The sequence below is a fragment of the Primulina huaijiensis genome, chromosome 10 (genome assembly GCF_012295235.1).
Source record: "Primulina huaijiensis isolate GDHJ02 chromosome 10, ASM1229523v2, whole genome shotgun sequence".
Classification (NCBI taxonomy): Eukaryota; Viridiplantae; Streptophyta; class Magnoliopsida; order Lamiales; family Gesneriaceae; genus Primulina; species Primulina huaijiensis.
Window position 1 is genome coordinate 998,248 of NC_133315.1, and position 60,362 is coordinate 1,058,609.

At 34.8% G+C, this 60,362-nt stretch overlaps 6 protein-coding genes across 15 annotated transcripts; 1 reads left to right on the plus strand and 5 right to left on the minus strand.

Annotated features, from left to right (window-relative positions):
• Window positions 1-2,957: 2,957 nt before the first annotated feature.
• On the minus strand, window positions 2,958-8,763 carry LOC140986224 (DEAD-box ATP-dependent RNA helicase 7-like). The gene is made up of 14 exons (XM_073454308.1): window positions 8,121-8,763; window positions 7,508-7,642; window positions 6,979-7,119; window positions 6,773-6,884; window positions 6,506-6,576; window positions 6,198-6,352; window positions 5,943-6,054; window positions 5,531-5,632; window positions 5,338-5,398; window positions 5,075-5,243; window positions 4,896-4,992; window positions 4,715-4,812; window positions 3,950-4,083; window positions 2,958-3,370 (listed from the first exon to the last, which is right to left on the minus strand). Exons 1-14 carry the CDS (start codon window positions 8,616-8,618, stop codon window positions 3,141-3,143), a joined length of 2,115 nt encoding a protein of 704 aa, XP_073310409.1. The 5' UTR covers window positions 8,619-8,763; the 3' UTR covers window positions 2,958-3,140.
• A 6,533-nt stretch (window positions 8,764-15,296) lies between these two features.
• On the plus strand, window positions 15,297-22,335 carry LOC140986139 (uncharacterized). 2 transcript variants are annotated; one of them, XM_073454162.1, is made up of 27 exons: window positions 15,297-15,828; window positions 16,642-16,783; window positions 16,908-16,979; window positions 17,078-17,149; window positions 17,255-17,326; window positions 17,451-17,522; window positions 17,707-17,778; window positions 17,889-17,960; window positions 18,053-18,124; window positions 18,199-18,267; window positions 18,387-18,458; window positions 18,568-18,639; window positions 18,725-18,796; window positions 18,874-18,945; window positions 19,025-19,096; window positions 19,184-19,255; window positions 19,342-19,413; window positions 19,482-19,553; window positions 19,641-19,712; window positions 19,819-19,890; window positions 19,986-20,057; window positions 20,135-20,206; window positions 20,294-20,367; window positions 20,472-20,603; window positions 20,677-21,012; window positions 21,285-21,655; window positions 21,804-22,335. In XM_073454162.1, the coding sequence occupies exons 1-27, from the start codon at window positions 15,711-15,713 to the stop codon at window positions 22,167-22,169; spliced, it is 2,976 nt and encodes a 991-aa protein (XP_073310263.1). In that variant the 5' UTR covers window positions 15,297-15,710; the 3' UTR covers window positions 22,170-22,335. The 2 variants fall into 2 exon arrangements, with proteins under 2 accessions (XP_073310263.1, XP_073310264.1); XM_073454163.1 differs by having other exon boundaries at window positions 15,298-15,828; window positions 16,645-16,783.
• Window positions 22,336-22,934: 599 nt separating this feature from the next.
• LOC140986014 (splicing factor U2af large subunit A-like) lies at window positions 22,935-28,581 on the minus strand. Of its 8 annotated transcripts, XM_073453944.1 has the most exons (15): window positions 28,409-28,534; window positions 28,209-28,303; window positions 27,849-27,962; window positions 27,130-27,389; window positions 26,668-26,781; window positions 26,261-26,331; window positions 25,589-25,659; window positions 25,465-25,509; window positions 25,334-25,393; window positions 24,918-24,978; window positions 24,718-24,830; window positions 24,106-24,552; window positions 23,709-23,847; window positions 23,389-23,456; window positions 22,935-23,304 (listed from the first exon to the last, which is right to left on the minus strand). In XM_073453944.1, exons 2-15 carry the CDS (start codon window positions 28,209-28,211, stop codon window positions 23,167-23,169), a joined length of 1,704 nt encoding a protein of 567 aa, XP_073310045.1. In that variant the 5' UTR covers window positions 28,212-28,303; window positions 28,409-28,534; the 3' UTR covers window positions 22,935-23,166. The 8 variants fall into 8 exon arrangements, 7 of the variants coding, with proteins under 7 accessions (XP_073310045.1, XP_073310046.1, XP_073310044.1 ...); XR_012176872.1 differs by lacking the exon at window positions 28,209-28,303 and having other exon boundaries at window positions 23,389-23,596; window positions 28,409-28,555; XM_073453945.1 differs by lacking the exon at window positions 28,209-28,303 and having other exon boundaries at window positions 27,849-27,950; window positions 28,409-28,581.
• Window positions 28,582-30,192: 1,611 nt separating this feature from the next.
• On the minus strand, window positions 30,193-36,328 carry LOC140985775 (uncharacterized). The gene is made up of 17 exons (XM_073453695.1): window positions 35,972-36,328; window positions 35,374-35,508; window positions 34,606-34,765; window positions 34,277-34,373; window positions 33,840-33,890; window positions 33,586-33,641; window positions 33,410-33,491; window positions 33,248-33,310; window positions 32,630-32,677; window positions 31,990-32,051; window positions 31,662-31,740; window positions 31,521-31,586; window positions 31,361-31,423; window positions 31,028-31,093; window positions 30,899-30,943; window positions 30,747-30,823; window positions 30,193-30,532 (listed from the first exon to the last, which is right to left on the minus strand). The coding sequence occupies exons 1-17, from the start codon at window positions 36,144-36,146 to the stop codon at window positions 30,514-30,516; spliced, it is 1,344 nt and encodes a 447-aa protein (XP_073309796.1). The 5' UTR covers window positions 36,147-36,328; the 3' UTR covers window positions 30,193-30,513.
• A 748-nt stretch (window positions 36,329-37,076) lies between these two features.
• Window positions 37,077-38,314, minus strand: LOC140986826 (uncharacterized). Its single transcript, XM_073455191.1, has 2 exons — window positions 37,507-38,314; window positions 37,077-37,368 (listed from the first exon to the last, which is right to left on the minus strand). Exons 1-2 carry the CDS (start codon window positions 38,293-38,295, stop codon window positions 37,264-37,266), a joined length of 894 nt encoding a protein of 297 aa, XP_073311292.1. The 5' UTR covers window positions 38,296-38,314; the 3' UTR covers window positions 37,077-37,263.
• A 3,681-nt stretch (window positions 38,315-41,995) lies between these two features.
• Window positions 41,996-58,402, minus strand: LOC140986008 (cleavage and polyadenylation specificity factor subunit 1). 2 transcript variants are annotated; one of them, XM_073453937.1, is made up of 26 exons: window positions 57,953-58,402; window positions 57,543-57,689; window positions 56,993-57,146; window positions 55,898-56,030; window positions 55,275-55,420; window positions 54,515-54,610; window positions 54,386-54,438; window positions 52,896-53,027; window positions 52,709-52,760; window positions 52,494-52,613; window positions 52,110-52,244; window positions 51,121-51,249; window positions 50,843-50,920; window positions 49,685-49,816; window positions 49,459-49,553; window positions 48,522-48,718; window positions 46,305-47,086; window positions 46,079-46,159; window positions 45,946-46,011; window positions 45,735-45,812; window positions 45,267-45,488; window positions 44,978-45,109; window positions 44,655-44,831; window positions 43,895-44,080; window positions 42,903-43,282; window positions 41,996-42,194 (listed from the first exon to the last, which is right to left on the minus strand). In XM_073453937.1, the coding sequence occupies exons 1-26, from the start codon at window positions 58,273-58,275 to the stop codon at window positions 42,080-42,082; spliced, it is 4,341 nt and encodes a 1,446-aa protein (XP_073310038.1). In that variant the 5' UTR covers window positions 58,276-58,402; the 3' UTR covers window positions 41,996-42,079. The 2 variants fall into 2 exon arrangements, with proteins under 2 accessions (XP_073310038.1, XP_073310039.1); XM_073453938.1 differs by lacking the exons at window positions 57,543-57,689; window positions 57,953-58,402 and having other exon boundaries at window positions 55,898-56,025; window positions 56,993-57,130.
• Window positions 58,403-60,362: the final 1,960 nt, after the last annotated feature.

The window sequence follows — 60,362 nt, forward strand, 5'->3', positions numbered from 1 at the left end:
AAAAAAAAAACATGTGCTGAGTCTTCGTTTTTTGAAAAATATGCAAAAGGTAAAAAAATAAATTGAAACATATACAAAAAATTACCGATGAAAAAATGAGAAGAGTGAATGAAAAATATGAAACGAGTGAATAAAAAGAGAGAATGAATAAGTGTTCAATTTATAGAAGAAAATTTATAATATTATAATAAATTCGAAATTATTAAAAATATGGTGGGGCAGTTTTTAACATGTGTTGTGTTGCGGGTCAGAGTTAATGTATCACATCTTTTAACATGTGCTCATTCCGCGTATTTTGCATCATAAAAGCAAGTCACGCCATGTTTTTTTTTTAAAAAAATAAATAAAGGCAAGTCACGCCTCTTGCAATATTTAAATAAAAATAATGAAAGGTGCCTTTCCATTTTTTTTAAAAAAATAATAGAAAGTCACGCCTCTCTTCAAGAGAGGCCCTTCAAGAGACGTGAAACCTTAGTTTGTTAAATTTTTTTTACGTTATTTTATTAAATCGTTAAGAAATTTGTTGTAAACGGTGAAAAAGCCTCCGAGGGCAAACATATATAAGTAAATTTTCATCAGATAAAAAACACATCATGTTAATACTTATCAGTGATACATCACATCACTTTATCACGCAAATTTTAATTCAAATTTTTTTAACGCCTTTTATGTAAAAGAAAAAAAATGTATGCATTATTGAGTACAGGGGTTGTCAGTATTTCACATGTCACGGTTCTTTGCCGCAAACGTCCAACAATTATTTTTAAAAAAATTCAACAAGTCACGCCTATTTACTAGGCGTGACATATTTAAACAAAAAAAATTAAAGTTAAGCAAGTCACGCCATCTCCACTTGCTTTTTAAAAAAAAATTAATTTTGCAAGTCACGCCATTGGAGATGGCGTGACTTTATTTTTTTTAAAAAAAAAAAAAGCAAGTCACGCCATCTCCAATGGCGTGACACATTAGTTTGTTAAAATTTTTTTTTTACCTTTTTTTTATTAATTCTTTGAACCCTAATGCTATCAGGGTGAAGGGGAGGCAAGATTCTACCCTTGAACTCATTCTTTAACTGCTTAAACTGACTCTCTCCCAGCTCTTTCTCTAGACTTCTAGACAAAAGCACAAAATGGGTTCTTTTTGTGTAAGGTACAGTCTTCAAATTCCCAAATTATATGGTGATAGCAACCCCGGATCCAACCAAAACAACAATAAAAGCATTTCTTGGAGAGTACTGAGACCAACGCTTATATCCCCTGGGTTTGAAGTGGTAAATTTGGTTCCTATCTACATAGTAAAATCGTTTTGCCCCATTAAGAAAAGGACTCTTGCACTGGTTTTGCTGCTGCCAATTTTGTAAAGCTGAGTTTCTGAAAAGTGGTTGAGTAAATTCACAAATACTTGAATTCCAAGAACTGGGTGGTCCCATACAAGAGGTGGAAAAATGGGTTCTCGAGAGAGATTCCTTAATGTGGTTTCTGCGTACAGCAATATTCGAATTAAAGCTACGAAAAGCATCGTAAATCAATCTCGACGATCTTCTGCACCATCCCATTATGCAAATCAATCAAAGCTGATGATTAACAGTGAAAATAGAGGTTTTGGGGTCGAGATTTAAATCAAAGGGGCCTATAATCGACGGCTGATACAGAAATTGGTGGGACCACCGAAGATATCCAGAAGCAGCTAATGATTCCATGTGATCGACACAGGACGGAAGAGCTTGAGTTCTTCGTAGATTTACAATGGAATCGAGCAGCTGAGAATTTTTCCTGTTCTAACGGATTAACGAACCAACCGGGCCTGAACATTTTCGGATGGATTTATTATTAAATAAGTTGTGTTTTGTGTAATGTAGTTATCTTATTTGGGCATTTTTTCCTTTACTTTTTTTAATACTTAAAATAGGGTGAGCTAACAGCAAAAACTCGTTCTTGATTTTCCAAAAACGCATCGTTTCTCATTATAAAATAATTTCTCTAAAGAATGTTTTTGTGTTCTTCATTATAAGTAGGTCTATTATGAGACGATCTCACGAATTTTTATCTGTGAGACGAGTCAACCCTACCGATATTCACAATAAAAAGTAATACTTTTAATATAAAAAGTAATATATATTCATAGAGACACAAATAAGAGATCTGTCTCATAAAAAACGATCTGTGAGACCGTCTCACACAAGTTTTTGCACTCAATTGTATACTTTAATAACATGTCTTACTTCTAAAATGACTTCTCCATAAAATGTTTTTGTCTTCACCATAATATATTTTATTAACATATCTTACTTTGACATTGAATAGATAGCGTCATATTCAGATTACATGTCTTCTCGTACATTGATTAAAATAATCGTCATGGAAATATATTATTCAAAAATAATAATAATAATCGAAATATATTAACCAAAAAATTTATGTATGCTCTCTTTTATAGATTTATTAATATATATATATATATATATATAGTATTTATTATTTGGGTAAAATTATTTATTTTTCGTATATTTAAATAAAAGACCCCAACTTGAAGTACCTCCATTTATTCTTTAATAACAATTAATTGTATTTTTTGTAAAATTTTGGTGGACAACAAAACGTTAGAAAAATAATCAGTTCTGTAGCTTATAGGGATCGCAGGTACAATCATCATAGACGCAAAATATCATAGAAATTTTACAGTAAGAAAATAAGTTTCTCTTAAAAACAAAAACTGGGATTTTGGTCCAAAATATTTTTAAAAAGTAACGCTTGAATAAATAGATGTATCAAATAATATCTGACAAGTCAGATCATATGAACTGGATTTTGAAATTATCTTTATAAATATACTTTACTTTTGTTAAGCCAAGAAGAAAATAAAATAAAATAGAGAATAATATGTATTAATTAGCCTTCCCACAGGATCAAAGCTAATATTAATATTAAATTAAAAAAATACGGAGAAAATTGATACAATTCAACCAACCCACTCTCAAATTAAATTAAGTTAAAACATTTATTATCATTTAAAGAAAAAGGCAATAAAATGTTATGAGAGCCATTTGGTAATTACTACAAGTTTTCTTCAGTAACACAAAATTGTTATGCCTCAGCAGGGCATGCTGGATTGCCGGTACTCTATTTATACCGGATATGCCTTCACCATCTGTGGTTGGCATTGCCACGACCTCTTCCTCCACCACGGCCTCGCCGGTCGGAAAACCCTCCTTTCCCTCCTCTTCCACCAGAAAATCTACCATTTTGCCTGTCCGGGAAACCACCACGTCCACCACCACCAAATCTTCCACCTCTAGTGGCTGGCTCTCTTTGTTGTAAACTAGGTAATGATTTTACCACCTCCAAGTTCACCCCAGCAGCATTTTCCTGACCTACAACCATCATAATGCCGTAAACCTCAGTTATGTAGCAGCTCAGAGGAATCCAGATTATAAAGCATGTGAACCAAACCAAAACTATTTAGTATTGTTGTGGTTGTTTTGAGGAAAAGTCTTCATAAAAGTGATTCGACAACATGAATTGAGCTCTTGATAAGTGTTTTCAGAAGTTACATTTTTCAACCATAGATTTCACGTAAGTACAAACATGTCGAGTTATTTAATCTTTTTACATAGTTTGTGTTTGTGAGATACTTTAAAATAAATAATAAATTTTATTATATCAGAGTATAACAGAATAATTGGATTATTTCTGGAAGTGGTGATAAATAGAAAGGATTGTAATAATGGTCAAGGAAAAAGTGAAATGTAGGAAAAAGTATAGAATGAAAGTGTTGTTTGAGAAAATAAATTGAAAATGAGGTGAAAATTGTTTATTTCATTTCGATAACCAAGCATAGGCACTATAATTAAAGCCAACACAGGTTAGAGGTATTTCAAGGATTCTTTGCATTGCCGAGTTCTCCAGCTTTCACTAGACATCAACAGAGAAAAAGGATGGTAGGAACTCACCAGCAATGAACATGTCCAGATCTTCGGCAGCCACATCAAACACCGCGCCTTTCCCATCAGCTGTTAAAGAAAGTCCCTTGATTGACTCAACTTTTTCTTCGGGTAAAAATCTCCGTAGAATCCCATAAACATAGCTGGAACGTCACAATGTCAATAAGAATGGACAAGGTAGAGAGCATATCGATAAACATAAGGAGCTAGTCAAGTGCAACCAACATCTCGAGGCATTCATACATACCACTAATTATAAACCTACTACAAGCTGCTATAACATCAGACACAAAATATAGAGGTAATAACTAGACTGCAAGAACTAAGATGATTGCATAGACAAAAGACCATGGAATGTTTTCGCATACATAATACAAAATATTGAAATAACTACTCAGAGCAGAAATCTTACCACACCTCATATTGCAATAATATATCCATTAGACAAAAATGAGAGATAAAAACACTATTCATGCTTCGCAGAAGTCAACTAAAAATTTTAAGTAGTTCTCTGCGCAAAAACCTTGCCACACCTAATTCTCTCATGTTGCAGAAGTCTATTTGCTAAATTTATACAAAACTGCAAAAAAAATTCTACGTTTTAAGGGTAACTTGTGACATAGTGTATCACAGAAGTGGGGGCAACAAATCATAACATGATCTTGGGGGCAACAAATCATAACATGATCTACATACATGTAGTGGCCTTTCACATATATCCCAGCACAATGGAAAACTAGATTAATTAAAGAAAATAACTTGTAAAGAACTTACGATGGTGAGTAAATTGGCCTTCCACTACTCTGGAGGAAAACTGTAACAAAGTTCTCCATAGAAGTGAGAAGTGATCTGCTCTTGATCTCGGTATAGCCCTGCATGACCAACAGAAAACCTCGAGTCAACAACGAAACTCATAAATTTCCATGTAAAATAGAAACAAAAAACAAAAACTTACCGCAGCCTTGGCCAAAGCTTTTGCAAGTAATTCTGCTGGTGATAAATCAGATGAGTTCAGTAGCTCTTCAGCAGTAGCCTTGAACACCGGAATGACACTGCAAGTCAGAGAAATTACTATCTTTTTTAGTGTCTGAGAAAACATTCACTTCAAACTTTCTAGAGCATACTGCTGCATACCTATCAGAGATCTCGGTGATCTTTTCCACAGCTTCCAAACCAGCAGCTTTAGCTATATCGGCCGGTTGTGGAGCAGATATGTGTTCGAATTTCACACCTGTTTCTCTTTCAATCCTTGAAAAGTTTGACTTCCTTGGATCATAAAGCATTACAGCAACACCACTTTTGCCTAAAAAGGTTTCAACATACTTTCTCAACAGACATGCACCAAAAATATGAACTTAAAATGCAGAGGATCATATCATTAGCAAATCATTAATCACCTGCTCTGCCTGTTCTTCCAGATCGATGAATGTATGCCTCTACATCACGAGGAGGCTCACACTGAAGCATAACAAATATCGTCATTAGGCAGACTAGCGCATTTTCAGTGCAGTCGGGCGCTCAGCACCGCCTAGGCGGCCGTCCGGGCCGAAATTTAGAACAATGTGTGAGATGAAGAAAACAAAATAGTACCTGAATAATTAACTGAACATCATCAATATCTAATCCACGTGCGGCAACATTGGTAGCTACTAGTGTTGAAAATTTTCCAGACCTAAATCCAGAAAGGGTGACCTGAAAACATCATAACACAGTTTTAAAGGATCTCCATGTGTGTCTGAATTTTATTAGGCATAATTTGTAAATGGCCACCCTATACCAAAGAATCTCACTGCGACTGAAATCTCAATGAACCATTCAATCACAATGCTAGAAAATTAGAGGTGTTGTTAGTTTAGACATGAACAATAAACTCATCATAGTAGACCATTTCTACACATTGAGTAAAATAAAATGACAAGAGAGGACACACTTTAAACCAACTATTTTTCTTTATTTAACCAAAGAAGATAGGACACATTAGTGCACCAGGATAACATCTTACTTCCCGTGTCGCCTGTTGTATGTCCCCATGCAAAGCTCGTGCTCCAGGCAGTACTCCAGCTAGTGTAGAAGCAGAGTCCTTAGTCTCGGTGAAAATAATAGTGCGACCTCCACTATAGAAATAATCCCATGGAAAATTGGTGAGCAGATAATAAGATGAGACAAGAAATAGATAGGAACGAGGACGACCATACAAAACAACTAAATTTCAAAAATCATATAAATCATTGAATGCAGTTGACAGAAGCAAACCAACCTACTGTAGCAGCGAATGATATCAGGAATAAGCTGGGATCTGGCAGAACTAGAGCAAGGAAGAACAATATGCCTCACACTAGTGCTAGCCTTCATTTTCTCATTTCCAACAAGGTCAGTGGTCTTCTTATCAGGTTTTAAAAATTTAGCTGCAATCTAATATCACAAATACAGGTTTCATTCAGAAAAGGGGAAGGACAACTAACCAAAACGAAGGTTCGAATAACAAAATTATCATAGCATCTTCTGCTTCAAGGAAATCCCGGAAGCATGAAAAAAATAAAACAAAGAAATACAAGAAAAACTTACTTGTTTCACCCAGTCTGGTAGAGTGGCGCTAAAGAGGAGAGTTTGGACTTTGCTTGCATCTTCTACCTTACCTTCAAATTTATAATGAAAAGGAATTATAATCACTTAAGATTAAGAACAAAACTAAATTAAGATTAAGAATGAAACGAAGTACACTGAAGAAGTCTATAAATGAAGACAAGGTCACATCCAACACACAAATGCAAATGCCCAATCAATGATGTGGCAGAAGGAGAAATAGAAATAAATTTTGCCAATATAACATACCTAGAATAAGTTCAACATCTTCAACAAAACCCATCCTCAACATTTCATCAGCCTCATCAAGTACTCGGAACTTTAGTGCCCTGAGATCAATATTTCCCCTCTCTATGTGATCCTGCAGGATAAATTCCAAACTCACCGTCTATTAATAAACTGTATAAAATTGTCCATCAAACAGTGAGAGGAAAGTTGCATTAAATAAAGTAGACCTTGATACGACCAGGAGTGCCAACAACAATATCAACACCTCTTTTCAATTGAATTTGTTGTGGCTGGTAGGGAGAACCCCCATACAGGCAACATGAATTCAACCCTAATGCCCCACCATACGCTTCAAAGTCAGAAAACACCTAAGATCATATTAAGAAAGAAACGTAGGGACCAGAAAATGTATAAGACGTTGATAATCAGAAGAATCTCGAAAAAGAAAAAGAAAATTGGAGATATTGTATTGGAACCTGGAATATGTGTTCAGAACTTCGATTCAGGATTCCATACAGCAAAATTGAAATGACAGGACAAATAACAATTTTTTGGGCGATATCATTAAACTTTAAAAGAACATTAAGGGGTTAACCATCATGAAAATATAATCTGTGATAAACCAATGTCTCTTGGAAGGATAATATTAAAATCATGTATTTTTGTGACTTCTTTTGAATAAAGTAAGGAAATAAGGAAGTATTATTCTACATTTCTTCACAAAATTAACAGATATCCGAATATAGAAGATAATACCTGTGTGGCCAATTCTCTAGTGGGTAAAAGCACAAGAACACTAGGTGTCCTTCCATATCCAGTCTTCCGGGATGCTTTTGCAGGCCCATTTGTCAACGACTCCAATATGGGCAAGACGAATGCCAATGTTTTCCCCTGTTATCATACTTCCAGAGTTAAAGACGTGGAATGCATAGTCAATGCATAAAACTTTCATTAAATATAAAGGAGTTAAATCATATCTATTTGTTTATTCAGAGATGAAACAGTTTCCCACCAGAATCAGGAGAGACTAGAATCGAACAATTAGCATCAGAAAGATATGGATTTCAATAATAGTTACACAGACGAATGATTGACCACTGACAACCTACATCCACGTTCATTGAGAAGTTACATCCAGATAAAGTTCAATAGATTGTAATTTACCGATTACATCAACTCAATTATACCAGCTCAAATAAAAACAAGCTACTAACATCCTTCGTTCATCATGTCGCTGGAGAATATTCAATCGATAGAAAAACCTCCGATGTGAATTCAACCATGGGAAATCAAATAAAAATTTAGGAAATAGACATCAACTCACAAAAATAAAAAACGAATCCTCATTAAACCCCAAAAAAACCCTAACCTGACCAGTGCGTGCCCTTCCAACCAAATCCGAACCATCAAGAACAGTATTGAACGTCATCGCCTGAATAGGAAACAGCGATTCAATCCCCTTAACCTTCAAAGCATCCCTCAACGGCTTCGATATCCGGAAATTAGACACCGCATTGGGATTCTCCTCCTCTTCCTCCTCTTTCAATTTCATCCTCTTTTTCTTCTTACCTAAATCATTAATCGGCTCGCCAATCTCCATACTGGTCTCGCTCCTCTCCTCGTAATCATCATCTTCGACAGTTTCCAATGCCTTTCGCTTCTTTTCTTTGCTCTTTTTCAAATGGTTATTGGAATTCGAATCGTCTGGATCAGGCTCGGAGGTTAGTTTAGTCTTTTTGCTCGACCTTTTCTCTTTCTTGCTATTTTTCTCCACAAAATCCTCTTCAACAGAGCAATCCTCAGCCTTTTTCATCTTCAGCTTCTTCTCGGATAAACGAGACTCCGCCACAACCACGGAAGGCATCATAGGCTATACGTACACCAGTATGTACGTATGTATACGTGCGTGTGTATGCTGTGTGTTAGAGGGATTGATTGAGTTCCGCTGCTTCAGGGGGAGGGTGAATCGATGAGACGCAGCAGCGGAGAAGAAAGAGGAGAAGAAATGAGGTTTAGGGCTTGCGATTTATAGGCGAATAAGGTGGAGCGATTTCTGGCCGTTGGATGCGTCGGTGGGGACGTGAACTGAAAACAACGGGTCGATTGGAGTTCTGGGGGAGGTATTTGAATTGGGTCTCATTTCGTAACCAGGCCCAAGGCTAAAAGTTGTGAATTCGTGGCTTTAATGTCAGAATTTAAAAATAAAAAAAAAAAATAGTAAATAAACAAATATTACAAAATACTTTTAATATTTTTAAAAAAATTAAAATTTTTGAAAAATAACTATCGAATTTCGCTCATCGGGTCGGTTTTGATGAAATCGAACGACCACAAAATAATATTTCATCAACCGATTTAAAAAAAAAATCGGTTCGCTAGATTTCATTGAACATGTTCAGTTAATATAGTCATTTTTACATCATTAGGAAAAAAAATTGTATAATAAAAAAAAAATATCAGATGCTTATCATATTTTTTTTTTATAAAAACTATATATTTTAAATTTTTTCAAAAAATTTATAACTCATTTAAAACTGTTTATATACTGACTTATCGAATGTTAAGATAATGTTATTGTTAAGATTTGTTTCCAAATCAAGCAGACGAAGAACACGTTTCCTCCTCACAATCTATTGTACTAGAACTCAAACATAGAAGGAAAAATGAGGGACAAAGAGATTATGTGGTTCGGCTTTGAATTAACTACGTCCACGGGAGAAGACCAACTCTTTTATTTAATCACCAGAGAGTATTTACAATTACAGAAATACGAATAGCTTTCTTTTTAAAACTAAAAAAAATGAGTTCGACTGAATTTCGAATTCGAGATTTCATCCTAATAAAATTAGAATCTGATACCAAATGAGCTTGGCTGTAAGTTATAGACCATTATTTTTCTTGTAATGAAAAGAGGGCTATGTTGTTGAAAGAATGTCAGCCACATTTATGTGTCTTAAATTAAACTATACATATTGTATGATATGACGGCTATCACGGGTCCTATGATGCCTTAATAAATTTCCCCTCTTTAATTTCTTATAGACAAAATGTTGGCCGATCCCACTTTGCTTCTCGTCGATCCACACAATGAGCCCATTTTGTCCCAACATTTACTGCAAATCAAACAACGATTTATACAACTATTAATACATAATATTATTTTTGAGAGATAAATATTCGATCGGACAAATTTTACTAAAAATTATTATTATTTATTTCAAAATTATTATTTTTCATTACAATTAAGATTACGTTTTTCATAAATATAAACTCATAAAATCAACGTTTTTCATAAATATAAACTCATAAAATCAAGGAGAAGTTGGTGAAAAATCCCCGATCAAAATATTTCTTTGGGTTCACTCCCTACCCACAAAATTGTGGTACTATGTCATACAAAATATGGTACACTTCATGTGGAAATGTGGTACTAAAAAAATACTCAGGAACTGAACACAAAAAAAAATCGACGTCCCGTAAAATCAACTCAGAAAATAATTACTCTTGTCATAATTGTAGTGGACACCCTAGTTTTGTATGAATAAAGGTAAGTGGAATAGGGCACCAAGTGTAGAAGCCATTGAAAGAGACTGCACAGCCAACAATGTCCTTTTCAAGAACTTAAAAAGAAATAATAGAGGATGCAGGGGGGCCGACAAAGCTGGTGGCTCCGCCCAATAAGAGCCGCAGGCTGGCGACGGATGCGCCCCTGCTACGGTGTTTGTTTGCTGCCTGCAGCCACCGCTCTTCGAAGGCTGTGCATGATTCTTTAATTACTCGTAGGCTCTGGCCCTCCCTAAAGAGCCAGCTTTTGTGCTGTTCCAAAAAGAAAAATTCGTTTTTAAACAAATATTTTGATTATAACTTTTTCCAATCAATTTTTTATGTTCGTTATCTAATTTCACAGTTCAAATAGGTGCGAATGAATCGCATTGACCCGACTTGATTTAATTTTTTTAGGTTTTAACTAAGTCGATTATTCATTTTCGAGCTCAAACTCAACTCATGAAAATATCAAGTTATTCGATATCGAAAAAATCAAAAATTTGTGTTTCGTAATTTTAAAGAGTATATTTGTAGATTTATTTTGCATTATTTTTATAGACATTTATAAAAATTTCATAGATATTTATGGATTTTGTAATTTATTATTGATATTTTTTTGATTTATTTGTTTGAATTAGTATTTAAGCTCGAATAACTTCTATTTATTTAAGATATTTTAATCTATCAATATAAATAATTTTTATTTACTTGTTGATTTGATTTACAAAAACTATAAATAAGTCACTACTGTATTTATTGCAATTAAACTTCAACAACTCAAGTCAATTCATGTTTAATTAATTAATCAATGTTTTTGAAAAATATGTAACTATCCTTCAATATAAATAATTTTTACTTATTTATGTAACAGTGTGTTCATAAATTTTTAAAAATACGTGAATCACAACACACACATATATATAACTCATCGTGCATCTGATGAGTTGTCACTCATTTATTGGATGTATAGTTTAATATTCTTCATCACATATAATATATATATATATATGTATATATGTAGAAAAAAATAACCTTAATTATATATCCTCTAAACATAATCATGATATATAATTACTCGAATAGAACAATTTAAACTCGAACTCAAATCGAGCTCAGTCAAATCAAGCTCGAGCCAATTTTTGACCGAACCGTTCACAAGTATCTTGACTTGCTTACACCCCTAGTTCTTCCATATTTAATTCTACATATCATATACATCAAATTTCAAAATTTATTCAAATATACATCAAAATTACTTGGATAAATTTTCTCTCGTATTTTTTTTTATTGGAATTCTTTTTTTCCTTTCTATATTCGTCTTTGAGAGACTCAATATCCAATGTTGATATATTATGTTGTTATTGATGCAATGTACCTTCTTTTTTTTTTTTTTTTTAAAGTGATCTAATATGTATTTTAGCATATAAAAATTATTACCCATCATGGTTGATGGATATAGCTCTTTTAGACTTAATTAATGAATAATTTGTTTTCCTAAAAAAAGTTGTTTGTAATTCTATAGGTAATGAGTATGTCTCTTATGAGACGGTCTTACGAATCTTTATCTGTAAGACGGGTCAACCTTACCGATATTCACAATAAAAAATAATATTTTTTCATGGATGACCAAAATAAGAGATACGTCTCACAAAAGAATACCCACCGTCTCACGCAAATTTTTCATATGTAATTGAGTTTACAGAATGACTCTAACTGCGCAAAAACACACCGTAGGCATGATCAAGAACATGTAGGGCATGTTATTGAATAATGCAAAATGCACTTCTTTCCAAAATTTAATTAAAGTCCAAAAGTTTAAATAGACGAGTTTAAAATCTATATATATATGCACAGAAAGTAACGACATTAAAAGAAACTCCTCTAAATCGCAAATATGGTAAGCTATTTTGAAAACATTGACCTTTCACATGCACTATTTTTCTATTCATGAAGCCAAGGGATCTTCAATGAACCATGGTGATATCATAATTAATTTAATCGCTAAATATCATTGTTTCTATCATTTTAACTTACTCTAGTTTTTTCGTACAACCAAAAATGTATTAAATTAAAATATTATAAGATCACTAATAAGAAATGTTTATATCTGGAAAATTTTTATATTGTTTTACAAAAAAATACATGTTTCCGAAATGATCCAATTCAAATATTTTAAATTATACAACAACTTAAACACCGTATATTTTCCCAACAAAGAGAATTTGCATTCCCATACTATTCTTACCTCAATAATATGTCGATAGAGATGTCAAAACAGACTAACACGACAACACAACGAGCCTAACCAAATTTTATGTGTAATTTTCCCAACTCACCATATTTTACATGGTGCTACGGTCTGGCGAACATAAACTCTGTATACCAATTTGCAACTTATGGAAACATTATATTATTTGTAAAACAAAAAAAAAAAAAAGGCTTGCCTCTACGTTTTGTTTCATCTTGTAACATCAACCATTATATTATCAGTTCTTAAAATATGGTTTTAACATTAGTCCATGTTTGAATTAATTTTTCGAAACGTAGATAGATGCAAACCTTCTTGCCAAAACAAAGCATCAAGTCTATAATCATCAGAGAAAGAAAGCAACTTTCACAAATGCATTGCACTAGTACTGCTAGGCAGCTAGCTAGAGGAAAAAAAGATACATCTCTTCAATTATAATTAATATGAATCCCAAAAGTGATCATAGACTGTGATAAATATCCAAAGTATGGACCACTCATTTCCAAACATATAACCAGATATGGAATTGAGTTCAAAGAATCACTCGGACCATGCAAAAACGTAGACAAAGAATCTGCAAATTTGAAAAACTCTGAATTAGTTCATCTTATTAAATAAGGCAAAATACACTTATGTCCAAAATTTAATTATTACAATCCAAAAGTTTAATCATCTATGCATGCACACCAACTTTTTTCCCTTATTTAATTTTTGGGTTTTTTTTACTATTAATTTCTACAGAAAGTAACAAAGTGAAAGCAACTTCTCTAAATCACAGATATGGTAATAAGGCTATATATTTTGAAAACATTGACCTTTCTCACATGCAGTATTCATGAAGCCATGGGATCTTGAATCATTAAAAGTGTTGTACTTTTTTGGAATCTCAATAATTACCGTGCAGTAACAAAGAAATCTCAACGTAGAGGAAAGGGGACACTGCAAAAATCTGCTTGCAGTCAAAATGAAATTTGGCGACAAGTTACAAAATATATTCTCTGACCATGTATGTATGTATATATTATTTCCCTTTATCAGCAAAGCAAAATTCATTAAAATGATACCCTTTAATGATTCCATACATAATTATGAAAACTTTATTGCATTGTCACAGTCCGGCCACTGGGTAAATTTGATTTTCTTTTCAAGATTATGATCAGCAGAATGGATTCTGCCTTGTTTGTACACAGGTGAAAAGTTTGTAAAATTTTTGTAAGAAATGGGTGTTTTTAGCCATTTAAAATGATATATATTCTTTAGAAGAGAATATTTTTATGTTTAAAAAAAAGAAAAAGATTCGACATGTATTCAATGGTAAACTCAACTGGACTTTTATATAAGGATTTTTCGTTGAGTTGAGTTTTTTAGCATTTGGGATGAATTTTGCTTAGTTTACTGCACAATCATTATGGGCTTTTACATTTAATTAACCAAAATCTTGAATTCAAAATGATTCAGTTAAAAAAGATGTTCGTCGTTACGTTTGCATTCTCAAATATGATCAATGATAAATTTAGTCTTTTACGCATACAAAAATCTTGAAATCAAAGTGATGTAATTTATAACTTGAGAAAAGAAAAAAAATCAAATTAAGATCAGCTTGATCGGGTCATCAGAATACTATTTTTGAGTAGTCGGCTTTTAGTTTAGTTGTTTGAGTAATGTTGATTAATCATTAATTCAGCAAAAAAAAATCATTTTTCTAATATATATTAAGACAAAGTTGAAATAATAGAATTGATTGATATTTTGCAAATATGATTCCCATTATAATTTAAGATTTTAGTCACATTTACATATTATATATTAAGAGAAGAAAATATATAATATTCCGTACTAGAACCTTTTCTGGCAGTAGGAAAGTGGGGGGAGAGTGGAAATAGCAATTTTTGTTGTGTCCTTTAAACCATCCATTTTCTGACTCGCTCTAATCTACACAGCACGCCCTGCTATAATAACCACGCGTACACGATGACCGTGCATCGGACGCGCGACCACCCTATCACTATAGGACCACCGTGGTTTCCCCACTCCACATGCATGCATTAGTGATGTGCTCGAGAAATGTTTCCTACCAAACATTAAATGGCTAAAAGAAAAGTTAGTAATTAATTTTTATGAATATTTATTATTTTTATAAGTTCGAAAAAATATATAAAAATAATAATAATATCGAAAGTCCTAAACTTTGCCTCAATCAAATGTTCGAGATCGGCCGAACTCGATATCTAAATCTAAAATATTGAAATATGTTGGTTAAATCGTCGTTCTCACTTATTAATTTTGACAATTTGATTTTATTAGCGGAAAAATTCCATAATGACTCCAAATTAAATTGCTAGAAAACAATAATCGATTGAGTTGAGAGATCAGTATAGATTGTTAGTATAAAGTCTAAAAATGTTGCTTAGTTCCGTTTGGTTTATGTGACATGACCTCAAAATTATTTTCTTGAAATATGTATAACAAAATACATTTTTTTATATGATTTTAAAATTTCATTTATATTACGCATTAAATTAAAGATTTTCAAAACAATATGAATTTCATTAATAAAATATATAATTTAAATATGTCAAAATGTTGTATATTAAATAATAATTATAATTAATTATTCATTAACGTACAAAAAACCAAGAATTTGGGGTAACGGCGGTACGGCTGACGGCGGCAGCGAATCAGCCCATGACCCGCAACGACTATTTAACGTCGCTTCACCGCCGTTTATCTGTCACTATCCGTACACTGAATCCCCTCTCTCTCTCTCTCATCTTAAAGCAAATGTCGCAAATGGCGTAGTCTTTGTGTACTGCACAGTGTTTCTGCAGTGTGTTGTTGCCAAATACATTAAACGCATCTATGAAACATTATTGTTTCTTCACAGAAACTCACTCGCTCTCTCCTCTCTTATTAATCTGCCTTACAGTTTACGCTAAACTCCTGCTTCCTCTGCTCCCATAACTTTCTTGCTGGTTTTTACGGACGCTTTCGTACGCATTTTCACGTATTTGATGCGGTTTTGTGGTGACAAACATTCATGCTGAAAGTTTGAGGGGAGATATGGATGAGATTTGGAGGTTGGGTGTTTGAAGTTGTGCTGCAAGAACACATTTTTTTTGTGTTTCTTTGTGTGTTTCGGCCTATTTTTTTGGGTGGGTTGGGAGCATGGATGAGGGAAAAGGGTTGTTTGTGGGGAGGAGGAGGAAACGGGAAGTTGGTCTGTTCTTGTATGTGGCGGTACTCTTGGTTCTCTTTCCCCTGGTTTCGTCTCTCAGCAATGAAGGTTCTTTTTCGTTATGATTATTACTCTGGAAATGTATATATTTTTCTGCACATTGTGTTTTTGGTTCTTTTGCTCATCGTTTTTGACCTTTCGGATTTGATGGGTTACATGGTTAATCTTTGTAAAGTTGGCCCTTAGCTTTCTGCTTGTGGAGAATGTAACTTTGAGCAGTGTTCTACATTTTTTGTGCTACAATTCTCTGTTCATCGTAAAATAATTTGAATCATGATTTTGAATTTTTTGGTAGCAAGTGAATATTCTTTCTTCTTAGACAATGAAGAGTGAAGTTTTTTCCCTTAGTTCCATGTCCTTTGTTAGGTTTTAGAACTGTTTGGAAAACTGTTCGATATTTATGCATTCAGAACATTTAAAGCTCTTTCCAGGCCCCAAATGCTCAATATTTACTCCTTCCGAATGTTCAATATTTTTTCTTCATTTCTTGACTGGAATTTATTTTTGTATTATTTTATGGAGGATGTGCAGTTGGTGTTGGAAAATCCTATTTCAAATTTGTTGCGGTGATTTTCTTTCTATACTTGGAAGATTTTTGACTGATTGCCTGTTATGCTTATGAGTATTTGATACACGCGAGTTTTATTAGAAACGGGATATAAATTTTGTCATATAGGAAAGTCATAATGCAAAATATTGTTTAATTTTATTTTTGGCGTTGGATTTGTAGGTGTAAGATGGATACCATTTGATTTGTCTTTGTTTTAAATGTGGATTCTGTTTTTGATCTATTTTTCAATAATGTCTGAATGGATATCTGGATGAAGTTTTTGTTCTATCCTAATTTGTGACTGATGTTAAAAGGCGAAGCATTGATGTCCATTAAAGCTTCTTTTAGCAATGTGGTCAATGTACTTTTGGATTGGGATTATGTTCAAAATGAAGACTTCTGTTCATGGCGCGGCGTATCTTGTGGCAATTTCAGCACTTCTGTTGTAGCATTGTATGTTTATTTTTTTAAATCTTTTTCTAAACTATAATATAATGAATATAAAGATCATTGGGTTATACGTGGTTTTCACTGAATTCTACTGATTCTAACTTGTATTATGGACGGTTATATGAAGAAATTTGTCTAATCTGAACTTGGGTGGAGAAGTTTCACCAGCTATTGGGGAACTGAAGAGTCTTCAATCCTTGTAAGATCTTTACGATAAAAATAGTGAAGTTATTCTTCTCTGGTAACTTTTCATGATATTTAACTCTCTAATGCACTTGTATACTCTCGATTTTGCAGAGATATTCAGGGGAATAAATTAACTGGTCAAATTCCAGATGAGATTGGCAACTGTGTTTCTTTGAGTCTGCTGTAAGTTATACACGGTTCTTGGTACTATTTTTGAGTTTGGATAGGTGTTTTGAAGCCACGATTGTCCTTTCCAATTTTACCGAGGTTTGAAGTATCATATTTCAGGGATTTGTCTGACAACTTGCTTGATGGAGATGTACCTTTTTCAATCTCTAAGCTTAAGCAGCTCGAAGTACTGTAAGTAACTGTAGTGTCGTATATTATTCAGTTGTAAATTGTGATTATGAAATTTTTTTTATGTATCACGTGAGAGATGATTTTTAATGGTGGTCATGGGTTGATAAGATGCATGTTCTGACAGGAATCTAAAGAACAACCAGTTGACTGGTCCAATTCCTTCAACGTTAACCCAAATTCCTAACTTGAAGACACTGTGAGTGGGTCTACTTGTTAAATTTCCACGTCAAGACTTGTCACTCCAATCAGCAGCAAAAATTACTTCTTCAAAAGAACTTAATTGGAAAGTTTGCATTTAAAAGTAGAAATCAGAACTTTTAAAGTGTTTTTATTTGTCGATTTTGTGACGAGATTAAACTTTGTTTTGTGGGTATTCCTAGAGACCTTGCTCGGAACCAGCTTACAGGTGAGATACCAAGATTAATCTACTGGAATGAAGTACTCCAATATCTGTAAGTACTGCGGGCTGCATTCTTTACTTGCCAGCCATTCTTCTTTCCCTTGCTTTTTTTTCCTAGAAGATCCCTATTAGTGTTCATTTATCATAAGTTTATTTGAACAGTGGCTTGCGAGGAAATTTACTTACTGGCACATTGTCCCCTGATATGTGCCAATTGACCGGCCTTTGGTATTTGTAAGTACATACGTTATTTTTTACTTTATTAACTTTAGTTAAGCAACCAGTCGTTGCCAGAACCAAGTTCAAATTTTTTTTGACTATTGCAGTGATGCAAGGGGCAATAACCTGACTGGAACTATACCAGATAATATTGGTAATTGCACTAGCTTCCAGATCCTGTAAGTTCTTGACAAGGCATTTTATAGTTTACTGGCACAATTTAGAATAATGATTTAAATGTTAATGGTGTCAGTGATATCTCATATAATCAAATCACTGGAGAGATTCCTTACAATATTGGGTTCCTGCAAGTAGCTACTCTGTAAGTTTAACGTGTTGTTTCTATGTTTGCCCATCGATGACAATGTGTTGCAAGATGTATCTATACAATGCATGGATGATAGGATCAATGATCCATGCGACTGGTTGATTTCTGGACAGGTCCTTGCAAGGAAATATGCTAACCGGGAGGATTCCTGAGGTGATAGGTCTGATGCAAGCACTTGCTGTCTTGTAAGCATTGACATTCCAATCAGAACCTGTTTTGCACCAACAAAACCGGTCTTTGATCAATTTTGCAGGCATTTTTAAATAATAAAATTTGTCATCAATTTTTTTTCAGGGATCTGAGTGAGAATGAATTAGTCGGTCCTATTCCCGCAATTCTTGGAAATCTTACTTACACCGGAAAGCTGTTAGTTCTGGGCAATCTGAGTTTATGAATTGTCAAGCATCTCTCTTTTTCCTCGTACTATATCACATTTACTTCTCTATTTCAGGTACCTTCATGGTAACAAACTTACTGGGCCTATTCCACCTGAGCTGGGAAATATGACGAAGCTTAGCTATTTGTGAGAAATTCTCATTGCAAAATATACGAATGTTGATATTCTCCTTATTTCCACTGCTGATTGATTTAATCTTGTAGGCAATTAAATGACAATCAACTGCTTGGAGGTATACCTGCTGAACTTGGGAATTTGGAACAACTCTTTGAACTGTGAGTTGCATTTTACTAACTGCCCTATTTTTCCTCTGTACTCTAGTGAACAAACTGATAGTGTATCATTTTCTGCTAGAAATCTGGCTAATAACAATCTAGAAGGGCCAATTCCTGAAAATCTCAGCTCATGCACGGCATTGAATCAACTGTAAGATTTTGGATCCATATTTAATTCAAACATACTCATTTCAGAAACATGAGTAAATCATGTATTTATCTTGTTGGTTTTACTCAGAAATGTGCATGGCAACCGATTAAATGGATCCATTCCATCTGGGCTAAAACACCTAGAGAGCCTTACATATCTGTATGTTTTTCATCTTATAGTTGTGTTTTTACCTGTGTATTTCATGTACAAATTCTGAAATTTTGTTCTTGATCTGCTCTCTGCAGGAATCTCTCCTCCAACCAATTTCATGGTTCTGTACCTGTTGAGCTTGGGCACATTATCAATCTTGATACGCTGTGAGTTGAAGATTAACCTTTAATGTTCTATGTCTTCGAGAATCTTTGTATGACGGTTTTTCTCTCAGGGACCTGGCGAACAATGATTTCTCAGGATCTCTTCCCGCCTCTGTTGGTGATTTGGAACACCTTCTTATTTTGTAAGACATGTATACAGGCTACAGCAGTGAAATAGATTATTCTTGTCATGGTATTTGTAAATCATATGCAAACTCTGCTAATTTTAGGAACTTAAGTCATAATCATCTTGATGGATCCATACCTATCGAATTTGGGAACCTAAGGAGCGTTCAGATTCTGTAAGCTTCTAGCTAAAAATGAAGGTTTACTGAAAATGTTAATTATTTAAGTACGAACCTCATCTTTTACTAGATGTGGTGTCCTTTACACGCAAATAATTTTCAGGGATTTGTCGTTCAACAAGTTGTCAAGCCGCATCCCCGAAGAGTTGGGGCAACTGCAAAATCTTGCTTTTCTGTATGTTTTTTCAACTTTATCCTTTTTCCCATGCAATAACTTGTAACTACTGCTTGAATGGTTCTATGCCTAAGGCAAGTTGCTCTGTGTTGCAGCATTCTAAATAACAATTATCTAACCGGAAGAATACCTGATAAACTAAGCAATTGCTTGAGTCTTGACAGATTGTGAGTTCTATTATTTCATTGTTTGAAGTCGTCATTTTTCCACGTCTCTTGGTGTAACAAAAGCTTCTTTTGTTTAGGAATGTTTCTTATAACAACTTTACCGGTTCAGTTCCGCTTGGAAGAAACTTCTCTCGTTTTCCACCTGATAGGTAAGATAAAATAAATCATCTATGCGTAATTCACTGTTTCTCATCGGCTTTGTTATCTTTGTGGTCATCTTGAACTTTTGTATCCAGCTTCATTGGGAACCCTTTACTGTGTGGTCACTGGTTGGGTTCAATATGCTATCCATATCCCCCAAAATCCAAAGGTACTAACATATGATTTGGTACTGCTGATGATATTGCAGAATTCTTGTATTTTGTTCTTACCCTTGATCTTAACACCTACTGTTACCTTTGATCTTTATACTAGCCATGTTTTCAAGAACAGCAGTTGTTTGCATCACGTTGGGCTTTATTACTATGTTATCATTGATCGTGGTTACCATATACAAGACCAACCAACCGAAGCCATTCATAAAGGGCTCTAATAAGAGTATGCAAGGTCATGTGGAACTATTTTTATCACTTCTCTTTTTCTTTCTTTCTTCTGTTTTTCACGTGTATTTCATCTACAGGTTCGTCAAAACTGGTTGTTCTTCACATGGATATGGCTACTCATACATACGAGGATATAATGAGACTCACTGAGAATTTGAGTGAGAAATACATAATAGGATATGGAGCTTCAAGCACGGTATATAAATGTGAATTAAAAAATTCCAGGCCTATAGCCATTAAGCGACTCTATAATCAGTATCCAAACTCTCGTGAGTTTGAGACTGAGCTTGAGACTATTGGCCGCATAAGGCACAGAAACCTTGTCAGCTTGCACGGTTACTCCTTATCTCCCCAGGGAGATCTGCTCTTTTATGATTACATGGAAAATGGTTCTCTTTGGGATCTCCTTCATGGTTAGTAATTTCTCTTCAAGTTTACTTGTAATAACGCATTTAAGTTCGCTTGGGTTTGCTTTGTCACTCATTTTCTTAGAATTAAAAGATTAATATGTTGCCACATCTTTTTCTGCAAGCGACACTACTTGACCTTTGATCAATATGATCAGAATCTTGAAAATCTCGTGTTATATCTTTTTATATCAAGGCACAACTAGCATCTGTTCTTCATGTTTTCAAATTAATTTTAAACAATCCAAGTTCTGATATTTGGCTGATGTACATGATAGGTGCATCGAAAAAGGTCAAACTTGACTGGGAAACTCGTCTGAAAGTTGCTGTTGGTGCTGCACAAGGTCTAGCTTACCTACACCATGATTGCAACCCCAGAATTATTCACAGGGATGTGAAATCTTCAAATATCCTACTTGATGAAAATTTCGAGGGCCATCTATCTGATTTCGGAATCGCAAAATGTTTACCCTCAGCGAAAACGCATGCGTCTACATATGTTCTTGGAACAATAGGGTATATCGACCCAGAGTATGCCAGGACTTCTAGGCTAACTGAAAAATCAGATGTTTATAGCTTCGGCATTGTGCTTTTAGAGCTATTGACTGGCAAGAAGGCTGTTGACAACGACTCAAACTTGCATCACCTGGTAACATAATCTGTTCCCTTTTTTAATACCATTTTGAGGTGTATAACTTGATCATGTTTAACCTGTATACACCGCTAAACTTGTAACTAACAGTCCTTTATTTAGGTTTATCTAAGATAACCTTGTCCTTCTGTGCTATACATTTCAGGTGCTGTCTAAAGCAGACAACAACACAATAATGGAAACCCTCGACCCTGAAGTATCAGTGACTTGCATGGATTTATCTCATGTAAGAAAAACATTTCAGCTGGCGTTGCTTTGCACGAAACGCCACCCATCCGAAAGACCAACTATGCACGAGGTTTCAGGAGTTCTTCTGTCATTCTTACCACCACCTCCGCCATCAAAACCTCGCTCGACTCCTCCGAAAAGCGTCGACTATGCACAGTTTGTGATCGGTCAAGGACGACCCCATCTAGAAATGCCTCGTCGGCAAGGCGAACCAGAGAACAATTCATCAGATGCCCAATGGTACGTAAGATTTGGAGAGGTGATATCCAAGAACAGTGTTTAAGGATTTGGTTTGCCTTCGTTTTTTGTTCCATTCAAGGAAAAAAATGAAAGTGCATAGCTATTGACACAGTTATCGGGCGTGCATGGAAAATTTAGTTTTCGGACAATTGTACGAGAGCACACAATTTCACCCGCTGTCATTAGATTTATGCAATTTGTTTCAATTCCTCAATGGTGTGAGGGGGATCATAAATGAGTAGACACGCTATTGGAAATATTAAGTGGTCTCTAAATAATTCTGATACGATTTATTAATCAATTTAATAATTTTTAAACTATTTTGAACACTTGATTTATTTTATAATGTTAGAATATGTATGTAATAAGATGTCATTTAGAAATTTAGGTTAATAAAAAAATTTCAATTAATCAAATATTATATTAATTATGACATTAAAATATAATATTTTGTGGACTCGGAAAAGATTTTAGTCTAATATATCATTTTTGAAAGGAAAAAGATTTTATGTATTATTATATCCAAGTTTACTTGATTTCTTTAGTTTTTGTCAAGAATTATATCTAAGTTGATTTGATTTTCGTAGTTTATTCAATTTTCTCACGGGTTAATTCAATACAATCATAATTTCAAACGTTGTGAAAGATCGGATCGAACATCGTTTTATGAAAGATATGATCCACAATTAATTTTGCCCAAAAAAATTAGAAAAATTAAATCTGGACGATTAGCATAGGTACGAACATTATGAATAATGACCGATCTCGGTGTTCTAAAGGCTAAAAAGAACAGACAAAAGCGAAACACAGTCATGTTGCTAAGATTTGAAATTAATAATCATATTCTAAAAAATTACCTTTACTGGGTAAAACCATTATCATAGTAGACATCAAGAAAACACTAAACCTGGTTGAAAATCGTGTCCTCGAGCTGATACAAAAGGTCTTTCCAACAAAAGAAAGGCGAAAAAAAAGGGAAGCAAAACATAAAATCAAATAGGAAAAGGTTGCATTGGACATTCAGAGCGAATGACTATGGACTAGCCATCATACACACCCTCGGAAAACTTGTTCTCTGGATAGAAAACAGCCACAACTTCTTTTCCCCCGAATTTTCTTCCGTGTAATCCTTGTCGAGCTTTCGTAGCACCTTCAACGTCCTCATACTCCAAGAACACCTGAACAAAAAAATTGATGTTTTTTTTAATCAACAAAAATTCAATGAGATAATGTATGCACAAAAAGAAATCTCAGAGGCCGACCTTTCCAACACCTGGAGCTGGTTCATTGTTGGGAGGTGGGCGAGGGATGATCACATTTACAAGAGTACCTGCATAATTTAAATCAAGGGCTGAGACACTTGTTTTTGAATAAAACGGGAAAGTATGTGGGTTTTTGTTTAAATATAAGGTTCTGGAATTTTCTGTGTGTTGGTAGCTTCTGTTATGCAGAATATAGGACCCGAGAACACTGTAAAACAGAGAATAGAACACAAAACGAAAAGATATTTAGTGTAGATGAAGATTGTGAACATTGAAAGCTCGTGAGTTATAGAGGTCTAATGGTTATGGAAGAAGATTACCAAATTTTCCACACTCGATTTTCATGTCCTCTAAGATATCTTCGTAGTCATCATCATCATTGAGCTCCTCTGGACTAACCACCTCTGTAAGGCACAGAACCTTTGTAGCCGCCACTACACTGGGTTGTAACATGAGTTTCTGCAAAATAATTTGGAGCCGTAATTTAAGCTGGGCAGTTATTATTCGAAATAAATAATCACAACAGGACAAACACTAACAATGAGGGAAGACGGTAAAATATGCCAAAACAAAACAAAGGTCTTCATACAACTAAATTTCAAGTTAGTAAAGTTTATTTCGGCACTGTAAAATGTCTTACTGAAAATGTACAATTTTTTTGGATGGCAATATTAATTAAAAAACATGAACAAGACAAACAAAATAAAATCACACTACCTGCAATGCTATTTGTTGTTGGGCGTGCAATAATACATTCTCTTGTTCAGGGTTAGGCTGAGCTGTACCCTGGTTAGCACGCCTAACAGTAAGTGTTTTATCGCCCATTTTTATCCCATTTAGTGCTGCACAGGCAATATCTGTAACTGATAAATCCTGGTAAACACAAAATGCATAGCCTTTGGAATTCCCTGTTTCTCTGTCTTTAACCAGATCAAAGCCCCGGAGATGTCCAAAAGACTCCAGCAGCTCCCTAACCTGCGCTTCTGTAAAATAATATGGTAAGCCACCAACAAATATACGGTCAGGACCCTCGAGACCCCCAGCAGATCCTGGTGTCAACCCAACAGCTGCAAGATTCAGATTGGGGCTAGGTTGACTAGAGCCTAAAGTGGCAGCCAACGAAGGGTTGTAATCACTCGGTCTTCTCACTTTAACTGGTGCACCCTGAACAAATAAGTAGATAAAGCGCGCACTATTTTGACGTAATTATGGTTACAGATGTAGTGCATCAAATATAACAATACCATTGAAAAGGAATTCAAAATAGAACTCAATAACTCGATTTAATATGCCCCCACTCAACTTAAAGGTACAAAAGACGTTCAATACCTCAAACATTATTCCATCTAAAGCCATAGCATTACTAGCCTCTTCAACAGATCTCATTTCCACAAAGGCAAACTTCTTCTCATGGTTGATGTAAACATTTACAACAGCATCCCCTGAAATGAAATAGAACAATTTTATTCACCACGACTCATTTCAGAATAAACAAATACAGGAAAAAATCATAATTTCAATAGATCAACCTGGACCAGCGGTGTTTCCTCCAATTGCTGACATAACATGACTAAAGTAGGTCGCCACAGACTGCCATCATCGCAAAAGTAAAAGTTAGTAAACTGGCAAATAAATTCAAAGTTCAGTAAAAGTAAGGGACAAAAAAGGCAGTATGACAAGACTATACATACATAATAGAAGCTAATCAGTCTACAGCTCAAATAACCATAGCAAGGGGTAATTAACTACCAGAGTCTATTCGCTAGCAATGAAATTGAATATAAAAAGAATAAGATTTATCTAAAAGATAGCCTTGTGTCCTCATTATTTGAAGTTCTAGAGAAATGGAGTCATTTTACAAACATCTATGAAGTGCCAAAGACAGATAACCGTATATCCAACTAATGACCCAATATGATAAATACATTGAGACATTGTACCCTACCTGTTCATTGGCAGAGGGAGGAAGTCCTCCAACATAAACTCGTCTAGCATGTCTGGTAGCCTGATAAGACAACATTTCATGATACTAAAATCCAGGATAACACATGAAAAAAATAAATATGACAACGCAACCTGCTGAGTCATTGCCTGAACGGGCATTAGGGGGAGTGCTCCAAACTGCAACACAGTCAAGATTAATCTTAGAAGCTGACTTATAGAACTTGCAACAATAAAAATGAAAGAGTTGGAAAAAAACCTGTCCCGGTGCCAAAGGTAACATATTGGGAAACATTCCAGGAATGGCCGGGGTGGTCCCAAGCATCTGACCTGTAGAAGCTAAACCAAGTTACATCTCAAGAATTAAAGCACACCCTCTTCTTACTCTTAAACAACAAGAATTATCGATTTCTATAATGTTTCTTCATGCAACAAAAAAAATCATTTCTTAGACCAACTATCATATTGGAAATAAATGAAACTATGAAGGAAAGATGACTTTCTATTAAAATTCTTTATAAAATCTACCAAGCATGCAAATCCTGGTTGAAGATGGACAAGACCTGTATTCGTTCTGCCTTGTACAAAAAAGCTACAGAGGTCGGCTCACGCTCATTGTCAGCACAGTGGGGCTAGTAGCCCAACATTGCCTTCTTAGTACATAACTTAGGACATACAAAACAAACAAACAAACACCAAACACAACAAGAAACCAAAACCCTCTCAGTTTCAATTACCAAGCAGATAATTAAAGGAAAACTGAATAGCCAATCTAGAGAAGAATGCTCCATATCGAGATATATACGAATTTAGGAACTGAGTACGCTTACCAAAATGAAACCATGTATTTGATATGAACTTTCCACACTATCAAGGGAAAGAATAATAGTTATCATAATGGACATTATGGTAAAACAATTGTTGCCCGTACCTGCATTAGCCGCAGCAGCATTCGGAAGCAATGCAACAGGAGGTGCCATGTCAAAACCACTGGTCCTTTTGCTGTAAAAATATATATTCATCAATGACAAGAATAAAAACAATAGATGATAATGGCAGAGATTTTGGTTCATGAATTAAGACCAATGAATAAACTTGATGGCAATGATGAAGATGAAGGTAGAAAGATGGATGCGTAGACTAACTTTGTAGAGCAGATGAAGTGAATGAGTTAAATTTAATTATAAAGCTCATTACATACCATAATATGGCGGGCTTAATAATTCTATACTACTAACAAAAAACCAAGGGGAAGTGGTTCAGCTTTGTTTCTGCTAGTCGACTTGAGTCAAGCTGTTTCTTAAAAAGAATCCCGCGAAGATTACAATCACAAACTACCTTTTAGAGCGTGAAGGAGATCGTGACCCTGATCTATGATCTGATCTAGGCTTGGAGCGAGACCGGGACCTATGCTTGGGTTTGTCATCCCTATCCTTGTCATAGTCTCTCCGCCTGCAAGTCCGTAACAATAACAGAATTAGAAAATACACTTCGTAGACAATGGCTTAGAAACAAAATCTTTAAAATTAATAGAAAGGACAGACACTGTAACATCTAAGCAGCAATGCAGTATAGAAGGTGAACGCAAGTTAACTAAAGCGCCTCACACAGATTACTTTCAGTAAATTCAAGTAACTCATCAACTAACAGAATAAGCCACACATTTTTCCTCAGCTAATATATCAGGTGACAGATAGAATGTAATACTGGATTCACAAACTCAAAACAGTATGCAAATAAAAGAAGACAGACAGAGGCTATTAGTACTATAAAACAACCAATAAGTCAGAGTTTCTCCACCTCTCATAGTCTCGACTTTTATAATAGTCGTCATCATCATTTCGATCTCTGGTTCTCTCCCTCTCCCTTCTCTCACTCCGATCCTTGTGACGGTCTCGATGATGATGATCTCGATCACGATATCTATCCTTGTCCCTGTCCCTGTCCCTGTCTCTCTCCCTGTCCCTGTCTCGGCCCTTATCACGACCTCTTCCTCGACCCTTATCCCTGCTTCTGGAGGACTCCCTCTCTCTATCTTTTTCATGGTCCAGAGAGGTATGCTGCGTAAACCACCGTCACAAAGAATGAATCATAAACAAGTCAAACCAACAAATCATTGAAAATAACCATAAATAGTATATATCTTTTTTTCCAGACATCACAACAAATTTCTATCAATTGTTGGTAAAGCAAGAAAAGAATATCATGATTGTGAAACATCCCATAACGAACTGATGGATTAATTATTGATATTTGAAAGGGAAAGGTAAGCTATTAACAAATGCTATAAGACTGACATTTGTTGCATAGTCACCGAACCAAGTGTTTTTATGGTTGCCTAAATTAGGTATTCATAGGTTTGAGTATAAATTTTTGAGATTCAAACCTTTTGGAAATCAAATCCTAATATATAACTAAGCCTCCAAACACAATTACCTGGTATAAAATACCTTTCTTGTAAGTCATAGTGCCCACGCAAAAACATGTTCCGAAAAAATGACATTGTTAAAGTCGCATACCATGGAATTTGGGCTCGATGATCCTCTGTGAGCTGGTTGCTGCAAGCTTGCAGCTTCTGGTGAGTCCATAGGAGGTGGAGAGTAGTAGTTCCCAGCAATTTCCTGAATCGACATCTAAATTCGTTAAGTAAATATCATTAAGCCATTGGCCCAGCCATGGAATTCAACCAATGATATTCAAAATAAAGTTCAATACATCCAAAATGGGATTGAATTATTTCTTCTAATCATTCCAAATCTTCTTTATTTGATTTAACACAACAAATGTCCTAATTACTTACAATACGTTTCGTACACAATCAACTCTTCCCGAAAAAGACCAGAAACTTCAATTAAATAACAAAATTGTAGGAAAAGTACCATATTACTCTAATTCATGTTGCGTACACAAGAGATTTCGTCAAAATTCGGGTCAACTGAATTCCACAACCACAACCATGCGGTTGACGAAAAAACTAAACAATTCATCAAAGATAGATCCACAAATCAATAGAGAAGCAAAGAGCGCACAGAGAGAAACACGCACGTGCATACAGAGGGAGAGAGAAGGGGGGGCGTACCATTAGAGAAGACGAATTTGGCACAAATTGAATCACGCTTTTTTTAGAAACCCTAGTTCTGTGTTTTATGAGATTCTGCGTTCTTCTACAAAATTTTCGATCTGCGGGCTTTAAATATCACATATTTCTTCTTCGTTTTCCACTTTTGCCCATCGATGTAATTTTTTATTTATCTAATATAATAAATATATTATCTTTCAAAATAATTCTTCATTATCTCTAACTTATATAGTATATTATATATTTTATCTAATAGATATTATCTTTCAAAATAATTCTTCATTATTTCTAATTTGATAATATGAAATCACAATCAATTCATATAAATTAGATAACTTTTATAAAAAAGATGTTTTAGATGAAATTTCATTATTATATTCCAAATACTAACAGTTTTATTTTTTAAAAATACTAACAATTTATTTTTAAAATAATTTCAATCAGTACTATTTTCCATTGTTTATTTTAATTATGAAAAAATTATCAGAATAGTTAACGCAATCGAATATATAGTAATGCTAAGGTAATTTTTTTTTTTTAACAAACATGTAAATTTAGTTGTTCATCGTACATGTATGATTTCTAATCCAGTCGTATCTAGTCAATTCGGAATCTCTCGTACGCTCATCTCTGAGTATCCTTGCTCTTCTGTCAGGTTTGTGACTGTTTGCACCGCCAACAAAAAATCTAAAGCTATCTGGTTAATCATCTTACGTTGTTGGATTGCTTTCTCAAGTCTCTTCTTGATTGCTCTTAATTATCCGTCTTTCACTGATGTCTGCCTTAGGATTTGTTTTCCGAAAGCCCCAACGGACATGTCCATTTCAGTGACGAACCACTCCTCCAATGCCAAACATATGATTCTTATAATTGACATGGATATCAACATCCAATCTTAATGTATGGTGCGACGGGGCTACCAAGTAGTTGCCTCGTTTATGTTTGGATCGCTATTAGTACTGACTTTTGATGTTTCATTTGCTAGATGGAAATCCAGAGCCACTCGGTTGCCCATGTTACATCTTGGTGCCTTATGTCGTTACTAGCCTCGAGTGCCCGTTCCATTCGGGATATCCAAATTGCATATGTGATAATTGCTAACTCCTCAAATGATTTCCTATCAACTTGCATTTTCAACCATCCGATGAAATTTGTAGTACTAGCATCTCCTACTTGCTTAATAGTTACTCAGAAACCAAATTTTTTCCGAATGGCTTTGAAGTTCGGACATCAAAATAAAGCATGAATAGTACTCTCGTGAAACTCTAAATGTGATCAAATTTGCGATGTTGGTACATTATGTTGCATCAGATCAACAGTTGTTGGTATCAAATCATTTGAAAGACGCCACCAAAAAATGCAGACTTTTGGTGGTAAATTAAGAGACCACATAAAATTACACCGGTCGTTTAAAAAAAAAAAATAAATATAATAAATGATTTGTTAATAAAATGAGCTGAGGGCTTTTTGGGAAATCTTTGCAAATCGATTTTTTTTTTACATACAAGGTAAGAGATTAGAGTGGGTTTTTCTATTCAAGAATAGTTATGATAATTTTTTAGATATAAATATATTTTAAATGTGCTTTTAGATTAGTTTTCCTCGTATCAACATTAAAATATACCAAACAAATATTGAGGTATTGGTTCAATTCTAATTTCTTTAGTTTCATCAAGAAATTACAATTTATTCATGTAAACTCCCAACTCAATGCCAAAGCAACTATTAACACATAGTCCAACACTTCATTGAAACAAAACAGGATAAGTATTTGATTCATATAAATTCTTATATATATTAAAAGCAGATGAAAAAGAAGTAAAGAAAACATGATTCTATGATTCAATCCCTTCCCAAATCCCAATTGTTCCATACTCGAGTTGATTCTAACTATCCTACATATATTTTTTTATGGAGTATAAATATCTTTGATCCCAATAATCAACGTAAATTTAATGTGACATTCTTTCATTCCAGCGACGACCCCAAGACACTTCATCAAAAAGGGGTGTATATACATAAAAAAAATGTGTCCTTCTAAGAACTTCAATGTGATTTTGAAGTGAGCAACATAAGTTAGCTGCTTCTGGTGGGAGTATGATCTCTCAATGTATCCCCAAGCTTCTGAAATGAGTCGACGATTAAGTAAGAACACAATAAATCGACATACTATCCTTCAAAGTTGAGGAAAGCTGATCATCGGCATTTATACAATTCATGAAATATCGCAATGTTGTGTTTGTGTAAATTAAAAAATATACTTCAAGGAATTAACTATAGCATGATCTATGATTCAAAAAACTTGCATTTTTGGGTAAGTTACGTAAGTTGAATTTACCTAGTCAAGTTCGACCAACGACCGGTTTCATGAACTTTCATAGAATCTCCACATGGAGCAGGCTTTCCATGGCATCTCTACAGTTTTATTTTTGAGAGTCAGATTTAGCTAAAAATGAATCCCGAACTCTGACATGAAAGAGTGTTTTTTACCCAGAATTCAGGTTGGAAAGAATTAGGAGCATTTTCTTTCGATGCCTGCATTAAATTTGAACTTTGACAATTTATTATGAGTCTTTTGTCAAAACAAGAATTATCCTAGCAAAGCCTTTCTAAACTTGCCTTGATGGATACACGCCTTTGCAGTTGGGATGCATTATTGCTATTGATATCTGGTCCTAGAGAGAGCTGAAAATACAGAGAGAATACAAAAGTTACATTGATTCAGAAATCAATTTCAATCACAACTTTGGCCTCATAATCCACAAAATCTAGCACGCATAACTGGTGGGAGAGCCTATTAATTGAGGGAAATATTGTATGCAACCTTTTACATATTTCAGTTTCAAAATATGATTCATTTTTCTAAACATTATCTCATGCATAGAATCACGTTTTTAAAGTTTTTAAATACCGCCCTACATATAACTTGTTTTTTTGACCTATTAAATTTACCTTATTAAATTGTTCTGTAGGTGGAATCTCCACGAGCTTGTCATTGCTTGAAAACTTGGGTTCCTGAAACAATTGGTCCTCAATATAAAGAACAACGGTATATTTACTCCATGAGTAGAAGAATTTATTGAGTATTAGTGTACAGTGTGCTGAAATTCACCATTAGAGTCGTGGCTTCCTGATTTACATCGTGAATTGGATCAACATCTGCTGCCATTGGGAACACCTGCAGAGTGAATATTTTTTCGAGTTAATGTCCTTATATAAGCTCAGATGTTACTGTCCAAATATGAAACCAGACCTTCTCTCTGAGAAAAGCGCCTTTAGACTTAATTGATGCTTCATGTTTCTCAGGCTTCGAGGAACCTCTAGAAATTGGCCTGAACAAAGGTACAAAGTTAGAGCAAACTATACTTTTTTAAAGTTGGCAAAAAAGGCAAACTCGAATCTACATAAAAGACCATGCTAAGGCATCATTTGCATAAAACATGATTATGACTGGGATAAAACAACATCGAAGACATAGCGATACCAATACAAATATCCTATGCAACATGACGTGAAGTGATAGAATGAGAAGACCCTTATTTCGTTTAACGTTTACCAAAAAACAATTGCAACATTCTGACCTCTTTAAGTCTGTGGCACTACTTGATGCATGTGGATTGGTTTTATTTGCCGGCGATGATACCTGTCATGGTAATACATCTTTAGTTTCATGCTGAACCGATAAAAACATATGAATTATACAGATTGAGTACGTGCAAGTAATTCATGTCTTTGTCCTTGAAAGCTGTTGTTTTGTCATTGAAAGATACTTTAACTTTTAGTGGTTGTCACTAATTTCTGTTTATCTTCTTCGTGATGATGGCATAAATGCAATACTCGACCAGGCAACCAGCAGTTATACTATGCTCAAGTGGCTCTTGTTTACTCAAGGTTACATGACCCACAGTTTCTAGTCACTCCTCGAAGTCAATTCTCAAATGTGAGTAAAAGCCTCTTTAATGGCAAATTAACAACGATAAAAAAGAGTAAACTGCCTTTCCAGTCATTAATTTTTAGCCTAATTTTAGAAAAAGCTATGTAGATTTAAGTTGATACAAGTCAGATAACAGACCTACCCCACTTGCACCACTATTTCCAGTCTTACATTTTACAGATGAGATGAGATATAAACATTTGCACGGGATCATTTTGATATACTGTGGGAAAAACAGCTTCCAAATAATAGTACCAATATCATGCAAAATAATACAAACGACCTACCTTAGCAGAATGTTGACTGGCCCTCTGCATGGTCCTTAAGTTAAACACCTGATGGGCATTGATAAAAATGAAGTTGTAATCCATGACCATGAAAAATATCACAAAAGAGAGAAATTTGTATATGTTTTCTAGATATATGAAATTTTGTTTTCTAAAGAAATAACTTAGTTATGCGAGAGGAAGAAAATTAATTGAAGACCTCAACAGGCTCTTAATGTGTGCACTGCATTGTACTAGATTTCAAGGATAGAGACTGATACAAATGGGTGGGAAGTAAGAAAATCAAGTATTTTTTCTTCAACATTTCCACTCATATCCGTTTCATCCACCCTAAAATTCTTGGCACTTGCAGATAGCATTGATGAAATATGTCAAGATTTATAGAGGGACCTTTATGCTGTAATGCATCACCAAATATCCACTTATTCATAATTAAGACTGTAAGGGAAGGGATTTTTTTTTATCTTTCTTGATTATTTGAGTTTTTCAGCATGCTATATTTACAAAAGAATTTGACAATAGATAGAGAAGAGAATTTCTACATTTAGAAAATTCCATATGATTAATTTGCCTCGGTATCATGAAGAGCAGGACTCTGAATGAGTTTGAGATATTTACTTGAAACTGTGGCACTTGTGGCTGGCTCTTTATTGGTTTAGGCAAGGAAGAAGTTCGCAGAATCTATAAAGAAGAAAAAATAACAATGGTTGTAAATTAAATGCATTTCACAACGTGTTTGAACTTCTATTGATATAAGAAGTTCAGTTTTCCAATACCAACTTTTTTGTTCGATGGATGCACTTTAGAGGTACAGTCTCCCTTCGTTCTTTCATTTTCACTTGGTGCAGAAATATTCTTAGACCTAACGTTCAAGAATGGGCAATATTTAGTTCATAAGAAAATAAGTGCCATATCTGGAATTTCAACAACTGTCTATGAATAAAAATTGAAGATACCTTCGGCGTTGGGCTCTAAGCTGTGTCTCCAGTTCAGGTTCTCTTGGAACCGTAACCTTTAAACATAAATAATTAAAAAAGATAAGTGAGTAATAGTCGAATCAAATTTTTTTGTGCTGCACATAAAGTAAACAAAACTCAAAGTGTTATGTCTTTAAGATAAAAAAGAATGCCTATACACCTAGTCTTACCAAAGTTAAGTGCATCATACAATACAAGTGGATATGCTCACACTCTCTCTCAACAAACTGTACCTTCTTTGATGACTTGTGTAATAACACGATTTGATGCTTCAAAAGGGCAACCTGGTTAACATAAGATTGTGTCAAATTTGAAGCAACTTGGTTAATGATTAACATGAGATTTAAGTCGAGAATTCTTGTAAAGATGTTTTTAAGTAACAAACAAGAAAATCATTTTCTCAGTTTCGGATGTTAATTATAAGAAGCTCTACAAGTTGGTAAATCATAGTTAAGATCATCAAACCACCAAACAATAATAAAAAAAAATGGTGCTAAAGCAAAAATCTCCTTTTTCGGAGAACTTGTTAAAGCAAACATGATGAATGGCAGTGAATATCATCAGTCTATTACTGTTCTTTGCATGGGGCGATAAAATTATGAGTGAAAATTTAATAGTCGTAGCATTTAAAGGATATTGAACACAATGAAAGATTGGAACACCAATGTACCTTTCTTAAGTAGCCAATCTCAAGTTTTTGTCGTTTGGTAGCAAGATTATCAAATCCACTATGCCTTCCATCAACCTTAATCGTTGAATTCTTCAACCTAGTATAGAAAGAAAAAGAAGATGCATAAAAGTAAGATAGCAACTTAAAAAGAAAGAAAGAAAGGGTGTTTTATATTCGATGAATTAACAAGAATTAACTCAACTGATTCGATCCAAAAATGCTAATCTAGGATATCCAAGTCTATCATCACTTAGTTCTAAAGATGAAGAAGCAGAAGAAAGTCCAATAATAAATTAAATAAGCAAATATTTACAACTTGGAAGACTTACCTTGTACATGAGCAGCTGGAATTCATGTCTCGCATTTTGTTTTGTTTTGCCAGATGACTAGCCGTAGGTTTCATCAAAGTTGAACCCCTTGTTTGAAATAATTTGCCAGCGGACCATTTTTTAGCTTTTGAGGTATCTTGTAGTACTTGACTACCTTTTCCTACAGAGAAACAAAAGCTCCATTTTTCAAAAAGAGAGAACAATGCATAAAGAATCCAAAAAATGGAGCAATAAAGTAGCCACTTTTGCTTTAGATTAACTGCAACTGAGTCCTTATTTACTCAACCAAAATGAAAAAATGACCCAGAAAAAAATGTTTAACATATTCAAAAATAAAAAAATGCCCTTGTGGACCTTTTAACGTTAAGAAGATGCACAGAAAGGAGAATATTACGGAAAGTAATAAACCTTAAGTTTGGCAAAGAACTAGTAAGCACTAAACAAATGAACTCGTAAAGATATAGCAAAATATTAATGACAAACCAGAAGACAAATTTTAAAACCATCTTCTAAAGCTTGCCTTGGAGACAACACCATATATAAAGTTGATCTTAGACCTTTAAGCATAGTTCGCATCGAAAACCAGGAATCAAATGTATGAAGCAGTATTATATTGAGTAGCCTATGCCGCATTATCTGTATATTTGAGATAGCCATTTTACTTAGAGAGCTAGATTCACTCATTTCTGAACATTAACAACAAAAATTTCAAATTACAGATATTCTTCAATACTTTCACATGGAAAACCAGTAAAAATCCTTTAATACCTTTGGTGTTCTTTTCTGAGGCGGGAAATCCTTGTATACTGTCAATATCTAAACTGCTGCTACCTTTTGCACTTGCATTATCATACACAGCTTCGACAGAGAGTAATTTTTCCAAATTCAACTTCACGATAAAAGCTGAATAAACAAGAAAAAAAACAACTCGAATCAGCAAAGCGTTGGGAAAATGGGGAACAGATAGTTTCAAATGTTGCCGAGTTCCATATTATATAATATTAATATACATAGCTCCCTCAAAATTCTTCCTCTGTCTTTTCTTTGAAATGTTTCATCCTCTTTGTGTCCTTAAACTTAAGAAATAAAAAGATGTCATTATATTACATTCATGAACACAACTGCATCCATGACGATAAAAAAACAAAAATGATCAAATCAATACGCATTCAATTCATTTTCAACTTGCCATGTTAAAATTAAAACACGAATGATGGAAATGAGAAACCAAATGTTCTAAGGCCTACTTTCAAACAAGAACATGCATGCAGCTCTCGTTAAAACAATCTCATATGAACAAATCGTAGCACCGAAAAAACACTTCCCAATCCCGATACAAAAAAGGAAGGAAAAAAAAGGTTCTCACGAGAGTTGGGATAGTCGCCGGAAACTTCAAACCAGCGTTCGGCCTCCTCAATTTCAGAATCAAACTCCGCCCTCGTGAAATCGAAGAACCGAGACGCATCAAACTCGTACTCGTCATCGAACCCCGAAGATTCAGAGTAAAAATCATCTATATAATCCTCCGTTTCGTAATCCATTTCAATTTCACAGCAATCTGCGAAACAACGCCTTATCTCATACACTTGAAACCATCCGATTCCCGATTCTCGGCGCCGTTGGAGGATTCGATTCTGAGGAGGACGAAGAGGCACGAATCTGAGGTAATATTTGGTGTTTTGTGATGAAAATTGCGAGTTTTTCGTGTTCGTTGAAAAGCAGAGGAGGAGAAAGAATGGTAATTTGGCACTCTGTCGTTTATATATACAGTAGGAATTTGAATTTGTGGGGTCTTATGTTACCTTCATATTTACGTAAATGCCCTTATTCATTATAATATTCCCATTATTATTTATTTTAAATATATCTGTCTTATCTATATCTATTCTATTTTATTAAAGTTGAGAACATAATAGTAATCATTTAGGAAGTACACCAATTTTTTCTTCCAATTTTACCCTTATATAATACTAATATTATACTTTTTTTTTTTTTTTTTTTTAAATTTCAACACCCACTTTTATTTTTTTTTATTTCAACAATTCAAATATCAATTTAATCCCTCTATAATTTGTCAAATTTCACTTTATTTCATCGATAATGATAAAAAAAGACTGTACACACATGCATCGCATGTGCAAAATAACTAGTTATATTATTAAGTTTGAGACACTTAGAGTAATTAATTTTTAGTATCATAGTCTATTTTAATAATAATAATATATTAATAAAGTGCTAAAATTTTTATAAAATTATTATTGCTTAATCAATAGAGTATTTATTCTTTAAGAATTAAGTTGCATGTTCCATTCATACTCGGGTCTTTTTTTCCTTTCTTTTTTATATTTATTTTTTTAATTTATTTATCAAAATTACAGTGTAGTCTCTCACTATTTTTTTATAATTACATTTTGATCCTCATTTAAATATAAATCAAATGAATTATAAAAATCATTGTACAAACATGCAACGACTAATACTTTTTAAAGTCGGACAATTTATCCTTCATAATCATAAATTTCTATTTTCTCTCGTCGAATCTCGATTATGTCGTGGTATTGTCTAATTTCTCGTTCATCCGAAATAAGTTGGAGGAAATTATAAGTTCATCCGAAATACGGTTAATTTGCATGCATGCATGTCATTTGTTTATCTAAATCAGCTTTTTAATTGCAAGTGCTTTTTCCACTTCTTTTGCAATACACCAATGCCATTGCCAACTCCAAAGATCCCACATCCAAAAGCGTTCCTCTTCATAAAGTCCTGCCATCCAAAAATGGGGAAAAAAGAATTAAGGCTAAATGTTAGATTTCAAACTCATGAAAAAAAAGTCATGCGTATGTTGTTTTTATGGAGTTTTTAATTATTTCTACTTGGAAAAAGGAAGGAACGTATGGTTACCATTGATGTCTGTTTACGCATGTTTATTACTTTCCTTTGGTAGCTTCTTCTTCGGCTCATCACCATCATCTCTCCGAGGGTCAGCAGTGGTCTTCTAACCTGGCTGGCGCCGTTTCTTTCACATGTGAGTTCTGTGCACCGTCCATCCGCAGCGGGAAGTGTATCGTTTTCGGGTATTTTTGCTTCGTTGGCTGAATTTGAACCTGGGACAAGTAGAGGAAACAGCAACTCCAAGAAAGAATCCCCGACCAAGCTTGTGGATCCTGTTTCATAGCTGCTAGCAGTACTCTCTGTATCAGAAACAGGTGAACCCGAGCTTTGCAGCTGTCGGTTGTCGACGACTTTTCGTGGAAGCGGTGTTTTATCAACAAGAACAGCGTGGGTGATTTCCAAGGTTGGTATCAGGCAATTTGCCAGAAGGGAAGGAGCTGAGTCTAAGGACTCGTCCGTTTCGAAACTACACGTTTCGAGCTCCGAGTCAGACAAGACATCCATTTGATCAGAATCATGTTGTTCATCAACCCCTCTGTATTCCCCACCATCATGATCCAAGTTGTAGCTTCCAGGGGGTGGTGGCAAAAGCAGCTGGAGTGGTGTCCCAGGCTTCTCTTCCCAACAAAAGGGGACCGATACGACGAGCTTAACGGGCACTTCCACGGGCTTAATTGGTCGAGGAGTTGATTTCCAATCTCTTTTCGGTGTCCCCGGTCTCTCTTCCCACAGATATGGAACAGAAATGGACTGTCTATCTCTTTTCCTCTCAGTCTTGAAGGTTTGTCTCTCTGCCATTCTGAATTTGAATATAATAAGTTGANATATGTGTGTGTGTGTGTGTGTATGCGCGCGCGTTAGACGAGTGGATTAGTAGCTTTCCAACTAAATCATTTTGACATGTTTAACAGCACCATTTTATTTGAAAATTAGGCTGACTACCTAATGTTTGATTTGAATAATAGCTTGGACTAGTTCAGTGGCCATTTGCCAATTTTGTTCAGATAGTGCGCTTTGTATTGGAAACTTTATTATATGATGATGATTCTTGAATGGAAGGTTCAATCCAATAAAGTCTCATATTTAAGCATTTTAAATTGAGCAGGTCTCTTGTGAGACGGTCTCACAAACTTTTATTTGTGAGTGGGTCAACCCATCGATATTCACAATAAAAAGTAATACTCTTAGGATAAAAAATAATATTTTTTCATGGATGACCCAAATAAAAGATCCGTCTCACAAAATACGACCCGTGAGACCGTCTCACACAAGTTTTTGCCTTTTAAAATTTATAATTATAATTTTTTTTAAAAAAAATTGAATGTGAAATTAATAAAATGTTGGAAGGGTATAGAATTTGTGTTTTTGTTATAATTTTATTCTCAATTTGTTGTTTTGATTCTTCAGAGGGAAAACTTCAGTAAATCCAATTTAACAATTTCTTGTAACTTTAGAAGTTATGACATGCTTTAAAATGAATTTTACTTGAAGTTTGTAGGGTGAGAATCTACTATAATTATAATTAAAACTATTTTTTTTTTTAGAAAATATTAAAACTAGTATTTTAATATAACCCAAATAAAAGAAACTAATAAAATTTAAAACAAAAAATAATTTGTTCTTTCTATTTTTGTAAGTGGNTATTCACAAAATATAAGTCGGTGTGTGTTCAAGTTTGATGAAATATAAGTTTTGGACCATAATTTCCGACCCTACCCGACCTGAATGTTAATTGGATCGGTCAGTCAATGTCAAACCCATTGCTGAAATGATGGGCCCATACTTAATACAATCAGGACCGAAATAAAAGCCCAATAAACTAATCGGAGTCTGACTCATGACCCCTTTCGGGAATTGACATAACACGATAGAGTCTGAACAACCGAGCACGATTAGGCCCGATAGGCCCAAACTCCAACAAGTATGACGGTGCATAAAAATCTCATTTATGTAAAACTCTTGAACAGATCACTCACAATATAAAATATTATCAAAGTTAGTTAGACTTCAACAACTCAATAAATAAAAATAACACAATAAAACGTCAAGCAAAAGTCGAAGATATAATTATATAAAATAAAATAACGTTTCGGGATAGAATCCCCTTAAACCCAACAAATAAACGAGTTAACTACTAAACATCATAATAAAATATCCAAACAACAATTAAAATAAAGTGTTCAAACTATAAATACGAGAGTGGATGAAGAACAGAAGACACACTTATGTGAAAATCCTAAATTCTTCAACTTTCCTCGACTCTAGTTTTTCTTGTTACGTGCGGTGGCTCTTGCCAGCTGATAAATCTCTCCCAAGTTGTGAAAGAATGTCCAAAAAATGTGTGCTAGGTTTTCCAAGTAGGTAGCCATCAAGAAAGTTGAAAAGAAATCGATCATATATTATTTTTTTAACGGATCACGCTGGGGCTGATGAAAGGGTTGGCAAATTCATCAGCCCCACGCAATCTCTGCGTTAATTAAAATTTTATGTTTCACTCTAGCGCACTAGGTCGGTCGAACTTGGCCGTCCCAGAACGCTATGAGACCCAAAATGACACAATACAATATATAAAAATGACACACATCAACATCCTTTTATGCCATAGCCGAAAACCGTCCTTGCCATAGAACCACTCCACCTCGATCTTGGTTGTCATGTTTTTCTATTTGATAGAGTGAATTTCGGAACATGACTCTGAAATCAGTTGTTGTGAATCAAAGCTCCTTTTATCCCTTTAGATTTCATAACAACTCCAAGATTAGCCCTGTAATATCTTCTGGTTTGTAATGCAATGATTTGTTCTCAATCAAATGTGTGGATAGTTGATTCAGTACAGTATATACATATATCAAGCGTTCAAGAAACAATAATAACACCATAACTATAGGTGGTTCGGACAACAAAAAACTAGCCCACGTCCACCGGAGATATCACCATCTTGATTCAATGAATGGTATACATACACGTTGAGTTACAAAGCTTCATCTAGAATTCACTCTTGATCTTTTTCACTCAATTACACAGAAAATAACTCTCTTGGATTCTAATGGAAATAATCTGAAAGCTTTCTTGTAAAAACTCTTGTACATCACCTTTCTTTAGCCTTTTATACCTTGCAGCCTTGAAACTGATTCAGTGTTTGGCTACCTGTTGCAACCTGCATCACAAGGTGATTGTGCTTTTATCCACTCGGGCAAGATAATCAACCAAGTTCTTGTTGTATTGGTTCCTCCAGTCACATCACACATTGATCAATTTTCTGAATTAACAACGCTTCTGTTCAAATATTTTGTATGTCGTATTTGGTGCGAAGGGTACATCGTTGCCCTGAAGACAAGCATGTGAACTTTTGAGAAGAGGCTTTATATATTATGTTGGAAGTTCTTGAAATCGGAATTTGCATGGGAAAATTTAGCTTTCCTTGTCTTGGGAATGATGTTTTGATTTAGCCAACATTTTGAGTCAAGTTATTTTTGTTTGTTTTTTTGGCTGGTTATGCTCATGAGGTTAAAGCTTGGACATAGTTATCAAAGCATTTTCTTATGACGTTTCCTTCATTGATTGACAAAAGTATCTTATAATGTCTTTTTTAAACCTTAAATTAATATTACCTTAAAATATGACGTTTCCTTCATTGATTGACAAAAGTATCTTATAATGTCTTTTTTAAACCTTAAATTAATATTACCTTGAAATTCCACTACCATTTATCAAATAATATTTCTATTTTAACAACAAATATTTTATTAAACTTCAACATTCATTAATCCCACATAAAAAGCCACTAACCGCAGTAAATAATTTTATTTCTAAAATAATTGCTATTTGTTTGATTCCTAAATAGCATATCGAGGCTTCAAATTTTGTGTTAAGTGATTTTTGAGGTTATTAAGCATCAATATATTACTTGATTGGTTTTTAAAAAGTCCACTCTTTCTTATATAATAATCTTCTCTCATTTCTGCATTCGCATACAACAAATGTCTAAAATGCACTAGAAAATTTCCGAATATATACTTGGTGTAAAAAACACTAAATTTGTATAGGCAGTCCATTATTATCCTTCAAATAGTTGGTGGGTTTCATTCCACAGCAAAAATTGATTTTTTTTCCTCGTGACTCTTTTATTTTGGAAATTATACATAAATTTACAACACTTAGATTCCATTCAAATTATAAAAAAATTTCAGCTAGCTACTGCCATTTGTTGCTTCTAAATGATCATGCTTTATGCAACAATTGTCTAAAATACATGATTACAATATTGTAATGCAAATACAAGTTTCAAAAATACATTATTACACCATTGTAATACAAATACAAGGTGGTTAATCTTCTTTGCTTTCTACGCAATAACTCCTATCCCATAAGACTACTCAAATGCCACCGCACCTCATAGCTAAAACAGCACAAAGGAAATATGACAGTATCAGAGAGCCACTTTCGCTTACTGGGATGACTCATGACTTCATTATTCAGATAATACGGCTGCTGGCACGAAATGAGGGAGAAGTGGGCGAATATCATCATGAGGCCAAGCTCTCGTCCACCACTTTGTTTTCAGCGCCTTTGGTGCAAACTCTCAAAGAAAGCTTGTTCCAAGAGTGAGATCATTCAAGTTGGACATGATCTGAGTCCGTGTTGTTCCAATTTGTTGAGCAATACCCGCCTGCTCTTCCAGTGGGAGCATCTCGTAACTGCAACATGTGGGTATTGGGTACATGTTATTTGTACAGACATTCGCATCTAAGCGGCTTAAAAAATGATGGTAAGAGATGCATGAGAATGGAAAAGATATGGCCCATGCGAATGTATTCAAATAATGCTCTCCCGCATATACACCAACCTCAAATAAGATTAAGAACAAAAAAATTTTACACAACAGCAAACCAGTTTCTGATAATTTCTCTGTCACTTTTTCAGAGGTCTGCACGGGGTGGTAGCAAGTACATTATTGATAAGCAAGATAAAACAGAATCTGTAGGAGGTATGGACGCATTATAAATGGTCAGAGTTACAGAAATAATTTTTTTTAAAAAGATAGGGAGATGTGAATGAGTATCTAGTTCAGCAATCTAGTACCATCTACTTCTTAATCAGAGCACCTTATATCGTCAGACGACATCACATTTTGCCATCAAAGTTTGACATCAGAATCTGCATCATGGCAGTATTTCAATCTCAAAACATTTCTAATGGACAGCGGATTTTGGCTGCACCATCGTAATTCTGCAAGCACGCCACCAGAAGTTTTACCGACTAAACAGGCATAAATTGACAGATGAACCAAATGTACCCAGTGTTTGACATGTGATAATGAAAAATTGGGGTCAACTTGTTGCGATCGAATGCACAAAAGGAAGTCAAGCTTTTCCAGTCAGATACATCAGAGTGAAACTACATACTGGGAAAGCAGCTCGCAGTCAACAATGCTGTCTGGACCAGGCCGATGAGCCTTTCCATATGAACAGAAGTGGCGGAAAGACCTCGGATTTAGTCCAGCAACATGGGAAACAGCATCCACAAGCTTTTTCTGCAGTGACTGCAGCCTACGAAACGTCAGCTCATCGAGAGGTGCAATACAGCCAATGCTGCCATCCAAGGTGCCGAAAAGTAGACCGAAGCGGTTGGTCTTATCAGATCCAGTACTTGTTCGATCAGCCGATGTAGGAAGCAGCTGCAGCCGCAAAAACTTGGTGATATGTGCACCAACATGGAATTCAGACCTTGATAGAAGTTTCTGTCCTTTCCAGCTTTCTGACTGCTTTGGGGCATAATAGAATATCTAATTGTTGCATACAAACTGCTAATGTCAGATGATTGCGGCAAAATATTCTTCTATGGTGGAACAAATTACACGTAACTCATAAGTGAAATTGATATATCCAAAAGTAAGCAGAACAAACTGATAAAAAAATAGCAGGTGAAGAAAGTAAAGTTTCGAGAACAAATGATGTGTGATAATAAAAATAAAAAAAAAACGAAACTAACGCTGAGAAATTTTAAGAATGAACTTAAAGAACTATGAGAAGTAGTTGCCAATGCCTAAAAAGTTCGGACACAAAAGGAATATTGTTGAAGTGTAAATTGCCACACTTTCCATGGGTTGGAAGTCATCTTGTAGCCAAGAAGGAAGGAAAATCCATGTTGATGTTTTTTGCCGATTTCATGGACATGTCCAGTGTATTGTACCACTATTTTTTTACCTCAATGATATGATCTTTCATGCCCAAAAAACAAGAAAGAAAATCCAAATAACCTCTTGCTTCAATTCTTGCCATACAGGCACCACACTGAGAAAATTAAGATTGTTCACTGGCATTTTCTGCCCAAAATTATATAACACATAAGTGACTGATGTTTGAAAGAAAACATGCACGGCAGAAGAAGGGGCTACCTGAACATTCTTCTGCTCATCTGAAACTGTGAGGCTGAGAGTGCTTCCATCTATCAGAAACTCAGTCGCTAAACAATCAAGCGAGCCAAAATCCTTTGCCAATAAATTAAGTTGAGACCCTTGTTCTTTCCAACTAAGAAAGTATATGCTTTTGTGAACATCTCCAAGAAGAATAAAATTTTTCACCTGCAAAACTTCACTCTCAACAGAAAGTCCAGCCAAAAGCTCATAAAGTTATCATAAATTAGAGCACCTCATCCTCACAAAAGGTGAGTGTGTGTTCAGTAAAGAGTAAAAAACTATGAAAACAGAATTTTTGGGTTAAGACAGAATATTTGGAAATGAGACTTGATCAACCCATATGCTAATATTAACAGAAAATCTAGAAAAAGTGAAATATGTGGAACAATGACAACAGAGTAAACGAGCAAGTGCTCAGATATACATGGAAGTTTTCTTTCTCCAACAAATATATCGGTATCGGACAGCTTGAACTGCTGGTTTGTAACTGAAATTGGGGGAAGCTGGTCCGATACAGCATTGAACTATCTACGGCCATAGAGAAAAATATGCACAGGAAATTTGAAAAAAAAAATTGTACTAGGACACCTGATACAACTGAAATTGAACAAGATAAAAAAAACATAATAGACTTGGAATGCAGTAACTTGAGAAATGGAGATTGTCATACAGCAACAATGTTCATCAGACCACAGATTAATGAAGGATAACAAGTTGGGTATGCAAATGGGGCACGTACAATGTTTAGGCTCACGACATAAAGAGGTGGGACATCAAAGAAGGCAACCCCATTTAACTCAAGACCCGTCCACTTGTGCAGAATAATTTTGGGGCCTGACGCTATCAACAGATGACCTTGAAGTGATGCCAAAGCAGATATAGCACCTTTCAATTCTTTAGAGTAAACTTCTGAAACCTGAGAAGATTAAGGATGATTAAATTTAAGGTTATCAAGCAGTTGCGGATAAGCAAAACAGTTCTAAAAGAACAAGATGAAACAAACTTTAGGGCTTGCTAATAAATTGTAGTGTGCTCAAAAAGGTGAAAATACAAGCTCGCTACCATAGCTTGACCGCCGTCCGAATTCTTGTCAACAGAAAATAAAAGTACACGTCCTCTAGCTGCTACATCTTCCCCTTGCACAAAAGCAGTTCCAACTGCCAACAGCGTCTCATTTTCTTGTGTTGTAGTATTCTAAAAGCATAGACAATTCAAACATGAATAACTCAATAAATTACAATAAAATGTTCAGGAGGTACATAATACCATAACCAAATAGTTAAAAAACTTAATGGGTGAAAATTAGAACATTTCAGGCAAAAAGCAGTTTGATGTGACAAGTTAAACTTACATATAATGTGACAACTCGTACAGTTAAAGCATTTTCGGAGCTTTGCATGGGAATTGTAGCCTTTGTTTGCCAGGGCCCACTGGATTTTTCAGCTTCCATTATCCGTACCTCAAATTCTTCCACAGGATAGGTCCCCTCAAAATTCAAATTATCATTTTCAAATTGATTTCCAACTTCTTGATCAATCAGAGACTGAATGACTTGATTAAGTGGCTTTAGCATCTGCAAAAAAATTGTAAAGAAAACCTGATTGAGTTACCCATTAAATTTTTTCCTTGTTCCTGACCCTCTTGTTAGGGAGCCGAAGAAAGCAGCTAGTGCCTAGTTGTTTTGAGTTTATGAAATCAAGTTTATTTTCTAGCACAAGATTCATGAGGACCAAGCGAATACAAGGAAGTAATATTCCCAATGAAACAAGAAATTTCATAATTATATATAAAAAACTGATAAAATAGAGCACAAACTTACTGGAACAGAAACTATAACCGGGTACAAATTTTTCTCAGCAAAGTAAGTTATTTGATGTGGCGTTCCCTTAAGTGATACCTGTCACAGATAAAATACATGGAGGGAAGGCGCCCAAGAAGAGAAAAGGAAAGGATTGCATATGAGTTTAATGGAAACAAATTCGTGTTATAAAAAAATACCGCTAAAGAGATTGGAAAAAATGATTTCATACCTTCTGCACTGGCCAATAATTGTCATAGGATGATAAAGCTGAAAGTTGGCATATTTTTAAAGCGCCCTAAGAAAAAGGAAAAATATTTTCAGTTGCTGTGCAAGGAATAAAAGAACCCATATGCTTGGCTAACCTGTGAAGTTATGTATATAAACCCATGATTGCAGTTGACATTGTGAAGAACAGTGAAGGCACCTATTGGTCCGTCACACAACTGAAAGAGAAGGATAGAGGATTGCTAATGGGTTTTAATAAACTGTGAAAGGTCAGCAAGATAGAAAATTACATATATAGAAAAAGATGTCATACTCTTAGCTTTCACTCAATAAGTGGAACCATATAAACTGAGACAAACTAACCTGTGGATGAATCCGTATGCGCTCCCTGAATATCATGAACCAAGCTGGCCTTGTCCCGGAGAGGAATAAACCCTGTACACCACTGACATTCTTGAAAATGTTTATACGTTGAGATGCGATCCCTGATTTTGACTCCTCTCGTGCATAAGTGTCCAAGAAAACTCGGACAAAACGTAGATTTCTAAGCCTAGACGAACTTATACTGCTGCGACTAATAGAATTCTGACAATAAACATCGTTAAGTGCGGGAGCATTTTCTGAACCTTCATAAATATAAGCATGATAACATAGAATACTCCCATCGGACAATATTCCAAATAGAAAGGGACGGCTATGATCAGAAGCCCATCTTTGCATGGACAGCTCAACAACCTGTATACCATGATTCGCTTCTTTCCTACCATCTCTATTGGCTTCAGAATTTTTTTTCATGAGTTTCACAGGATCATTCACCGGATCGTGAAAAAATGAGTCCACAATGTGACCCTTTCCAGAAACAAATTTGTCAACAGAGAAAACACTGTTGAAATTGGGCAAATCAAATATCTCAAGATTTCCATTTTCATAGCACAGAACACAGTATACGTCACCCTGATCATGCATCATACCATCCGTTCCATCAATACCCTCCCCAATGCCAGTACCAAGCCAAGCATCTGTACTCGTCTTCCGGAGCCATGCTTCAGGTCCTTTATCTTGATAGAGTGTACAAGCAGACACCAACTTATCCGAGCTTTCAAATGCAGGTGGAATAATGACAGAAACTGTGCATGTGGAGGGATCTAGGAGAAGAAACCGAGTAAGCACAATGCCAAGACCACATAAAGCATGGTTCAGCACATAGGAGTAGAGAAAAAAACACTATCAAATACGGGCCCATTTCAATGCCTGGAATTAGAATATTGTTCTGGAAACAGTTGTGTTAACGTCTTAGTGCAGTTTGAAACTTTTGGAAGATAAACACAATACTATTAGACATTCATATATGGCAATCATGTTAACAAGATCTTTTTATCCATCTACCAAAAATATCAAATCGTATCTAAATGTGAATTCCCAAGTTGCCCAGTTTTAATTCAATTGGACAAGTTTCAGGGCCAAACACTACAAGCACTCATTCACTCCAACCTTTGATCTATGCCAACCCCAAGCAATCTTTCAATGTATTATCTAACTAGTTAAAAGGAATATATGTGCGGGTTACTGAAGTTACCAGACACATAAATATGAAAATTAGCTGCATTACAGAGGCAATAGAGGAAACACAAGTAGATGCTTAAGAACTAGAGCAATCCAAAAAAATTTTACATCATAAAAAATGGAAATTCTTCAACACAATAGAAGCCACAATTTTTACAAACGAATATTTTCCCCAAAGTAAAAGGTTCCACGTACCAAAATACTGCAAGAAGTGTGATAAAATAACAAATCCATAAATTTCCATCAATACAAAGATCAGAGATTTAGATTTCAAGATTTACCCAAAAAATTATTAAATGCAATAAAATAAAGGATTAAAAATACCCTAAAATGCTAAGAAAATGCAAAATATAACTCGCTGAAACCCGTCCATCCTCCTCACCATCACAGGATATAAGTTTCGGTAGGAGGGTAGCAATTTAGGAAGGGTTGTTGGACTTATCAAACCCTAATACATAAATCCCAATATTTGTGGGAAAATAGCAATAATAATAATAGGACATGCAAGGGAACAAAGGCATAATATCAAATCTAATTCCATATATATTGATTAAGTTCTAAAGGTACTCACTTTGCAGATAATTCAAACAATGTAATAAATCATGAGCACTCGACACCAACATATATCAAAAACTGTGACTTGGGAGCAAAAGGCACACCAAAGGATACAGAACTAATTGCATTGTCTATTAACCTTCATTTTGTGGTATGATTTTAAATAAGGGGACATCATTGTCACAGAAAACGATACATGTAGGATTATGATTCTAATTTAAAAGCAATTTTTCAAATTTAATCAGTTCACATCCACAGAATCAACATAATTTATGAATGGGTTCCTCATTTCAAAAAATGAATTCTATAATTGGAGTAAGGAGCATCTCGACAAAAAATGTAATAAATAAAACACATTCAAGAGACAGAATCAAAAGCTATTTTTCTGTACAAAAAAAATATCATACTACATGTATTACAAAAAAGAAGCCATTTTATTGTTTACGAAGTATTAAGGCATACCTCCAACAAGAAGCTGAATACTTCCATCAGTCATTCTCAGCAACACATAAGGATCAGCAATGAAAACCGATGACACAGTTGTGCCTTCAGAACCTGCACCAGCTTCCGAGTTGGAAGTTTTAAATGTCAAATCTTGAGTCATGAAAGCGCCATCAAGGATCCGAGCACCACGAGCAAAGATTTGGATAACTCGACGTCTGCATGACCAAAAAAATTCACAAAATGTTATCACCTAATAGGACTTCAGTGATAACATTAATTACCCATTGTCATTGCAATTCAAAAACTGGAAAACGGTATTTCCTCATTAATAAGCAGGGACAGGACGTGAACTAACAGAACTAAAATTTTCATCTGCTAAAGGCACCAAACGCTCTTCAAAAAGACCAAACCTAAGTCACCACTTATTCTAAATAAAGCAAATTGAAGCAAAAGGACCTCAGACCCTAATACCGATGCTTTCAGTGCCAGAAAAACTTAAGCCTAAAAAGAACTTATAAATTAAGGTTAGAATTAAAATTGTATTTCAATGTCGAACTGACGAAGCTCAGACTGCATTTACAAGCAAATCCATGTTTCCCTCCACTCCACCCAGGCCCAAGCAGAGTGTATTAGCCTTATATTAGCAGAGTTCTTGTTCTAATTTTGACGACCTTCTATTCATACAAGTCCAAACGAAAGGTCATTTCCATGGAATTAACACTATTCTCTCCCGAAGCACCAACACTACAAAAGATGTAAACAATACGTGCACATAAATTCCATGTGCTGTACGGAAAAAAGTCCATACGCTGTGATTATGAATAGAACATAAAACTCGTGTTTTCAATTATCAATTTGAATCATTGATATAGAGAGGGAAACTAAGAAGGTGAAAACAATAAAATAAAATTCCAGAGCATGTGCATAAAGTGATTGAGCCAGATAAGGGAAAGACCTTTCAAACAAATTTCCTGCTGCAACTGTACTTCCTTGAACATAGTAGTCAACATTTTCAGTAACCTCCTCAAGGTTGTTAGCTGTTTGTAGTACCTGCGACACAGAACATGTTTGTAAGAAAGACTACAGAGATAACATAGTAGCCAATTCAGGATAAGTCATAGTTCTGAACCTGAAAGAAAATTTTTCCAAACTTAAACAGAAAGGTTTTACTACTGACACACCATTGTACGGTTTTCCAAACTAATTATCAAATATGCATGATATTCATCTTCATAAGCTGCTCCCTTTGAGGAATCACTGCGTAAATTCTTGTGGTAAACTGTCCAAATCCCTTTGCAACCGGGTAGTGATTCCTGCATAAAAGCAGGATGTTTTGATGCATATCAACAACAAAGTCAAAGAAAACAACTGAAAAATCACTCAATTTGTAATACATAGTACAGGTAGGTGATCCAACCCAAATCAATTTGCTTGGAAATTAAGAAATGTATGATAAGGTTCTGAATGGACCGATGCTGGTAAATGCACTATTTGGGTACACATACAATTTCATATCATGGTTGACATATCCCCAGACAGGTAAAGAAGAAGTGATGCTACTTGCCGTAAAGGTTTTCATATTTCATTGAGTTTGGATACACACTGAAATTGGAACATTAAAGTTCCCGTTTTAAACAAGCAGAACGTGTTTTTGTGCTGCTTGACTCAAGCTTAGATTTGAGCAGCCTTGAGCTCATACATCATTCGAAAACTTCCAAGATTTTTCTTATTATTTATCTATATTTCGTATAGTATAATAAATCAAAATCCCTTGACATGTCAACCATGTCTGTTGTCTTCATCGCTTGAAAATTGATCTAATTTCTCTTCAGAACATAAAACACAACGCTCCTAATTGAACTCAAAGACCTGTTGATATGGTCTTCAACCCATTAGGAGTACCTTCACGAATGAATGTAGGACAAATATTTGAATGTTTGCTAGGGTTCGCAGGGGCTCGCTATTTTAACAAGTTGGTAAATTGAGCTAGCTGAAACTAGAAAATTCTATGTGAACTAAGGTTAATTACAGTACATGCTCACTCAGAGCTTGACTCTTTCATAGCCCCATACACCAAAATAAAGAAAACTTTCCTTTTACTCTCCCACCCATCTTTCCTATTCTATCTGCACTGATCAATGTGTAGAATAAACTCAATATTTTTTAAAAATTAAAAAATAAAACCATTTGAAGACGAAAGGGTTACACAAGCAGACTCAAATCTAGCAGATGAACTTCCTCCAAATACAATGGAAGGCTCCAACCAATTACAGTTTTACTGTAATGGGAAAATAATAAAAGAGTGGTATTTTCTAATTGGGAAAAGAATCTATGCAAACCTGAGTTATGGTTTCTGGGCGAATTGATTGTTGAAGCACACTGAGAGAACCATTCTTTCCGTGTCCAGAACAGCACACCTGAACAAGATCCAAAATAAAATTTTTGAATGCCTGGGCATCATAATAAGAAATAAAACTTAAACTTCTGGTCCGGGGAGTCATAGAAGATGTATTAAGATGAATAATAATGACAATTCAAAATACTTGGCACAGGCAAATACAAGATGCTCGAGTTTATTTGTAGCACTAATATTCAAATTAATGAAATCATAATTTACCAGTTCATAATTACTCTGCTTCGCACTTCCTGTCGCATTTGGGTCAGCGCTAATTCTCAAACCATAAGAGAAATCTTTCAATGGACCAACATTAAGCAATGAATCCCTCACGGCGAATGAGAAAGTTTTCTGCATGCATCAAAGAACATGGCACCATAAGAAATGCAAAACAATCAGATTCATGCAGCAAAATAAACTTATGACAGTAAAAGCTAATTATGATGAAAGCATAAAACGAAATTTCGGATAAGTCATCTGCCACAAGTAAAACTCATCAAGCTCTTCAAGAGCTCCGACAAGAAAGGTGGTTTTTACCCTGAAATGTATATTGCTCTTGTAAGACCCTTTACCATATACCGACTCAGAGTAAAGAGTCGACAAAGCAAATATCATAGGAAATGATTTGGCGGAAATAATCACATATTAACACTTCACATGGATTTAGAGAATTATTTCAAAAGATATATCTCGAGTTTTGGGATATTAGTTGCTAGATGAGGTTATAAATAAAAACAAAGCAGAGAAGATGCGCAAAGAAGTGATTCACTACTTTCATTTTAGATCCCCAACCCTATTGTAACTCTTCAACCCTTAAAATAAAAACATCCTGCAATCATACTTGTCAACTTGAAATTTTTTGCTCAATTCTTCTTCAGTTATTTAATATTTGTAGGTGAAACCAATCATCACTGCAACAGACTATGAAAACTAACAGTATCAATAAGTTAACAAAAAGTATGGATATGATAATTATATCCCAAAGCAAACACTTGGTCTTTCCACTCATACATAAGCCAAAATTCAACTAGAGCTTTAGTACTTATCATATCATAAGCAAGTAAGCAACTAAAGAGGAAATGACATTTGGCTGCTGTCAATTAGAACAATGGTGGGTGACATTTGAATCACACCCCCAAGCACGTAAATAGATATCGATTATCATCATAAATGTAAGACATCGCTCAGCATATTTTCAGAAGATGTTTAACCTGAGCTAGCTGAGAATTATTTGGGCTTGAGCCAAATAAAGAAAGTTCCTCATTATTGGCTATATCCTTCAATGCATCAGAGGGAGACCTCCGCAACCTCTTTGCTAAAGGTGCATCAGTTTCTATATCCCCAACCTAGAAAATAAAAAAGACAAATACAAGATAGAAAAAATAATAAATATATCTTTCAAGAAAAAAGTACATTTAACTGAAAACATAAATTTTAAAATTTCCAAGATAACATAATGGTGAAAAGTAGTGATTCCAACAAATTTTGAACTTCAAAATCCACCACCAATCCTTTAACAAGAAAACGAGAGCCCATAAGAATAAAATCAAACAAGAGCTGCATTAATGTTAAGGTGAATATTTAAAAAGGCAAACCTCTTCCTTCAAACCAGTAGCTGGAGCAGGAGTTCCCACTTCAGAATTATATTGCACTAGCAAACTATCACCCAAACGACTGCCCAGGAAGAAGAGTGAGCTTCCAATTGTTGTAATATCCTAAAAAATCAACAAAAAATGAGTAGGATACCAAAAAAAAAAAAAGGTTCATCCAGTAATATACAGAAGCATGATCAACATAAAAAGCGGCTAACCGAAGTAAGTACAGAAGCTCTTGACTTGGAAAGTTCGAGCCTCTGAACAATTCTGCAAAAATGGAAATACAACATATTACATCAGTGATGGCAACGTGAAAAACTGAATACCGTGGCTCAAATCAGAAGACACGGGGAACTGTAAGATGCAAAAGAGAAAGACATTAAAATGCAAAAGAATACCAACCTTCCATCATAAACAAGAGTAAGCAAAAGCAGTTCCCCAGTTTTTGTCGAGAACATGGCAACATCATTTGTTAACCATGTTGCATTGGCAGCATCAAGCTCTGTAATGAAACTAGGTCTAGGCATCTCTTGACTGAAATGTAGACAAGGAATCCACATCAGGGATAACTTAATTATCTCATTAAAAATGTAGGATGGAGATGTGAATCATACTAAATCTTTCAACGGCCATTATACACAATTGTCAATATGACAACCATTAAAATCATATAATCTAACCAACTAGCTTACAAGAAAACACAATGACAGTGTCCGAAATAATTAAAAACTCACAACAATTCACATCAAACACTCTCAGCAGAACAGCTAACTCACAACAATTCATTTACTACTCTGCAAACTTTACAAGAACCAATTCACATTCCACTAAAACAAATCAACCTATGCCATAGGCCTAAAGTAGCTCAATCCATTAGAATCTTTCTCTATCCATTTCACTTTTTCCCCTCCTCAAGCACCAGCATCATGTAGTGTCCTCATCATCTCCTACACTAATATGCAGCCTCTTTGGTTAAGAAGAACTGAAGTAGACGATCCTAAAACCATGTAAAGGTTCAGGAAAATAATACTGCCCACCCACTTGATCAAACAGTATATAGCATTCACAATGTCTTTGGTGTATTGTAAACCAGAATAAAGATTAAATCCAAATTTTCCTGCAAAAATATATGAAAAGAAATTTCCCCTTGCCTAATTATCATAGAAGAAACATTATGTGATATCAAGTCAAGACATGTAACAGCACATGCCTAGAATTATGGTACCAATTGAAAGGCCCGAGTCATATCCTCACACAACCACGGTGCCATTTGAATCAAATTTTGCTCCAGATCACTACTCTATTGACTTCAGTAACTGAAACACCCAAAGAAAACTTAGCTAGGAGTGCCAAGCAGAACTCAGTCATTTAACAACCAATTCTGGTAACCTGGTCTATGGTGTCAGGAAACTTTCATCCAGAAAAATAAAATAATACAGATAGCGGAATTGAAATGGAAAATGAAGCATCAGGACACCCTCAACTTGGATTACTGTAAAAGTTGGCTGATGATTAACCTGTCCTGTTAAACCTATGCATTAGTGCACCTAGATGAGAAGCAACAAACAAAGAAAAGACTTCAAAATATTATGCTGCAAGTCCTTCACTATCATGAAAAATTTCAACCCTCAATCTGCTTAAAAACAGAAAAAAATGTCCCTAAAGTTAAAAAAACTAAGGTTCGTCAACCAAGACAAATATCTAGAAAAGGGGAAAACGTCGTGGCATTAATCATAGTGTAACAATTGTAAGGTCAGATAAAGAAGTACATGTACAGATAGCTGCCATAAGAGTTTCAGTGACAAGGCAGAAAAACAGGGACTGATGGAAAAGCTCAATTATCTTGAGAAGGAAAAGCGGGAGGATAAAAGAGTCAAGGAGCTGGGTCTCACCTCCCATCAAAAGGCACGGCAAAATTGTTCAATGCTAAGAAGCATGATGTAGACTGCCCAAGTGAAGTATAAAGAATAAATAGCGGGAAATTTAGATCACAAAATATCAAGGTTAAAGTTAAGGTAAACCTGGCTATGATAATGAATTGTATTAGCAGCAATCACAAGTACTCCCCCTATGGGAGATGGAACAGCAAGGATCTTGTATGCATCATGTGGAAGATTCTGAAAACAAAGAAAAAAAGGAATCATATTTTAGATAAATTCTAAAGCTAGAAAGTACATGTCAGCCTTCAAGAATCCAGAACTAAGGCTAGAAATATTGTAAGTAATTAGCCACTCATTAAAGATATAGAACAAAATCAAAGATGTGGGCTATACAGCTGACTGATTGGCATTTCATTGCAATATTTATCCATGTCAAGGTATCAAATAAAAATCAACTCCACAACAAAAATAGGCTTTTGGAAACAACCAACAGAGCATATAGATTCGGATATATGTACCATCACCAAAGTAGCTATTCAGGCCTCGGGTACAAAGAAAAGCTAGCAACATAATTAATGCTTGATCACAATCACAGCACAGAAAATAAAATTCCCATAATGAGAATGTACACATTTATTCCGGTATGCGCACGTGAGGTGACTGGAATAGATAAACACTCTCCCGGATCAAGAGAGCAGACAAACATAGTGAAATAATGAGTACTTGATCCAGGACAGGGAATGAAAATCTTGCTGCCATGAGAATGCCTGGAAATATGAGTGCAAATACAAACAAAAAAGACACAAAATCTTAATACACTTTGGATCCTTGTAAAATCTGTTGCTTCAATGTCATATGAATAGAAAGGTTAACAGTCAGCATAAATAAAACTATAACTTACATTGGCTGACCATATGAGTGGATGCTGCTTTAAAGTTGTATTGATACTAAGCGCAGTTATCATACAAGTGTGATGTTTCCATGATACACGACCAGCCCAAGTAAGCTCCTGCTCATGTAGAATAACCACAACAGGCTCAATGTAACCTGTCAAAGGTTTAATCATCAACCATAAAAAATAAAGACGAGAGACGCTAAGGCTGAAATACAATTATTCACATAGTATCTGACAGTGTTATCTCATAAATTGGCAACAAATAGCGAAAAAAGGGATCCAAGGGAGTAACATGAGTGTGAGTGTGACCCAGCATCCATTAGCATGATAAACAGCCATTAATCTGTTTATTTTATATTTATTAACTATGAAGGGTAGTAGACATGAGTGTGAGTGTGACCCAGCAGTGGACAGATTCTCAAGAAGGTGATAAACTCTGTCAAAAAATCATAATCTAACACTTGAACAGTTCCAACAACAAATGAAACAAAGAAAATTAACATCTATGGAAGCTGAATGCGACAAAAAAGTGAAATTCTGATATAAGAGATGGCAATACAACCTTAGCCACATTGTAACCCATTGTTTATCAAAGTTATGAGATTAAAGAAACCCAAGTAAAATCTTACCATGTAAAAATATAAAATCTTTAACATGCTTCATGTCAAGATCTCGCAGACCAACAACGTAGGATGACTCAATTCGAGATGCACCAGGCCCTGAATTAAAAGTATTGTCCTCCACAGCCAAACCAGAACTGGCCTAGCATCAAAAGTTAATAATTAAATTAAAAAAAACAAACAAACAAAGCAAAGCAAAAACACCCACACCTGCATGCACACAGTTACTGTTTCACCACAGAAACTGGCAAAAGCATTTGTCTAGCCACAGCACATATCAATACAATCATCATTTCAACCGCCAACATTATATAATGCAAAATTGTAAATGGGGACATGCAATCTGGGATGGATTCTAAGAGAAGACCCTGCTATATAACTTTTATGTGACATGTTGCTGTCAAAGTGTACTGAGAAAAGGATCCTTTTTCGAGTAAAAAGAACTAAATCAGTATCAAATCTTGTTTCATGCGGGTTTGTAAACAATTAAGAACCATGCAATTGCCCCAATCCCATACACCCAGCTGACTCACACTCATGTGCAGAATGAAATCATTCTTCACTGAAATGAAATATGTTGGTCTGAAAGTAATATGCAAGTCTCAACACAATCATGTCATTGTTAGGTTGAGCGTTTCCTGAACTTCGATAGAAATTAATGTGACAATGACATCTAGAATATTTTTGAAACTTAAAATGTGAAATTACAAAGGCCATTGAAATTAGTCCAGACAAGGAGATAGCAACATGTACTTAAAAATACATAAATGATCATTTGACACACATCATAATCATCTATTGGAATACGGCACAGTGCAAGGTATGTGCTAAGGACACATTACCAACCAACTTCGCTCATTCAGCCATTTCCACATCATAGCTAAAATTCATTAGCAAAATAATCTGTTATAGTATCAAGTCACACTACTCAACAGCATGCTGATTAATATTGGTAATTGATGCATCATATCAAACCTTATGTCCAAACCATCTAGTATCACTGATGCTCAATAAAGCAACACAATATAACTGGCAGTAATGCACATTAAAATAAATTATGTTATAAAAATGAAATAATCAAAATTGGAAAACAATAAAGAAAACCTCAGCTGTCTTGAGAACTATCATCTGTAGTCCATAAACAAGAACAGCGGAACACCTTCCCAGTGGATCAACTTTTACTAGTGGGCCTGTGCTAAAACATTCTCTGCCTTTTTTCAAGTGCAGCCAATCCGGACCCTCGAAACAATGCATAGAACTGGAAGATGAAATGAACTTTATGATTAGAACACAACTATATGTGTTTCAGAAAACTAATAGACTAATACATGAAACTGAACTACATCAATTAAGCATTATGGTTGGGCTTTCAAACAACTAGAAAAAGATGCAGTACAACTCAAGTCTCAAACTAACAGTAAACAATGACACACATGCATTCGGTTGGAAATTGACAACCTGCAATTCCCCAAACCTTGCTGGTCGTTTACCAAATAATTTTCAATATTCAGGAATTTTTTAGCAAGTTCATGTTGAAGATCAACATTGCTGAAATCTTACTTTTAAATCCATCAGTAAGTCAGTATACAAGTGAAATGAAATATAATTCTCTTTTTTTCCTGTGAAACTTGTGATGGACGAGAATAAAGCTCACCTGGTGCGAAGCCCGTGTAAAGAATCATCAAACTCCAAAACTGAAAATTTTGCATCTCGAAAAGTCAATATAATTGAATCTCTCCTCCTTCCTTCATTAACACCTCCATTTGTTAACACCCCTAATGACTCCACATTGCCATGCAATCTACAACATATGAACAAACCAGTATATACTAATCACGTGATAGCCACCACAAGAGAAAAAAATTCGAATTTGATGCATAATTTTTCAAAGCTCGAGTTTTGCACTCAAACTACATAAAATCTCGCTCCACCTTAATTTGCCCTTGATTAAATTCCTAAGTTCGCCAAATTAAAAATGGAGTCCATATCATACAAATACACACCACATATAACTTAAAATTTTGATGCAAGATTACCTCGGAATACATTGTAAGAAAAAGAGACCTGTAATGGCAGACGAGCTCGAGGGAGGCACCAGATACGCCCGCCAAGACACCGCCACGTTTGGCCGGTTTGGAGCTCATGAGGTTAGCGGATTCCTCCTGAATTCTGACGGTGTAGACTTCAAGGACGTTGGCAGCGACAGTGATGAGGTTAGGAACAGGGCCAATAAGCTTGGTGGAGGATGGCCACTCGGAGTCCAGCCCATCACCCGGTAGTTCAGGGGCTCGTGGAGTGGCATCGGCGGCCGATTGGCTGATGAACCCGGAGGCGCAGTGCTCGATGCCGGTGGCATGGTGCATCATCTTGTACGCAGCGAAGCTCATTTTGCCAGTTTGGCTTTAGCTGTGTAAGAGTGAAGCAAAAGGAATATTAGGGTTTTATACGGACAACTGTAACCGCAGACGTTGGCGGGACTGGAAAATTTGGGATCTTAGGTACAGCTCGAATAGCATTGCGTCCAATCACTAAATTATTATTATTATTATTATTATTATTATTATATGTGGATAACTTAATATTTTATTTTATTTTATTTTTATACGGTAATGATATTTCTGCTGGTTGCTCCGAGGTTTTGAGGGCATATGGGGGAATGCATAAAGAAAATCATTTTCGCAAACATAAATTTTTCTTAATGAGATTACTTTCATTAAATAAGGTAGAAAGATAGGACAAGTACAACGATACTAGGTATCCACAAGATAATTCACACAAGCAGACTCTACCACTGGTCAATTCGTTCTATAATCATCTATCACAGTAATCGCACTAGGAATACAACGAAAGACTAAAATATTGATCTTCTTGATGATAGCTCTCACATCCGGCTTTTTACTCTCGAATATTGCCCTATTCCTTGCATTCCAAATATGATAAATCGTACACGTTAGTGCCATAACTCTCATCATGTTGAGCATCGAGTTACCACGGTAGACTCCTCGGAAGGCTTTTAGTACCGTGTTCGCCGATCCTATATACTTCCTCATGCCCAGCCATTCACGGACGTCATCCCAAATATTCTTCGACATGTTGTACCTGGAATAAATATGAGCACAATATTAGCACACAAGAATTATCTTGAACAAAACCAAGTCTATCCCGAGTAAAAAAATTTGTGTTAGCGAAAAGCTATGGTGCAAACCGATGCTTTGGCAGTATGAACGATTTAGCTATAAGAGGTTTCCAAGGCCACCTTCCTTCCAAGTAAAGAATTCATACGGATTCTTGAGAACCCACGGTGCCACTGAACCAGCTATGCAATCGGAGGATAGCCGCATGTGATTTTTGCAAACACAAGGAAGCATGTAAAAGGTGAATTGTATTGTTGAAAGCTGTAAGGGAAGAATGTGCAGAGGACCAACACTGAAAACAAAGGGCAAAGAATTTTTTTGGCTAAGAGATGGATACTCGGTTTTTCCATGGGTTTTTTTTATTATTAATTTAAAATTTTTAAAAATTCAAAAATAATTCAAAAAAAATTATTTTGCAGAAGTACTTCAATCCGCGCCTATTATTATTATTATTATTATTATTATTATTATTATTATTATTATTATTATGATCTTAATAATATATTGTAATTATTAAATATTTTGTATTATTTGGTTGGGTGATTGAAAAATTAGAGATATGAGAGGATTGAAGGAAGAAAATTAAGATGAATAAAAATAGTAGTCTTTCATCAATACATCAATAAGATGTTTAACTTTAGCATATATTATCGATAAAACTTACACTGAATTACAATATTTTCATTCTATTCCTAAATGTACATTGTTTATTTTCTATTTAAGCTATTATTATTAATTGAATTTCAATCACAACATTAAATTAAAATATTAATCACAACATAAAAATACAATACTAATATATTATACAAGTAATTATTAATGCTTGCTTCCTTCCTTCACTGTTGGCCTTACTAGTTATATTATTAAGTTTGTGACATCTAAAATAACTAAATTTTGATTTCATAGTATTTTTTTGATAAACCAAAAAAAATCAATTTTTTTTGAAATTACAAAACATTCTACTTATTTGTTTGTTTATTAAAAATTTCATCAAATACTTTTTAGTAAATTGACATCATATCTATGTACAATATCCTACTAAATTTTTTAGTTATATTTATATTTTGAACATTTAAATTAAATAATCATATAATTTCATAACATAAAAAAAATTATGAAAAACATTTTTTAATTTTAACATAAACTCTTGAATGCAAAAATAATAATAATAATAACACTAACACAATTTTTTTAACATGTATGCAAGAGGCACTAGCATTATATATAAATGTAGACCATAAACAAAATTTTTCACTTACAATTTTTCAACTTTATCATTTATTTGTATATGTTTCAAAAATTGGTGGGGATATTTTCACAAAATAAATTATCAAGATAAT

What these genes read in the sequence shown, in the direction of transcription:
- LOC140986224 (XM_073454308.1), bottom strand. Translation starts at nt 8,618, where the DNA reads ATGATGCCTTCCGTGGTTGTGGCGGAGTCTCGTTTATCCGAGAAGAAG. An exon ending in AGATGTTGAACTTATTCTAG is followed by an intron (nt 6,577 to 6,772) that starts GTATGTTATATT and finishes ATAAATTTGAAG; the next exon opens with GTAAGGTAGAAGATGCAAGC. An exon ending in AGGCCAATTTACTCACCATC is followed by an intron (nt 4,084 to 4,714) that starts GTAAGTTCTTTA and finishes GTGACGTTCCAG; the next exon opens with CTATGTTTATGGGATTCTAC.
- LOC140986139 (XM_073454162.1), top strand. Translation starts at nt 15,711, where the DNA reads ATGGATGAGGGAAAAGGGTTGTTTGTGGGGAGGAGGAGGAAACGGGAA. An exon ending in TTGGAACAACTCTTTGAACT is followed by an intron (nt 18,946 to 19,024) that starts GTGAGTTGCATT and finishes ATTTTCTGCTAG; the next exon opens with AAATCTGGCTAATAACAATC. An exon ending in CTCTAATAAGAGTATGCAAG is followed by an intron (nt 20,604 to 20,676) that starts GTCATGTGGAAC and finishes TTTCATCTACAG; the next exon opens with GTTCGTCAAAACTGGTTGTT.
- LOC140986014 (XM_073453943.1), bottom strand. An exon ending in AAAAGTCGAGACTATGAGAG is followed by an intron (nt 26,782 to 27,129) that starts GTGGAGAAACTC and finishes ACGGACTTGCAG; the next exon opens with GCGGAGAGACTATGACAAGG. An exon ending in CAGCTCCAGGTGTTGGAAAG is followed by an intron (nt 23,305 to 23,388) that starts GTCGGCCTCTGA and finishes TTTTTTGTTCAG; the next exon opens with GTGTTCTTGGAGTATGAGGA.
- LOC140985775 (XM_073453695.1), bottom strand. Translation starts at nt 36,146, where the DNA reads ATGGATTACGAAACGGAGGATTATATAGATGATTTTTACTCTGAATCT. An exon ending in AGATTGGCTACTTAAGAAAG is followed by an intron (nt 33,891 to 34,276) that starts GTACATTGGTGT and finishes TATGTTAACCAG; the next exon opens with GTTGCCCTTTTGAAGCATCA. An exon ending in AGGAAGCCACGACTCTAATG is followed by an intron (nt 31,424 to 31,520) that starts GTGAATTTCAGC and finishes CAATTGTTTCAG; the next exon opens with GAACCCAAGTTTTCAAGCAA.
- LOC140986826 (XM_073455191.1), bottom strand. Translation starts at nt 38,295, where the DNA reads ATGGCAGAGAGACAAACCTTCAAGACTGAGAGGAAAAGAGATAGACAG. An exon ending in TGCGTAAACAGACATCAATG is followed by an intron (nt 37,369 to 37,506) that starts GTAACCATACGT and finishes TTTGGATGGCAG; the next exon opens with GACTTTATGAAGAGGAACGC.
- LOC140986008 (XM_073453937.1), bottom strand. Translation starts at nt 58,275, where the DNA reads ATGAGCTTCGCTGCGTACAAGATGATGCACCATGCCACCGGCATCGAG. An exon ending in TTACACGGGCTTCGCACCAG is followed by an intron (nt 57,147 to 57,542) that starts GTGAGCTTTATT and finishes TTCATCTTCCAG; the next exon opens with TTCTATGCATTGTTTCGAGG. An exon ending in ACTCTTGTTTATGATGGAAG is followed by an intron (nt 52,761 to 52,895) that starts GTTGGTATTCTT and finishes CCATTTTTGCAG; the next exon opens with AATTGTTCAGAGGCTCGAAC.